Raw genomic sequence first — 72,089 nt, forward strand, 5'->3', positions numbered from 1 at the left:
CTCATGGTAAAATAAATAAGAATGTTCATCAAATAAAGATTATTTCCTTAGAGGATAAAATAAATTTATTGGCTTTATATTCTAGATGTTGAACTAAGAAACTATAAAAATGCATTACATGGGTTCATTTTCTTTATAAACAAACAAATATAAGGATAGTTGTAAAAAGCAAAAGCTAAGCTTTTAAACAAAGGAGAGATTATCTTCATACTTATTTTGTTTAAAATCTGTGATAAATTTTATTTCTTTGTTTCAATAAATAACTGTATTGGATGAAGCTTGGGAGAATATGTGATGCTCCCTGGTCTACCAAGAAGAGATTTGGGATATGTATTTACATAAATAGCTCTTGTTAAAAAAGAAAAGGATCAAGAATATTGATTGATTTCATCAAATCATGTCATTTACTTTGTTTTTCCTTAAAGATATTTAACGTGTTGATTAATAACCAGAGCTAATGTAGCCTCAACATACTATTTTTCAGGCACTTAGAAAATTTGAGCAAGTGAGAAAATTTGAGCAAGTGGATGAAAGTGATCTGCAATTGATTTTTTTATACTGGAAGTAGTTAATATGTTACAAAAATAAATGGTTAGCCATTTACTTTTACTGCCCATTAGGCAAAATAAAAACCAGTGATTCTGGAACAAGAACAGAGTTCAAGGACTCGAGAGTCCCATTCTTTCCTATTCCTCTCTACACCATGAGGGGATGTCAGCTGCCTAATCCAGTCTTGATTCTGCTTTCCTTGCTCCTTCCCAGAGATGCTTCAGCTACCTCCAAACCGTAAGCAACATTTCCAGAAAAGTCTATTGTCCTCCTCTTCCCATTGTGTTATCAGCTTCTTGATGTCCGTCTTTTTATTTATTTCCTGATTCCTTCTGAAATTATCTGTTGTTGAAAAAGCTCAGAAATGTTGATAAATTGTTATTGCACAGGTGGTAAAAGGCATACTCCAGTTCTAGAAAACTCAGAGATATAGGGCAGTAACATTTGTGAAACATTTACCAAATAAGATTATAGAATTCTACAACATTCATCAAATAAGAATATAGAATTCCTACCAAAAAAAGATAAATTCTTTTTTGACTGGTGCAAAAGGCTGCAGTGTCTTGGCCACTATAAAGTGACTCAGTGTCTGTGTCTTCCCCAAGCAGGTATTCCCAAGATGGATGCATGACTTACAGACAAGCCAGGGTTTGTGTGTCATTTCACTCAATCCTTCAGCAAAACTTTAAGGGTTGGCATTAGATTTGAGAGTATACAGATTATCAAAATGTGGCCCCTGCCCTTAGTACCTCATAGTATAAAAAAGAGAGAGATAGAGAGATGGTGCACAGCGAATGAAATAAAATGCAAAAACAGAACCAGGCATTGTAGGATTCTGTGAGAATACTCAGAGATAACCTAACTCTTCATGGGAACTGGTACAAGGGAAGGGGCATCACCAAAGTCCACATAAGAAAGTTGCTTTTGAGACGAGTCTTATGAAGCCAATAGAAGTTTTCCAGCTAGACCAGGACACTTCAGAAAGAGAGAGAGTCATGGGCCAGCAGAGCATCACAAAGTGCAGCACATTTAGGTGATTGTAAATGATGGGCAAACCGCAACAGGAGACTATTTTCTTCTGGATGTATATGGTAATATGTTTGATGATTAGCCTAGTTGTTCCTCCATCTCTAGAGAGTGGAAGAAAGAAAAGAGCTAAGGTTGCTTCTGAAACAGTAGTGAAAAACGATTCAGCTCCTCTCCATGTATTATTGTTATCTCTTAATGTTTCCTGGAACAAAGAGATTTGTGATATCATCCATATGAAACCCAAGACCACATGTGGATAGGTTTTCTTACTGGTTTCAGTGATAATTAACTGATTAATAATATTGTTTGTTACTAAAAAAAATTTAAAGTTTTTTTGGGGTTTATTTACATATAACTGAGAATTAAAATTGCAAGATATTTAAAGTGTACAACACATATATATTGTGAAAGGATTCTCCCCATTGAGTTTAATTAATCTATCACATAGATTAATCTAACAATTAATCTAACACATCTATCTCTCAAATATCTTGGGGGGGGTGAGAACACTTAAGTTCTGCTCTCACAGCAAATTTCAATTATATAATTTCAATTATACAATGTTATCAACTATAGTCACCATGTTATATAGTACATCCTCAGACAGACCTTATTCAACTTATAAATGAAAGTTTGTGTCCTTTTACCAACCTATCCCTATTTTCCTCCATCCCCCATTCCCTGGCAACCATTTTTCTACTCTATGTTTCTGAGTTTGGCTTTTTTTTAAAGACTCCGCATGTTGTAAGAGATACCATGCAGTATTTGTCTTTCTCTATCTGGTTCATTTCCCTTAGCATAATGCCCTCAAGGTCCATCCATGTTGTCATGAACACCAGAATTTCTGAATAATATTTGTGTGTGTGCATGTGTGCGTACGCATGCGTGTGTATGATCACATTTACTTGATTCATTGAAAATTTCTAAATTTAAAAATTATTTCTATACAAAATATATAACAACTCATGGAGTGCTTATCCATAACTTATGAATAGGTTTACTAATATTGAGAGTGAGTATTTCCACAGTATAGGAGAAGCATACTGATGTTTAACTTGGTAGGGGTTTTCTGAGTTTCTAAGGCCTTCTGGATTGGTCTTTGAAGAATATACTCCTCTCCACTCCTGTTGAAATCTGGCTCTGCTCTCTGATTGGTGATGATAGCAAAGATCATCTAGAAAACTACCACAGTAATGATGTCTTTTTAACCCCTCCATGGTTGACCCAGACCCCTCTCCTCCGCAGGCAGTACCTAGTCCTGGTCCCATCACAGCTGTATGCTGGGGTTACCGAGAAGGCCTGTGTCGTGCTTAATCACCTGAATGAGACAGTGGAACTGACAGTAACTCTGGAGTATGAGAGGCAGAGCAGGAATCTCCTCACAGACCTGGGGGCGAAGAACTCCTTCTACTGCAGCTCCTTCATGGTCAGTATCCCTCCTTGGGAAAAGGGAGAGCATTACAGAGGGAGCATGTTAGTTGATGCCTTGCATTCTGACCCCCAACAATAAAAAAGCAAAAGGAAGAAAAAAATGAGGAGTACAGAGCAAACTTCAAATTAGAGTCTAAAAATAAAGTTCTACTGAATATACTTATGTAATATTTACAAACAGAACTAGTGCAATATACAAAAGATAATAATGGTTATAGGAAGGACTTTTTTTTTTTTTTTTTTTTTTTTGTGGTACGCGGGCCTCTCACTGTTGTGGCCTCTCCCGTTGCGGAGCACAGGCTCCGGACGCGCAGGCTCAGCGGCCATGGCTCACGGGCCCAGACGCTCCGCGGCATGTGGGATCTTCTCAGACCAGGGCACGAACCCGCGTCCCCTGCATCGGCAGGCGGACTCTCAACCACTGTGCCACCAGGGAAGCCCGGAAGGACTTTTTAACCATGATTATCTTTGTTCTTAAAGTAAACTTCTAAGGAAAATAATGTTCATGCCATTACAGATATAAACACATAGATTCATAAAGTTAAGTGACTTCTCTAAGATCTCGCAGATGGTTGATGGTTAATGTATTGTCCTTGTAACCTTTAATTAACTTAAAGTATTAAATAGTTAATCATACCAGCTTACTGCCAACAATAATATGTAATGCTGTTTCTGACCACTGAAAAATAAAATTTAATAATTATTTTAATACTACCATATTGCTGTGAAAATGTGAGCTTGTTATTGCCTTAATTGTCATAACAGGTTGAAGAATTAGTTCACCTTATTGCAATGACATTTTTCCTTTAGTCAAATCAACAATTCATTGCTGTCATGTTACACGATCATAATAATCTATAAAAAGAGGGGACATCACCCTTGACCCTATCCCTTACTAATTTTCATGGGACTAACCAGAGAAATGAGAAAACCACAAAGGCTGAGACATTCAGATGTGGATCCGGGCAGATTCTTCAGCTCATTTCGGTTTTACAGATTCCGGAGTCATCATCTTCCTCAGCGTTCATTACTGTGCAGGTGAAAGGGTCAACCCAGCACTTCATAAAGAGGAAGCCGATGCACATAACAAAAGTAGAAAGCCTAGTCTTTGTCCAGACAGACAAACCCATCTACAAACCAGGACAAACAGGTATAAAGAACCAAATGACAAAAGCAATTTGAAGGGTTGGAGGTGTGGTTTTCTATTAATTTATGGAATCCTGGCACGTTGTTATCTGTCTTACTACCCTGAGTTCCCATTGGAGGGTTTCATGAGAAAAATCTCTATGTTTCAGTGAGATTCCGCATTGTCTCTGTGGATGTCAATTTTCACCCTTTGAATGAAATGGTGAGTGTCACAACAGTGGGTAAGATTGGCAGAAACAGGAAAAAATGTAAAACTTATTCTTTTGGAGAACTGAGACCAATATGAGATTCTTAAATCTATCACAGAAAGATCTCAAAAGTGTATCGCTGCTGGAGAATAAGGGAGATCAGTTCATCAACCACATTTTTAAAACAAATTAAATATTCAGTTAAAATTATGCCCTTAAAGACTCAATTATTTTCATTGAACTGAAGAAAATAAATGCATTTCATTTGTCTCCTAGAGAAATGGAGAATTTCTCAGAGATAAACTTCATCTGCAAAATAAACTATTATTAGGACCTTTTAACCTAAATGTAGGTTTCTCAATTGTACATTATTTCATTAAAGGGAAGTCATGACTTCTTAAGAGACATATGTCCCAAACTAAACATATAAAGTGTTGTGAATGAAATGGAGCCACATTTCCTCATTTGGACAAGAAATGAACAGGCTTACTTCCTCTGGTCCCGATACTGTATTAATGCTAATGTCATGGTGTTCTCTTTCTAAACTCTATCTCACACTCATACTATTTCTTTCTTTTCAGTTCCCAGTGGTTTATATTGAGGTAGGTAATATATTGTGTATCTCAGTTGGGATGAGGACTCACTGCCAGTTGTGTTAAATTGCCTCTCTCCACCTCCACCTTCCCCACCGGCACTTCACCAAAACTAAATAAATGTTTTCCCTGTCTCTCTTAAATCCTGGGGAGAGTAGATAAGATATCAGTGAAGGAACAAAATTCCCTGAGATGATGCAATTTAGTGGCTCGTCCAATATTTCTGAACAAGATGGGTATGCATAATCTCAAAAAGAGGTACTATCACCTGTCATATCTCATAGCTGGGAAAGATGTCCTTTGCTCAGTCTAGAATTCCTAGAAACCTTTGCTAATACCTCTGGTGCCAATTTACCAATCAGCTAATTATCCAACTCCCAATGTCACTCTCCCTGAAAAGCTGTTCCTCTACTCAAAATTATATATTTCAGTTGCTTCTATGAACTTGTGATGTTTTTACCTATAGAATCCCAAGAAGAACCGGATTTTCCAATGGCACAGTGTCAAATTGCACTGGGGACTCAACCAGCTCTCTTTCCCACTCTCAGTGGAGCCCACACTGGGTCACTACAAGGTCATACTGCAGAAGGAGTCAGGGGAAAAAATAGAGCACTATTTTGAGGTGAATGAATATGGTAAGAATTCTGCATGTGTCCAAGATATTTACGACATTAGAGAATGAAAGATTGGATCATTTTTACATGTAGGTGACAAGCAAAAATCTAGCATATCATAGTTGAAAATCAGCAAGCCTTTTTATTTATTTAAATATTTACTAAGCACGTTTCATGCACCATCACATTTAATCCTTACAGTAGCCCTCTGAAGCAGATCTTATACCTTCTACAGTTTACAAACGAACATATTAATACTAGAAAAGTTAGTAATTTACCAAAATCACAGAGCCAACAAGAAGCAAGAGAAATTTTAATAGTTCCATCTGACCCTATTCAAACATCAATTGTTAACCAATACATTATGTTATCTACACGCATCTCTTGATCTATATCTTATAACAGGAGGTATTTCCTGGGATTACATCCTGGCTGTGTGTGACCTACATGTAATCTACTCTAATAATAGTAATCAGACATTGAAACAATCTTATTAGTTATCAGTTATGTGGATTCTCTAATGTAAGTTAAATATATCATGCCATGATAAGGAGACCTATCACAAAAACAGGATTCCCCAAACTCACCAGAATTGCCATGAGAATTATAGAACAGGGATTCATTATAGAAATAACAAACTTTATACACAACTATGAGAGAGGCTGGAAAAGTCAGAGTCCAACAGGAGAAGATGGTAGATCAGAGGAAATTACTAACCAGTCCCCCTGAAGCATTGGTGGGGATGGACAGATCAGAACTCACAAGGGCACCTTCAGATGCCAGAGTGGAACACGAAGGGAAACTGACAGGAGAATCAATGGAAGACTGTTACCTCTCCCTACCTACCACTCCAGTACTTCTATAACCAGGTGCTGATGGTGGGCCTAGGGTCTCTGTGAGTCAGCAGGGTTTAGAAGTTGGGAAGGAGAGCTGGACACAGAGAGGGAAAAAATAAGGACAAACTGGAAAATGCTGGCCCCTCTGTACCTGTAACCACGTCTAACCATGGTGATCTTCAGAGACTAATGATGGTACTTTCCTCCCACCTTTGAAATCTTGGACAAATTCAGAGAAGGAGATTCTAGGAACCATAATACCAGCTTAACCAAGTTAACATGGTACCAACTGCCCATGGTTATGACGGCATCTCCTTTGCCAATAGTGGCCCTGATGCCCCTTATTGTAATTGAAATCACTTTATGTGACCCTTTGTTACAAGGTTCTGTAGTAGAATCATTACTACTGCTTACAGGACCTCCTGCCCACTCTCACCATTTTTTTTCTCTTTTATTAATAACAGTTTTGCCCAAATTTGAAGTCCAAGTGAAAATGCCCAAGACTATTGGTTTTCTAGATGATGAATTTGTGGTATCCGTCTGCAGTTTGTGAGTTACATTTTTTTCATCTCATTTCATTTTCCCTACTTTATTTGTATTGCCCATAATGATCACTGGACTTTGAAGTATTTTAGTTAGCAAAGGAATGACTCTCTCCCCAACTTGTCTGAAGTCAGACTAGGGAGCAGGGGTGGTGGCATACAACACTTTTACTGCTAATAATAAAAATTATTAACTGAGCACTTAAAATGTGCCAGGCAATGTTTTATGTGCCTTGCACTTATTTACATTTTTTTCTTACACTAACCCTATGAGATGGGGATAATTATCCTCATTTCACAAATGAGGAAACTGCAACACATAAAGGATAAAATAACTTGTTCAAGTTCCTATAGACAGTAAATTTCAGAAGACTGGAATTTAAATCCAACAGTCCACTCCAGACACTGAACTCTTCACTACTATTCTATATTGCCTCTGAAAGTAAAAAAAAAAAAAAAAAAAAAAAAAAAAAAAAAACTCAGCTGAAGTAAAACTTCAGCTGAGAGGGAAGAAAGATCTGAGAAAAAACTGCATTGTTACTTTTCCATTTGGAGGCGTTTCAAAAAGTATTTCAGTATTCAGTAAGTATTTTCTCTTAGAGTTGTAGATAATTAAGACACAGTTTCAGGATAAGTGCTTCTAAAGTACAAATGCTTTGGAAGGAAATACAATTGCTGTCAGTGAGTAAGATGGGTATATGAATGGATCAAATCCTGTGAAGAACATCTGAGTTATGTTAAGTATTTTTTGTATGACTCTTTACTGTTATAGATACACATATGGAAAGCCCGTCCGTGGTCTGGTGACAATTAATGTGTGCAGAAGATATTCACGATACAGTTCTACCTGCCATGGAAAACATTCACAAAGTATCTGTGAAGAATTTAGTCAACAGGTATATGGAAATCACTCTCCCCAGGACACTAACACCAGATCTTGTTTTCTTGTGGCTGATAATAGAATAGAGAATACAATACAATACAATACGAGAGTAGTGTTTGAAATAGTCACCTAGGGGAAGTGTGGAGTAAGGGAAATATTTTAAGATTGCCTGGCAATGATCGGAACCAACTTGAGGGTTGGGCTTATGGATTTATAATGGTATTTATTTGGCCAGTTTTGTAATTTCCTTCTGGCCACAATTGACATGCCAGGTATATGGGCATAAAAGGATGTGGAAGTCTCCAAAGTTGGCTTTTATCAAATATAATAGAAGAAGAATGTGACAGATATTAAGAATTGGGCTAGTGGGAGAATCAAATGACACCCTATGGAATCTACCCTGCATAGAGGAGACTGAAACTAGCATCAGGTTGAGGAGAGGGAGACTGAGAGGGATGATGAACTGGAGGCCTCGATTACATCAGAGGAAAAGTGGAGCAAGAATAACTAAGGGAAACAGCAGTAGGACATGTATTAAAAAATGAAATGTATGAATACTGATTTCAGGGGAAGAGTATATAAAAGTCCAGGGTGTGGCAATGTGAGCGGACGCTATAAGGGTGTGGAAAAGCAAATTATCAAAGTTGTAGAGACCAAATAAATGAAAGGCTAGGGTGGTGAATATGATGAGGAAGCTCAAGATAAACATTAATAAGCGAGATAAACATGAGAGAAATCTAGCTGCCAAAATCCTTACTATATCAGGGAGACTAGGATTAATTTCTATTTTCAAATGAGTCATGATATCTGCATATAAGTACATTAAATAAGATTAAATTTAATTATGCAATAAATATTTTCATGTAAATAAGTACAAAAATGAAAACAAATCTTTATTATAATATGAAACCTGATGTTTAGTTTAGAGATCTAATTGCTATAATGATTCATCTAGTCAATGAATATATGTGTTTTTTTTAATGTCCTAGATATCAAGAAAAGATAGTTAAGAAAATACGGTCCCTAGTCGATATTTAGGTGGAGGTCATTACAGAGGCTCCTTAGAACATGTTACGTCTGAGATGACTTTAGAAGAGCAGTAACTGTTGGCCAAGATAGGAATGGAAGAAAGAATGTTATTTGAGGAACAACATACACACACACACAAAGAGATAGAATTACAAAATACCATGGCACATTGGGGAAACTCTAGGAAGTTTAATATGCCAGAAATGGGATAGGCTTTTGGAAGAGAGGGGAGAAGGCAAAGGTTGGCAATGATTAACTCAATGATTAATGAAGAAATTTTGTATCATTTGGGGGCTTTGGAAAAGATAAGCACCCAAAAGATGGTCAGAACATTTGTAAAATTTCCTTCTGTGGCCAACACAAAATGTTCATAGGTTGGTAACTGACTTTTTTTTATCACAAATCAGAGGACCCAGGAATTCTCTTCCTTTCTCTTCAGGCAGATGAGGAAGGCTGTTTCACACAATTAGTAAAAACTAAAATATTTCATCTGAGACAAAAAGGATATGACATGAAATTACAAGTGGAAGCCAAGGTCAGAGAAGAGGGAACAGGTTTGTATTATTTTTAAATATTTATTAATTTATTAAACATTTATCAAACTTCCATTCCATGTAAAATGCTTTATAGTTTCTGGGGACTATGACAATGAATGGTCTCTGCCTTCAAGGAATTAGGAATCTAAAAAGAAATTATATATATGGCTATGTATATATGTATGCATGTATTATATATAACCGTAATAAAATTTCTACAGGAAATGTAAAAAATAAGGGCCAAATGAGCATGAAGAGAAAGAGTTAATTCTAATATAGAGCTGAAGAAGGCTTTGAAAGGTAACATTTGAGCAGATTTGAATAGAATGGATAATATTTTGAAAGATAGTGAGGACCAGGAAAGCGTAATAGGCATAAAACAAATGCGTTCAGTCCCAGAAGAATCTTAAAAAAGTAGGCTGGTGCTAAGGTGTTTAGAAAAGTAAATCATGTACTAAAGAGATTAGACTTTGGGCTTCCCTGGTGGCACAGTGGTTGAGAGTCCGCCTGCTGATGCAGGGGACACGGGTTCGTGCCCCGGTCCGGGAGGATCCCACATGTCACGGAGTGGCTGGGCCCGTGAGCCATGGCCGCTGAGCCTGCACGTCCGGAGCCTGTGCTCCGCAACGGGAGAGGCCACAACAGTGAGAGGCCCGCATACCGCAAAAAAAAAAAAAAAAAAAAAAAAAAAGAGAGATTAGACTTTATTATGAAAAGCATTGGATATCTTCAGATATATTTAAGGAGAATGACCCAAATAAATTGATTTTTTAAAAGTTAATTCCAGTAGGCATGAGAAGGACAGGCTAAATGAAAAATGTGTTACAATGTGATACATCAGAATACTATTCAAAGGTGACCCCAAAGATTACAACTTGGGGGCCGGAGAAATAGAAATGTCATTAACCAAGATAAGGAAAAGATGAGAAAGAGCTATGGTGATGAGAATGTGTCAAAGATAAGTCATCACAGTTTGGAAGATCAAAATGGAAGTTGATTCATTCCATTCATGTCAAAATGAAATTCATTTTGACAATTTCAAAAGAAAGCCAGAACAAAATCAGAACCAGAAATGTAAATCTAAAACCATTCTCATTGTTTCCAGATCCTCCTAAGACTAAATGCAAGTGTTCTGAAAGTGAGCTCACTTAGCATTGCTAAATTGAGGCTAGAGGCAGACAACGAGGGGCCCAAGAACAGAAACAACTGCAGTTAGGAAATAGTATCAGATAAGTCAGCAAAATAAAACTAGAAGTCACAGGGTTAGGGGAAATAAGGACAATTTTTTTAGATGCCACTGGTAGGGTTTCAGTGGTACTTATGTATGAAGTACTTCTGAGAGTTCATTTTGATGAGGTCTGAGATGAGAATACCATATTGCGGGAAAATAAAGGATCTTTTAGACTTGATAGAGCGGTGTTTTAGATGATGGAGTTAAAATACAGATCACACTTCACTGAATGGAAGAGCACCGGGTATTGGCTATACTTTTCACCATGTGGTGAAAAGAATGTTTTTGCTGGGGAAGTAGTTTGTGACAGAAATTTAAGAATATTTTTAGGCCAATGTGAAGAATCAAGATGTATGCAGAAAGTTGTTAGGGGAAGATGTGGATGTGAAACAGATGCAAAGATACAGCAAGATCCCAGAGGAGATGGGGTGAAAAACTTCTCAAGAGCATGTGTGGAACAAGCAGAATATTTGTGAAAACAGAGAATTGAGGAAGTATGGATACCAATGATTTTCTAAGCATGAGAAATTCTGGAAAGACTAAGAAAAGAGTATATGGATGGTATTTTGTTATAATGGAGTGAAAATGGGATGGAAGTATGAGGTGAGCTGAATATATGGAACAGTTCAACTTCACTGAATTATTTTTCAGGGTTGGAATTAACTGGACATGGATCATGTGAAATCACAAACACCTTAAGCAAACTGAAATTTACAAAAGTGGATTCACATTACAGACGTGGGCTCCCTTTCTTTGGGCAGGTAAAGTAATCTTTTCAATATAATCATAATTGGGGGGATGTGGCTTTTAAGAAAACAAATTTTTATATCACAAAATCAAAATTTATTATAAAAATGAATATTTATTTAGGGTAAGAAAAGAATATAACAAATTACAAATTTGAAAGGCAAATACTGTCACAGAATCCCCCCAAAAAAGCATATTCTTTCTAATTAACTTCCTAACACACCTTTATAATACACTTTTCCTGTATAGTTTGGCTGCATACTCTTTGATTGCCTCTTTGTAAACAATGATTTTATAATATAATTTTCTATAGAAAGAATAAGATATTTTCATTTAGTGTTTTTATTATTGTTAGTTTAAAAAATTTTTTTAGTTTCAAGGCTCAATATTCATAATATTGCTAAATTATGACTGATATTCAATTTAGTAAACTATCAAGGAAATGTAAGATTTCTAGTCATTTTACATTTTATTTTGTAGTAACTAATCTTTGAATTGACACTTTACAGGCAATTTCCTCATTTTATTGATGTATACGAATTTGATATTGTCTTAAGGTATTCCAGTATTTTGTATCAAATTGGCAAGAAATTAATAATGGGGCAAGACCATTTCAGGTCAAGAGAAAAGCATGAGAAAACTGAAGACTTGGAGCATGAATATAACTTGGCCAGAAATTTAAGAAAGATGAGAGAACAGCCAAGGCTGTAGGTGTACAACAGCTCTTTCAGGATCAAAGAACCAAGTGTGTTTTAGGTTATGTTCAGAATTTTCGATTGAGAAGTTACTGAAAGTTTTAGGGAGAATGACATGAGCAGTGTAGTTTAAACTGTATAGAAAATGGTTTGAAGCAAGGACAGAGCAGCAGAGGGTGGACTGCATAAACTTAAATAGAAAGATATAGGAAACCGGATGGGAAAAATTATTGTGGTTTTAACTGGAATAGAAGCAGTAGATTTGGAGAGAGGTAAATAGGAATAAAAGATGTTTAACAAGGGAAGGGTTAGCACTTGGCAATGGGTTAGATATAGGCACTGTTGTATACAGGCAGTGAAAGAGAGGACATGACCAAAAAAATAAGGCCCTACATATTCCTGCATAAATTACCAGATGGATAGAAGCCCTATATACTGAGATAGAGAACACCAGAGATGAAGAAAATTTGGGAAGGTAACATCATGAGTCCACTATTTGCTATTCTCAGTTGAATGCTCATAAGTTATCTAAATATAAATGTCAAAAAGAAAAATATTTTAGAGCCCAGAAAACAAATCTTATTTTCATATTCTAAGATCTTCGTTAAGTGACAGTGGCCAAGGCATCAAGAGGCGAATATGACAGAGTAGAAAATGTTTTTGCTATATAACACCCGAAACCAGTTATCACTTTCCTATTTCTAGGTTCTTCTAGTTGATGAGAAGGATCAGCCAATCCCCAATAAAACTGTAGTTGTCACCGTGGATGTACTTGCATACCGTGCCAGCTTTACTACGAATGAGCATGGTTTGGTGAACATTTCCATTGATACCAGTAACTTCACATCTTCTTTCATTTCAGTTTTGGTAAGTGGAAAGGGGCATCTGGGACTAAAAAGACACAGATCACTGGGGCCACAGAATTTAAGGGTACATGGGAAGCAGGTGAACTCCAGGGAGAAAAGAAAAGGTGATAAGACTAAAGCAGAAATTAAGCAATGTGGAGAACTAAATAATAAGAAATGAAAAATTCTCTGTCAGAATCTTTTACTTTAGATAGACTCTGTTTACAGCATGATCTAGTTTCAGGAGACATTTAAATATTAGAACATCTTGATAGTCTCTTGAAAATTCAACATTTTTACAATTTTAATATAAATTAGATTTTGCCTTGTTTCCTCGTTATACCACTATTTTTGTTTTGTGTTAAGGGTATGAAGAAAAAGTAATTGATCTTGATTATGAGTGAATAATACCTACTAAATCAGTATGGTGTAAACTTAAATAAATTTAAGGGAAAGTTGTTTAGAGATTATGCTTTATTTGGGAAGGCAGCCTATAATGAAACCAAGTAAGCATGATTCTTATAAAATCTTCAGTAAATGACAGAGTGACCAATATATACATAATATATGTTAATAACAAATAACCTACTTAAGATCTTTATTCTATCCATTAGGTCACTTACAAGCAGAGTAACCTCTGTTTTGATAACTGGTGGCTTGAAGAATTTCACACACCAGCACAGCACACTGTAAAACATATTTTTTCCCCAAGCAAGAGTTATGTTCACCTTGAACCTGTGGCTGGTATCATGGCCTGTGGGAAAACCCAGGAGATTCGGGCACACTACATCCTGAATGAACAGATTCTGAATGATGAAAAAGAATTAACCTTCTATTATTTGGTAAGAATAAAAGCCAGTGTAGCTCTTCTTAATTATGTAGACCCTAAAAAGATAGAGTTCCTATCTAAGTAATGCTCTTTATATCAATATAATGTTTTTATGAGTGAAGAGAAGTTGTTTCCTAACAAATTCATGCTTTAATTTTTCATTTATGTTCTGGTCTCCACTGAAACTTTTAAGTTTGTTTTTTTTTCTGAGTTCCAATGGAATTATTGAATGGAAGAGGAAAGAGCTTAAGACAAATGCCTTGTTAGACAAAAAAGATTGTTTTTCCTAGAACCCAGTAGATAAATAAGCAAAGGATAAAAATCAAGAACTTAGCCAATAGGAAATAAAAGTATAAACAACCTTCTGGAAAAATGTCAATTTAACATTAATTGGAGAAGTGAAAATTAAAAGAATAAGGCAGTAGTATTTTATTCCTACAAAGGTTCTAAATAATGTACAAAGTTCAAGAACTGGTGTAACTGCAGGGAAAACTACATTGACAGGCATATTATAAATTGATATGATCCTTTTCAGGTCAGTATACCTACTGATGTACAAAAATTTAAACTATTCAAAGCTGGTAGTTATCCAAGTAAGTCTTTTTAAGAAGAAAAACTTATGTTTAGGAAATTCTGTATAGGAACATTAACTATAAATAGTATTTTTTAATTCTATAAAAAAGTGAAAAAATTGACAGTAAGTTAGAATCTTAGCTTTATTGCTTCCTAGTTATGTGACCTCAGGTAATTTACTTAATCTCATTTGTAAAGAGAAATGTCAATCATCTCATCTGAATACTGAAGATAGTATTTATACCTACTTCATAGAGTTATAGTCAAAACTAAATAAAAATCTTAAAACTAAATTGTTCAGTTCAGCACCTGGCACATAGAGAGTGTAAATACTTTTAGTTGTTTGTTTTTTTAAATAGAGGCAACAATAGAGAATACTTACATATATTTTATACCTGCCTTCACTATATATTGCTTTGTGCATAATAGATGCTTAAAATGTTTGCTGAAAGAATATGTTATTTAAAACATTAATATTCAAGATAAGTAGTAATATTAAGTAAAATTCTAAAACATTGTAAAATTTTATGTTTGTTATTTAAAGTATGTTGTTTGAAGTAAAGTTTATTATTTAAACTATATGTATAGGAAAATATTGAAAGAGAAATTTAGTGAACAAAAACAACTTCTGGGTTGAAGTAGTGAGTTATTATTTATTTGTGTATTATACATATGTTTAAATAAGTTTAATAAGGGCTTCCCTGGTGGCGCAGTGGTTGAGAGTCCGCCTGCCAATGCAGGGGACACGGGTTCGTGCCCCAGTCTGGGAGGATCCCACATGCCACAGAACGGCTGGGCCTGTGGGCCATGGCCTCTGAGCCTGCGCGTCCGGAGCCTGTGCTCCGCAACGGGAGAGGCCACAACAGTGAGAGGCCTGCGTACAGCAAAAAAAAAAAAAAAGTTTAATAAGTACCCTCTAAAATGATAATACATGTATTTCCCTCTGCCTTCAGATCAAAGCAAGAGGAAGCATCGCTCAGTCAGGAACCCATGTGTTGTCCATTAAACAAGAAGAGAGTAAGTACTTTCAAGTTTTCCTATTTTTTCTCTCAAATTGTCAAATCCTAAACGTTTTAGCAAGATGAAGCTATTTCTTACATTGGAGGAAATGGTCACCAGCTTTCTTCCATCAACCAAAGATGAGGAAGCTGATAAAAGAAGGATACTAGGTTCATTTTAGTCCATTTAGAACTTTTTTATCCTTTTTATAGCATTTCTATATTCTAAATTTTATTTCTAAGGTAAAATATATTCATTTTATTATTAAATTTTTTAAATGCAGAAAATAATTGAAAAATGCAGAAAATCTCCAAAGAAAAATTTTACTCTGTATGTTTTTGCATTCATTTCCTATTGCTTCTGTAGGAAGCTCTCTGGCTAAAAACCACACAAATTTATCATCTTATAGTTCTGTAGATCAGAAGTCTTACGGGCTAACATCAAGTTGTGAGCAGAACTACATTCCTTCCGGAACTCTAGGAGATTACTTGTTTCCTCACCTTTTCCATCTTCCAAAGACCTCCTGCATTCCTTGGCTTATGGCCTCTTCTTCCATCTTCAATGCCAACAACACACCATCTTCAAATCTCTCTTAATATTCCTGCCTCTCTCTTTTAGATCATACTCTCCTTCTAGATTTTCTTGAATCATAAATATCCATTGATATCTGTTATCCCAGGAAGAATAACTAACTTTTCAAGAAATAATCTATTATGAAAAGATAAGTACATTTAGTCTCTTTATTTGTTACATGTCCCCAGGCTAAATCTCATAAGTAGCTTCCTTTTTTTCTGTTCATTTGAATAGTTATAGGCTATCATTTTACTAAAGCAATATTTATTAACAAAGCATATTTAGAAAGATCAAAAAGCCTATTCACCCAAGGTGAGTCAATACTACCAAGAAAAAATAAAGAATATATATTGTAAAATCTCTCTTGCTAAAAGTTCTTTTATTGCTTAAAAAAATTGAATTCAGGCACTCAAATATGGACAGTCCCTCTAATTCTCCATTTAATCATTGATTTTTTATGGGATTGATCATTATATTGGTTTTTCTAGAGCAGGTAAGGTTGTTCCTAATAGCATATCAAAAATCAAACTGCCTCCTAAGCCAATTTCTTCAAAATCAGTTTCTGTAATAGAGTTTAAATTCTATATAGTATACTGAGTATCTTGAGAGGTGAAATGGGGAGAAGGAAGTGTCTCTCTAAGAAACAATACTTCATTTTATTTGATGATAACTATGTAAATAGTTGCTTTTCCATTTGTCTTTGATTTCCGGGGAACTCAGTGTTAAATTTAAGCACTCTAGTGTTTAACCATCTGTTATAGCTTCTTTTTTATTTATTTATTTATTTATTTATTTATTTATTTATTTATTTATTTATTTATGGCTGCATTGGTTCTTCATTGCTGCGCATGGTCTTTCTCTAGTTGTGGTGAGCAGGGGCTACTCTTCATTGCGGTGCTCGGGCTTCTCATTGTGGTGGCTTCTCTTACTGTGGAGCAGGGGCTCTAGGCATGCGGGCTTCAGCAGTTGTGGCTCATGGGCTCTAGAGCACAGGCTCAGTAGTTGTGGCACACAGGCTTAGTTGCTCTGCGGCATGTGGGATCTTCCCGGATCAGGGCTCGAACCCATGTTTCCTGAATTGGCAGGCGGATTCTTAACCACTGCGCCACCAGGGAAGCCCTGTTATAGCTTCTTAATAAAATTTATTCCTGCCTCTGTTTAACCCTGCTTCAGAAATCCAATTTCATATGGTTTCAGTATCATTGTTTCAAATTTATTTTGACCCTGCTGTTTTTGTGTATTTTCACCACAAGCTGCCCTCAGATCTTCTATAGATATATGAAGGCTACAGTTTTTAAAGAAATTTATGCTACAAAGATAAAACAGAACATTTATGAGAAGATTAAGCAGATACATGAATTAAACACTATGTAATTCACACAGAAAGTAACCACTAAGATAAATGCATTGAATTCTTTTATAAAAATCAGAGGCATACTGTTTTGTATGTGATTATTTGTACCTGTATCTCGGCTCTGTTTTATTTTATTTTATTTTATTTTTTTGCCGTACGCGGGCCTCTCACTGTTGTGGCCTCTCCCGTTGTGGAGCACAGGCTCCGGACGCGCAGGCTCAGCGGCCATGGCTCACGGGCCCAGCCGCTCCCCGGCATGTGGGATCTTCCCGGACCGGGGCACGAACCCACGTCCCCTGCATCAGCAGGCGGACTCTCAACCACTGCGCCACCAGGGAAGCCCTCGGCTCTGTCTTAAATGGCCTGAAGGTAGAGACTATGCTGCATTCTTTGACTTGGCCTCATGCATATGACAAGAACTGTGCTGATTGGATCATAGATAGAGATCATTAAAGGTGTCTAAAAGTTCTTCTCTCTTGAATTCTTAATAAGTTTTTTTTTTAATTTAAAAATAGAGACATTCACTAAATGTCCTTTTCTACTTCCGCAGAGGAAATGAACAATTTAACCTACATCTTTAAGGGAAAATATAATTAGTTCGGCATATATTTATTGAATACTACTGCACGCAAAATGGTATAAATGCAAGTCTTACTTCAATATGCTCCAAATGTAAATAAGTTAAATAATTTGAGAACCTCTTCTTTATCAAATTGAAGCTCTTCCCTCTTCCTAATCTATTATCTTGAACTTTCTTTACTCTCCAGTGAAAGGGGTATTTTCCTTCTCCTTTCAAGTGGAATCAGACATTGCTCCTACAGCCCAGTTGCTTATTTATACTATTTTACCTAGTGGAGAAGTTATTGCAGATACTGAGAAATTCGAGATTGAAAACTGTTTTGCCAATAAGGTGGGTGTTTTGTTTAAGCCCAGTCCTTTTCTTCATCTCCCCTTTTGAAGTATGGAAAATAAGGAACTTATGTACGTTAAAAAACTGCCATGTAGTGCTCCTAAAACTTTCTGCCAAAGGACCTCTAAAGGAAAGATTGACGCTAAGCCCTGGGAGGTCTAGAGGAGTAGTTCAAAGCAAGTGGCCATTAGCACAATTTTTTCTATTGCTTTATCTGAAAATTCATGTGGAATTCAAAATATATTCTACAATTAACCTTTAATAGTTTTAATTTTGAAATGTTTGTTCCCCAAATTTTCAACTAAAAATGATGCTTCACAGTGATGTCAGTTTTATTCTATCATATCCCCCTGACACACCTCCATGTACTACTGCAGAAATCAGTAATTTATTGTGAGTTAAATTCACTTTGAATTTGAAACAGAACAGGGGTATATGTGTATATCCCATTTTGAGAAACATAGCCTGGGCACTCTAATAATGACTGTAGCATAAAAATCTAAGTTGCATAGGGGATCTTCTTATATTTCCAAAGAATGCATAGCTGTAATGAGAAGCCTACTGAGATATTAATAAGCTTTATCCCAACAGAATTTTCTGTGTAATCTTAACATTAACAATCAACTAGGATCCACGGACTTCAGATATATTTTTTAAAATATACCTACAAGGACTCTGACATGAGTTTTATGAAGATTAAAACAATATGCATTTACAGGAAGTGAACATTTCTACAATGAGAATTATATTTAGATTGTCTTTTTTAACATACAATCATCTAAGAAAATACACAGTGGATTCTAAATAAATTTTCAACTCCATCTTACTAAAGAATGCTATTAAACCTGGACAGGTGTCCAAGAGCATTATTTGTGTTCTGCTTGGATGTTCTGTGTGTTGCATATAAACCTAGAAGAGACTTTTGCTTCGAGCTTCAATGTCTTTATTGTTAATCATGGATAGTTAGTTTTTTGTTAAACCTTGGAATGGCCATCTTATGCTACAGCTTTCAGCACACTTTACTCACCCCAGCAGTGGTTTCACTCTGGTGCAAAAACGTATGACAGCTTATGTGTCACATCATAAAACTTCCACATAGAAGCAAAAGTCCATGGACATTATATTCAATCACTTCACATCAAATATCTTTCCACTTATCATTGATCAGAGATGGAGATAAGCTATGATAAATATAGATGAAGATTTTTGCAGTATTCAGAAGAAAGTTGACTATGTGTTTAAAAGTTAGAGAGTTATTAAAGTTAACAGTTAAGGACCCTAGAAGTGAGACATCCTGACAGGATGATGAGCAGAGTAAAAAGTGGGTTGAGAATGTGAGGAAAGATCCAGGTCTGTCTGAGACTTGTGTTTCTTTAAACCAATATACTTTAAATAATTTTTTTATCTTTGTTGGAAAGAGGAAACCTGTTTTCTATTCACCATCCATATACCACTTTCTTACTTTAATAATGACAGATTTATCATACACATTAAATATTATGTAACAGTTTAAATTGTCTGTTATTCCTAACTGGAAATAATTATTCATTAAGGATAACATTGATTAATATGGATAGGTACAGGCTCTCAAAATATGCCTTAAAGTTCTTTTCTGGTTCTCATATCAGTAGAACATTTTACATTTTCAAGCATATCCATTTCTTGGTTAGGAGTATTTTCAGTGGTTATAATCTCAAATAACTCACTTGTTCATTTGGCACGGACATTCACAAACATATTTTAATGAACTTAAATTTTCTAAAAATAAAAACAAACATATTTAAAATAGAATTCTCCAAAAGCGGTGTTTTCATAATATATTGAACTATAGAGATGAATACTACTGCACCTTGAGGATAAATCAATTATTTTTTTTTCATATATGTCTTATGATATACATGAATCCAAAGTGTTACATTAATTCAGTAAACCACATAGCAGATTATCATAGGTTAAATTCAGCAATCCAAGTCAAATATTATTTAACAGAATGTACTATTTCATTCCAGTCCAAATCAGCTTTCAGTTCAAGAACCTGGAAGCTTAACGGATGCTACTGCAGTAACTAAATTCCAAATTATTTTATAATTTACTCAAGATTCTACTCAAAAAATTCTAACATAAACATAAGGAACCAATAGATTCACTTACCGATGAATTTCTACTGGCCAAGCAGTCAAACCTCTGAAAAAAATTATGCACAATTTTTCATTATTTTGTAGTTCTTATTCTTTATTCACAGTCCTTTGAATATTGTCAATGAATTAACTCTTAGGATGCATATTAGATGTTTAGTTTTTTAAATTAACGAGTAAATTCCTGATCCTGATAAACAGTACTACACCGCTTTAGAATGCCAGGTGATTAAGAGGGCCAACTGAAGGAAACTTCATTGGCTGGTCTTAGAGGTGGAATAGGATTTTTCACAGCCCCGTGCAAACTGCACACATTCATCACAAAAACACTGCATGGAGATAGGTATGTATCTTTGTTAGCGTGTGCATTCCAATTCCCACTCAAGGTTCTCTTTTACTGTGATCAACATCAATTTATATTTCACTGGTTATAAAAAGAGTGGGAAACCTGAGTTAACCGAACCACATTTCCAGTTTATTCCAGAGTTGGTCAACTGGTAGTTGCCAGGCAGATTCACCCCTTAACGCTTCTCTAACATGGATGAAGAGAAAGGAAGTGTGGAAAGGACTAGTCCTACCCTGGGGTAGAAGAGAGTTTTAAGATTGTAACAATTCGACAATTTGTGGCTATAACCATATCCTCTTTACAGGTAAATTTGAGCTTCTCTTCAGCCCGGGGCCTGCCAGCCTCAGATACCAACCTGAAGGTCACAGGCGCTGCTTACTCCCTCTGTGCTCTCCGTGCAGTAGACCAGAGTGTCCTGCTAATGAATCCTGAAGCTGAGGTCTCACCTCAGTCAGTGAGTCCCATTTCAGTCTTGCATATCAGAAAATGCACACATGATATGACCATTTTGGGAAGCTGGAAGTTATAACTGCAAAGGACAAGTTCTTCACCGTGTCAGGCATAGTGTAGTAAGTCACATATGAGTTTGGATTCAATTCAGTTCCAAAAAAGACATTGCACAAGGTGCTTCACACAGGTCATCTTACTTCATTCTCTGCTATAACGTATAAAAGAGTGAGCGGTCTCGTTCACTACTACATTCCCTGTGCCTAGCACAGTCCTTACGTGTAAAAGATGCTCAAGACATTTCTTTTTTTTGTTTTTTGGCAGTGGGGGAGGGCCACACTGCATGGCTTGCGGGATCCTAGTTCCCTGACCAGGGATTGAACCCACGCACTCGGTAGTGAGAGCGTGGAGTCCTAACCACTGGACCACCAGGGAAGTCCCTCAACACATTTTTAATGAACGAATAAATGAATAATAATTCCTTAACGTGGATATTATTACCTTAATTTTATGAATGAAGAAAACACAACCAGGATAAATTAAGCAACTATAGAAAGAACATGCCAAAACTATATTTTAAAGGTGGGATTTGAACCAAATTTTATTCAGTGTCATGTCTAACACACTACAATTCAAGATAGTATGTGAAATGCCAGGTTTTTAAGTCTTCTCTAAAAAACAGGCACTTACTCATTGGTTTTAAGTATGGACAAAAGAGAGTTTCCATTCAAACTTGTCTTTTAAAGATGTTTCTTATAGGGCTTCCCCGGTGGCGCAGTGGTTGGGAGTCTGCCTGCCGATGCAGGGGACATGGGTTTGTGCCCCGGTCCGGGAGGATCCCACATGCCGCGGAGCGGCTGGGCCCATGAGCCATGGCCGCTGAGCCTGCGCGTCCGGAGCCTGTGCTCCGCAACGGAAGAGGCCACGACAGTGAGAGGCCCACGTACTGCAAAAAAAAAAAAAAAAAAAAAAAAAAAAAAGTTTCTTCTAATGAAGAATTTCCAAAAGGGCCCAATAGTTTACAGTCTTCGTTGTCCGTTTATTTATTTAACGAATATCCCCTGCGTCTGGATTACGGGATAGATACTGCTCCAGGAATAGGAGTTTTTATGGTGAACAATCAGATGTGGTCTTTGACCATTTTAGACGTATAGTCTTGTGAGTTATTAAACAGGCAAGCAACAAAAACATATAAACATATGATAGTTCTAAATTTTGATAAGTATCATTTAAGGAATAAACAGGATGTTGAGCTAAAGAAAAGAGTTGAACAATTTTTGATATAGTGGTTAGTGATCAGGGGTGTCTTCTTAGATTGTCAGATAATGGGGGGCAGGGGCAGGCATTACAAAGAATGAAAGCAGTGTGCCTGTAGGTCTTGCAGTCAGAATAAGTCTGCAGTGTTCATCATTACCTTATACGTAATGGTGAGAGAAGAGGATGGTAGAGGTGGTAGGTGGAATGGAAAGTGAAGAAGATCATGACAAGCTCTGAGAGATGGCAGTGGAGTTAGGAGTTGACAGCACATGTAGTGGCAAATCACTGAGGAGTTTTAAGCAGGAGAGTGATTTAGCTTTATTTGGTAAGAAGGTCTTGTTTGCCACTCAGAGTATGGGAGCAAGAATGAAAGCAGTTAGGAGGCTATTGTAGTGGCTTAGATAAGAGATGACAGCAGGTCTGCGTGGAGTCACTGCGTGCTTAATGAACACTAGATGACTGATCAGGTAGCCGTATGCTAGCTTCTGGGCAAAAACTGAACTGGAATGGATTTATTTGTAGGTTACCCCTGTACCTAGTTTTTTTCCAAGTTAAAATTGGTCTTAAAATAGTAGACTTAAAAAAAAAAACTTGGCAAGAACTTAATCATATAAAATGGGAAAAGGGAATGAATTAAGTATTTACAGAGGTTGTTTCTGGGTGATGGGTAGGAATGACTTTTATTCTTTCATTATGTTTCTCTGTACTGTCTACATTTTTGCTCTCTTTTAAAAGTAGGCGTTTGGGCTGAGAGACAAAGAGACTTGAGTTTTATACTTACTCAGCCAAAATGGGCTCTGAGTCTTTGATCAATTAATTTGATATCTTTATGTATTAATTTCTTTTGTACAAGAAGAGGATTAGGATCCATAACCCTTAATATCTCCCCATGATTTCTGTGTCACTTTGTATAATGTTGGTATGGGAGTGTTAAATAAGCACCATGACCTCTTAAACTCCAGGTTGAACATTTTCACAATCAAAATAAAATAAATAAAATAAATAAGAGTTTTTCCTTTGTTCTCTCTATTTTGCAGGTCTATGATTTGCTACCAGTAAAGAGCATCCTTAGTGTTAGATATGGAGGTCCCGTGAATGAAGATGGGGAAAAATGCATCAATGCAGAAGATATAACTCACAATGGAATCATTTACACACCAAAGCAGGTCCTGAGTGATGATGACGTTTACAGTATCTTTGAGGTAATTCGTCTTCCTAAAAACATAACTAAATTTGATTTCTGAGTCTTTGTTAAGATGGAGAACAAATGGATTTCTAAGCTCTAAAATCTGATCTTCCTCCCACTCACCAAAAAGAAAACCTGTGATTAACAGAAAAATATTGAAATCTCAGAGGCATAGAGAACTTGTATACACACAGAGAGTCAATCATGAATTTCTCTGGCACTTTAAACAGCAAGGGGTATACTTTTAGGGCCACCACTTTAACCAAGTTGATCCCAAAACTAGCTATCACTGTCATATTCCCCTCTCAGTGATTCTCAGAGATTCCAATATGTGAGAAAAACAAAATACTTCCCATAGCACCTCTGACACCCTTGGAAAGGTGAGTTCCCTATTGACAGCCATTATAATAGTCATTTTCACAATAAATAAATGATTGAGTAAATGACTAAATACACAAAGTACATTACTTCAGCCAACACCTTCAGTGCAGTAAAATTTCAGGAAAACTGAAAGTAGCTGTTCATAAAGAAAAGATTTACAAAACTTGGAGTAGAAACATTAGCATGCCTTAGTTACGTTAGCTCAAATGTGTATCTTTAATTAGGCAGAGTTATGAAAAGGAAGTTTATCCAGGTTGTGAGATTAAATCTTATCTCTACCAAAAAGGACTGAAAACTCTCATTATACCTTGAGGAAAGCATACATCAGCTTAGCTGATGAGGTCTGCAGCTTAGCTGAGAACAATTTAAACCTCCCTCTTCTGGAGTCTCCAGGATCATAAATCAGACAGTGGTGGAGGGAGAAAAACAAGACTCAGTTTATTAGCTAACTGCAGCATCTTTATAAACATTTCTTTCTGACTTCTTTCTCCCCATTCCATATCACTGCCACCACTGACAACTGTGCTTCTGAGTCCCACAGTTTCCCAAGTACTCTGAGATAGGACAGCAAGTAGTATTTATGGCTAATATCAAAGAAAGAGGAAGCTTGGAACAGGGGGGCTCTAGGAATCAGGCTACTGTGGACATGTGCGACTGTGTTTTGCATGCAGAGATTCAGGACACTTAAAAGACAGTGAGAAAGAAGAAAGGAAAGGATAAATCACAAAAGGGATGAGTTGAACATAGATATTCAGGCAAAGGAATATTTTCCAATAAAACATAAACAAAACAAAGTGTACTGACTGTGAAGAAAAATCCCCAGGACTTCCCTGGTGGCACAGTGGTTAAGAATCCACCTGTCAACACAGCAGACACGGGTTCGAGCCCTGGTAGGGGAAGATACCACATCCCACGGAGCAACTAAGCCCGTGTGCCACAACTACTGAGCCTGCGCTCTAGAGCCTGAGAGTCACAACTACTGAAGCCTGCATGCCTAGAGCTTGTGCTCCAAAACAAGAGAAGCCACTGCAATGAGAAGCCCGCGCACCGCAACGAAGAGTAGCCCACGCTCTCTGCAACTAGAGAAAGCCTGTGCACAGCAACGAAGACCCAAGGCAGCCAAAAATAAATAAATAAATCTATTTAAAAAAAGAAAAGAAAAATCTCCAATATGCAACCCTACACACTCAATTGAAAAGAAACAAAAAATTACTCTCTGCCACAAAGTTAATGTTTGGTTTTGGGGGGGAAAAGAAGGAAAGAAAAACATCCAAAATTAAAATACTCAAGTTTCTTGGAGGCAAAAGATAATTAAAGAGGCATCAGCACATAGGAGACAAAATTCAGAAATAGGAATCAGAAGTGGATCCTAATCCCAACTCCCATTCACTAACTGGATGATCTGGACTTTCTGTGACCCCATTTTCATACTTATAAAATACCTCTCTTCTCCATTGTGTGGAATTTTCATGATGATCCTATGAGCTATATGTATAATAATAGTAAAAGTATAATACAAACATAAGGAAATATTCTAGTCTCCAGACTGGATTGCCAGTATGCTTTAATAATTATTTTTCCTCCAGTCTGTAGGATTAAATATTTTTACCAACTCAAAAATCCACAAGCCACATTTTTGTCAGCTGTTTTGGCCACATCCAGGAGCACCTATAACCTATGCAGGAGGTAAGGGTGAGAATTATTTATCTGCTAAAATAATAGAAGAAAAGTGATGCTTTGCTGTGTTGGGTTGGGATAAAAAGCCATTTTTTAAAGTACTGAATGTTGTAACTCTGTAGCAACATCTTGGTAAATTTTCTTCATATAATATTTTTCCCCAGAAAAAATAATTTTTAAGCCATTATTATTTCTTTTCCTCTCTCTCTCTCTCTCTGTCTCTCATCCAAATCAAATACTTTTTTGTCATAGTCTTCAATAGTCTTGGTACTTTAAATCCTCTTTACCCACTGTGGCTTCGATACCTAAATTAGTTAGGATAAGATAAATTATATTGCAGTAACAAACAAACCCCCATGTCTCAGAGGCTAAGCATATAACAGTTTATTTTTTCCTTTCACAAACACTGCTTGTGAGTCCAGTAGCTGTTCAGAACACCTCTTGACCAGTCATTGTCAGGGAGGTTCATTGGGCTTTCATCTTGTGACTCCATCTCCAATGTGCCTTTCAAGGTTACTACCATGGGGAAGAAGGAATAGATTTGCACGTGACTTTTATGGCCAGCAGTGGAAGTGGCATATATCTCATTGCCCTACCTACAAGGGATGCTGAGAAATATGAAGGATTATATAGATATTGTTTGCCTCTGTCATATTCTTTTATGGAAATCAAAGTGATTTTGACATATTGAACAAAATAGAATAATTCAGCTTTTGGTGAATATACTTAGTCTCTTTGTGTGTCTCAAGTATACCTAGAAAAGAGGAAAAGTTGAAAAGATTCTAGCTCTGACTATTTTCTTTTCTGCTGCTAACAGGCCTAGAGAAGTGTCTAGAGGCATGCTGGGATGGCTACTAATCCATTTTGTAATAAGAAGTTTGGTGGTATAAAGTGTTTTTTAAAAATAAATTAAACACATTTAATACAGAAGAAATTATTTGCCTAGGAAGACAAAGAGTAAAGTTATGAAAGCAGAGGAATGAATAAGAATATTCCCTCCACAGAAACAAATTCGTGTAGTAAAAAAAAAACAAGTTTTCATCATACCTTTATCTGGTATGACACATATAACTTTGAAAATTTGCAGACTCAGGGACTTTCCTGGCTGTCCAGTGATTAAGACTCTGTGCTTCCACTGAAGGGGGCACAGGTTCGATCCCTGGTTGGGGAACTAAGGATCCCACATGCCACGTGGTGTGGCAAAAAAAAAAAATTTTCAGACTCATTGAACATTTTTGAGGCTCAGTTGAAAGTCAGAATGACAACACCAAAGTCACTGAGGTATCATGAGCATAAATTTTAAAAAACATAATCATGATTCCATATAACAGTGTTTTTTGGTTAAAAAAACTAAAAAACATTATTATTACTTTATTTTCACATTCCTCTTAATACCAAGTATATTATTTTATTTTCAGTCTTAAGTGAAAACATGTAGGTGGAATGATCCAGAAAAACCTGAAAACAAAGTACCATCATTACATTCTTATCACAGATATTCTGTAACACTCTAGACAAATTTTACATTTGGTATTCATCACCTATCCATTCTTTCCTTTTCCTGTTCAGTTACATCACCTTAGCCCTGTCCTTCATTGTTTCATAACCAAAGTACTAAAAAGCCACCATAATTTACCTTCCTTGCCTTCTGTCTTTCTCCACTTCAATCCAGCCTCTATACCGTGAAAGGCGCATCACCCTTCAACATTGCTTCTGTCATGTCACTTATTTCTCAGACATAATCGCTACTTCCAGAATTCATAGGTCACCATATTTAAGGTTTCAAAAGAGCATGTTCAATGCTATTATTTTATGTATATCTCTATTTATATATTTATACATACTATCTTTATATGTCTTCTGATCTCTGGCAGGTCACTTTTTTAAAAAATTAATTTTTATTAGAGTATAGTTGCTTTTATCACTTTTTAAAATCAACCTAACTCCTGCCTCCTTAACAGATCTAATTTATTTGTCCTAACCTTCATGGTGTTTTATTATATAATTACACCTACTACTTACTCAGCTACGTTAAATGCCCCCACCCCGCCCTGAGATAGACATTCTACTCCTGAGGGGTTTTTTTGTTATCCCTTTGGAGCATTGCTTCTGACCTCTGTGTACATACATGTGTAGCTGTTTCCTTGGAATGCCTTCTTCATTCCCCTCTGATTCTCATCCTTTCATGGTCTTCTTAAGTTCTGCTTTGTAAAGTCTTTTCCGGCCAATCTAAAGTTTATTTTCTGTCCTTTATTGAGTCTCTGTTGTCTATAACCCATACTTTACTATATTATTGTTTATGTCTTCACATCTTATTAACTGTTAAAAACAATTCCTGAATTCCTCTTGCTGTAGCTACTATCAATTCCTCTTATTTGATTCTCACTGCAAATGGAGAACATGTGATCATCCCATCAGGGTATAAGCAGTATTTGTTGTTTTAAATTACTCTTCATTTTTGCCTTCACCAGTTGAAAGCTCAGCTTAGGGAGAGCTACATTTGTTTTCACTTCTAGAGAAAAATACAGTTACCTTTAAACCATCTGATGAAGCAATAGGATTTAGCCTTCCAATAGGACACATAGATGAGTGAACAATGTAAGAAGCCGGTAGGTTAAATTGTTCTAATAATAAATATTCCCTGAGCATATGACCTTATTCTACTTGATAAATAAGGCAGCTGTAAGAAATTAAGGATAAAACTGAGGCTTATGTTGGGCCCTGCGTGTTTTCTCTCGACAGGTCAAGCGGGTCCAATAGGTCCAGTAGGCTCTGTTCTAGCACGTGGAAATTCAGGGATAGTTTATCCAATAGTAGGGAGAGGAGACTCTCCAGCTGTGGAAGTGAAAGAGACAGTCCGGAAGTATTTCCCTGAGACCTGGATCTGGGACTTGGTGGCACTCGAGTAAGTTGTGTGTTGCCCAGAATTGAGTTCATAAAAGGATTTGAATCCTCCTCTATAATTCTGGTGTGATCATTGGTTCCTGATCCTTTCTGTTCTGCTCCGCTCTTTTCTGGTAGTTATTTAGATTCACAGTTCATTTATCTCATAGCTAAACAATGCAATTTTCTTTTTCTAATTTGGTCCTGAGATACTTAAAATAACAGAAAGTAGGAAGCTACCGTCGACCCTAAAAAGAAAAAAAAAAAAACTTTCAGAGACCTCATTACAAACACCAAACCTTATATCAAGTTTAACATTTAGCACACTAAGTTTTCATGCTCTAGGATCAGCTGTGGTGCTTGCTAAAGAGGGAACTCATTGACTCGCCTCCTCTTTTTCCCCTCCCTAGCGTATCGGGTAAACATGAGTTGGCAGTGAAGATCCCTGACACCATCACGGAGTGGAAGGCTGGCGCACTCTGCTTGTCTGGAACAGCAGGGCTTGGCCTCTCTCCCACCATCTCTCTTACAGCCTTCCAGCCCTTCTTCCTGGAACTCACTCTTCCCTACTCTGTGGTTCGAGGAGAAGCCTTCACACTCAAAGCCACTGCATTCAGCTATGTGTCCCATTGCATTCGGGTAAGGGCACTTCTCGACGTAAGCAAAAGTAGAAGGAGGGAACAAAATCACCATTCATTACCTAGATTTCCCAGGTAATCTCCTAGTAAGTCATAATTGAACATGATGTAGCCTAATTTTAGAATGGAGTAAGTACTAAGAACAAAGCTCCCCAACAGGTCTGAGGTGGTAAGGTTATATTTATTCAGGACTCTGCATTATTTGTGTATTCCTAAATTCAGATATTACTTTCCCCTGATTATTTTTTTCACTCTAACTAAAGAAAATATCTCTTCCTTGTGTTGGCACAAGCCTAAATCCTGAGTATTTATCCTGATTCCTGTCAGTTTTTCAAAGTCCTTACGGCAAACATCTAAACTACAAAATATTTGACAGGATTTACCTTGTTTGAACAGTTTCTCAAAGCCTCTCAGTTAGTATGCATTGTCCCTTTAAGCTTCTTCCCCCTGTTACTGACCTTTTGCCTGTGTTCTTTCTCAAATTTGTGGGTGGGAATGGGGGACAGGTCAGCGTGCAGCTGGAGGTCTCTCCTGCCTTCTTGGCCATCCCAGTAGAGAAGAATGAAGAATCTCACTGTGTCTGTGGAAATAAGCAGAAAACTGTGTCCTGGACTGTTACCCCAAAGTCACTGGGTGAGTGGTAAAGCTGTTCACGAATCCTACTTCTTATGGTGTAATGATTTGCTTTCCATTCTCACTCAGACGCACGTTTCTTTCTCCTCCTTTGACAATGATCGATTGAAAGAAAACCATTATAAATATTGGAGAGGCTTAAAAAGAAGAAACCGGGCCTCCCTGGTGGCGCAGTGGTTGAGAGTCCGCCTGCCGATGCAGGGGATACGGGTTCGTGCCCCGGTCTGGGAGGATCCCATATGCCGCGGAGCGGCTGGGCCCGTGAGCCATGGCCGCTGAGCCTGCGCATCCGGAGCCTGTGGTCCGCAGCGGGAGAGGCCACAACAGTGAGAGGCCCGCAGACGGAAAAAAAAAAAAAAAAAAAAAAAAAAGAAGAAACCATTCAATATAGAATCACTGTTTAACTCCTTAAGAATTTTATCCTCCAGGAAAGGTGAATTTCACAGCTACTGCAGAAGCCCTGCAGTCTCAGGAACTGTGTGACAATGAGGTGCCCCACGTCCCAGCCCTTGGACAGAAGGACACCGTAGTCAAGCCCTTATTTGTTGAGGTAGGCGGGTCTACTTTCTCTGAGTCTCAGAGGCCTTATTATGTAAATCACATTATCTAATAGGTATGCAACAGTGACATTTCATTCCCAAGAATATGAATATGTCCACAACTCAAGTTTTCACTAACAGTTCCTCTCCTAAAGTGATTGCTTTTTCTCTATCACTATCTACATTCACTATCACTTTTCTTTTTGATTTTTTTCTTTCAATACAAAGCCTGAAGGAATAGAAAAGGAGGAAACTTTCAACACGCTTCTTTGTGCTTCAGGTAAGTGTCAAAAAATAGATAAAATTCCTTTGTTAAGCCACTTGCCAAAGTATATAGTTGTGAAATGCCCTTTGGGGCATGTTTCCTCTAGGGGGAAAAAAGGAAACAAGTATACTATCCCATGTGCAAATCAAAGGACATTTGATCGAGAACAATCTTTTCCTGATAAAGACATAGAGAAGTTAAGAGACTCACCTAAAAGCTCTTGGCTAATAATGAAGACTAAAGCTGATGACTATAGGACAGGATTCTTTCCAATACACCTGTGCTTCCCAAACTTCTTCCAACACAATTTTCAAACTACTGAAATATATTTGTGGCACTAGTACTATTGTTTATTCTGTTAATAGTTGAAGTGTACTCATGTTTTTATTTAAACAAGTTATTTTAAGGAGAACTTTAGGTCATTAACATATATAGAAAATCAATCTTTTTCTATTACACTTAAAACTACCATTTAAATATTCACACAGTCATTAAAAAATTACTATTAAAATATTCAACTCTGAGGGCTTCCCTGGTGGTGCAGTGGTTGAGAGTCCGCCTGCCGCTGCAGGGGACATGAGTTCGTGCCCCGATTCGGGAGGATCCCACATGCCGCGGAGCAGCTAGGCCCGTGAGCCATGGCCGCTGAGCCTGCGCGTCCGGAGCCTGTGCTCCACAACGGGAGAGGCCACAGCAGTGAGAGGCCCACGTACCGCAAAAAATAAAAAAATAAAATAAAAAAATAAAATATTCAACTCTGCAGTATCTAAAATCATCTACAGAACAGCTCTTAGTCTACAGATCTCTTCTCTTCTCTATATAAGTATCCTCTGATAATCTCATCTAGTCACAGAACTTCAATAACAACTTTGTACCAGAGACCACAAAATGTACATCTTTGGTCCACACCTCTTTCCTGAACTCAGACTCATGTATTCAACTGCTCACTTATCATCTGCATTTCTAAGCCTGGAGGTCTAAGAGGTATCTCAAAACTAGCATGTTCAAAACTGAACCTCTGCTTAGTCCCCATAAGCCTGCTCCTCCTCCAATTTTCTCCATCTCAGATGATGGAAATTCCATTCTTCTACTTGCTGGAGATAAAAAATTTTGGAGTCGCCCATTATTCTGTCCTTTCTCTTCTACTCCACACCTAATTCATCCCCAAATCTAGCTGGTTGAACCTTTAAATATATCTGAAATCTGTCCACTTCTCATCATGTCCACTCTTACTCTAGACCTTCCTCTCTTGGACCAACTCAGTCACCTCCTAACTGGACTCCTGGTCATCTCCCCCTGTTCCTATACAACAAGGGGGATCATTTAAAGCATATTTCAGATCATGCCCCTCCTCTGTTCAAAATCTTCCACGAGTCTCCTATATCCCTCAAAGTTAAAGACTACGTCTCCAGCATCACCTACAAAGCCTTTCTATCCTCATGACCTCATATCCTGTTACCCTTTCCCCTACTCACCCTGCTCCTACTCATCTAATGCTAATCACACTGTTCTCCTAATCTGATTTTAGAACATACCCAGCATGCTCTAATCTCTGGAGTCTTTTCCCATTTTGTTCCTTCTTCCTGTGAGTCTCTTCCCCTAGATATCTATAAATTTTACTCCCTGACTTACTTAGTGTCAGTCACCTATGATTTTTTAATCAATGAGCTTTATCATTGGGAACCTTCTCCCCACACCCTGAACTTCCTGATTTGCCTTGCCTCACTAGTTCACCCATATAAGCACTTACTCTGCTTTATTTTTTTCTATAGAATTTACAGGTATCTATCACACATAATATTTATTTGTTATTTTATTACTCCCATCAAAATGAAAACTCTAGGATGTCGGGAAATTTCTTTTGAAAATTGCTATATCATTGCACTTAAAACAGAATCTGGTACATAGCATGCACTTAATACATATTTATGGAGTGAATATGATTTTTTTACAACCACCAGCTATAGTAGAAATTAACATAAACAATGAAGAGAAAGAAAGAAATATAACATAAGGTATACACTTATAAGGAAATCTATAGAAGTTTAACACAAATATATATGATTAATATGAACTTCACGGTGAGATGAATTGTGGCTTTAGGAGAAACTTGGGTTGCATCAGAGAGATTATATAATGACCAAGAGAAATGAGATGTTGGATCTTGATCATATAGATGAAAAAATTCAAATAAATCTAGAACGTTTCTCTCATTTTTCCCTCCCTTATATATATATATTTGTCTTGTTTCATTAGAAACTGGAGAACCTGAAAAGCTGTCACTAAAACTTCCTTCAAATGTGGTTGAAGGCTCTGCCAGGGCAACACATTCAGTTTTGGGTGAGTCTCCCAGCCCGAAAGAAGCAGTTGTCCATCCCCGTAATTCTAGTGCATGGGGCCTCACCATCCCTTATTAATGAAGTCCCTGAGTCTAGGCGTTGGCTTGAGAGAAAGAGCACCAAGCTAAGGACTGCACTGTTTAATAGCTGTTGTGCAACATCTTATACCTTGATACACTCTAAAAAGTAAAAAGGGCTATCTCTTTGTGCCCTCATCTTCAAGAGACTGGCTAGGTAGTGATACTTCCTAATAGATTTAAAAATAATTGTTTTTAACCAGATTTGTGGCTCATCAGAAAGATGTATCCTACCATTCATATTTTTTCCTATTTTTTCTATCCTTGATCTATCTACTTTATTGTTCCTGCATTTCTCTTTCCTTTCTATTTCTTGTTTTCCTTCACCTCTTATGCTTTCTTTTCCTCCCCTTTATATATGATTTGACTTCTCACTTAGTTAGTAATCTATCTTCTTACCCCAATGTAAATCAGCTCTGAGTTCCTCTGATTTTTTTTTATATCTTTCATTCCCCAGGTGATATACTAGGCTCTGCAATGCAAAATCTTCAGAATCTTCTCCAGATGCCCTATGGTTGTGGAGAGCAGAATATGGTCCTTTTTGCCCCTAACATCTATGTTCTGAACTATCTGAATGAGACAGGACTGCTGACAGAGAAGATCAAGTCCAAAGCCATCAGCTACCTCATCAGTGGTGAGAGATTACCCCAAAAGGAAAAACATTAACTGATTCCCTAAATATCTCCTCCAGTGAACTCAAGTCAACATCCCTTTGATTAAGATTTAATAATTATTGTTGCTGTGATATCCAACAAGTTGTCCCACTATACAACCAGGAAATTCGATGGTATCATCAAGTCTTGGAGACTTCATAGTAACATAGTAGTTTGCCTGTGACGCCTCAACAAGTTTTGAGGAAAACCCTGATTCATTCTCCAATGTCTCTGCTATTTCATAAATCTATGCAAACTTCCTCTTCAGGTTACCAAAGACAGTTGAATTATAAGCACAGCGATGGTTCTTACAGCACCTTTGGGGATCGTCATAGTAGAAGTCAGGGAAACACTTGGTAAGATAATTATTTCCATATGCTCTCTGTAGATCCACAGTATTTCAGAATTCTGGAAATAGCTATTCTCTGATACCTGGAGTTCATGCATAGAAATTTGTTTGTTTTTTTAATTGGAGTATAATTGCTTTACAATGGTGTGTTAGTTTCTGCTTTATAACAAAGTGAATCAACTATACATGTACATATATATCCATATCTCCTCCCTCTTGAGTCTCCCTCCCACCCTCCCTATCCCACCCCTCTAGGTGGTCACAGAGCACCGAGCTGATCTCCCTGTGCTATGTGGTTGCTTCCCACTAGCTATCTAATTTACATTTGGTAGTGTATGTATGTCCATGCCACTCTCTCACTTCATCCCAGCTTACCCTTCCCAATCCCTGTGTCCTCAGGTCCATTCTCTACGTCTGCATCTTTATTCCTGTCCTGCCCCTAGGTTCTTCAGAGCCTTTTATTTTTTTAAAGATTCCATATATATATATGTTAGCATACGGTATCTGTTTTTCTCTTTCTGACTTACTTCATTCTGTATGACAGACTCTAGGTCCATCCACCTCACTACAAATAGTTCAATTTCGTTTCTTTTTATGGCTGAGTAATATTCCATTGTATATATGTGCCACATCTTCTTTATGCATTTATCTGTCAGTGGAAACTTAGGTTGCTTCCATGTCCTAGCTGTTGTAAATAGAGCTGCAATGAAAAATGTGGTACATGATTCTCTTTGAATTATGGTTTTCTCAGGGTATATGCCCAGTAGTGGGATAGCTGCATTGTTCAGTAGTGCTATTTTTAGCTTTTTAAGGAACCTCCGTACTGTTCTCCATAGTGGCTGTATCAATTTACATTCCCACCAATAGTGCAAGAGGGTCTCCTTTTCTCTACACCCTCTCCAGCATTTATTGTTTATAGATTTTTTAATGATGGCCATTCTGACCGGTATGAGGTGATAACTCATTGTAGTTTTGATTTGCATTTCTCTAATGATTAATGATGTTGAGCATTCTTTCATGTGTTTGTTGTCAATCAGTATATCTTCTTTGGAGAAATGTCCATTTAGGTCTTCTGTCCATTTTATTATCCTTTAAAAACTCCTATGTGTGTCATCACTAGTGGCGGATCTCACCATTTCATCTATGAAAGCTCACTGTTCTGACAGTATAGTAAATAGCAGTAAAGTAAGGATCCCCCCCCAAAACGGAAATAGAAGGCAGAAAATGTCATAATGTGAAATGATAGAGGAAGAAGCTTCTACATTAAGGGAGGAGAGGAGGGGAAGGACAGAAAGAGACTGTGATGTAGTAAAATCAGTCAGAAAATGGCAATTTTGGTGGTGGGAAGGCACTACATTTTACACATTTCACAGACATTTTATGAGAAAAAAAGTGAAAAGTATTGACTCTGGAGAAACCCAACAAGTTGAGAGATTTTAAAACAGATTCAGAAGTTTGCTGGACAAATAAGAGTATATTCAGTATTCAAGTATCATTTTGCCACCAATTTTCTCCACGGAATTGTGAAGCTACCTGGAGCCAATTGCACACAGTGAGAATTAAAAGTGAGATGGTCCTCAGGTCTCCATCTCTTCCTTGCTGGACAGGCTCACTGCATTTGTATTCAAGTCCTTCGCTCAAGCCCAGTCATACATCTTTGTGGAGGACTCGCACATCATGAACTCCCTTACCTGGCTCTCACAGAAGCAAAAGGAAAATGGTTGTTTCCAGCGCTCTGGATCATTGTTAAACAATGCTATTAAGGTGATGCCTTTAAATTTGTTCTGGGCCCTGAGGACAGTGACATGTAGGAGCTACGATGCTCCTATTGATTCCTCAAGTCCTGGTGACATAGCTCTGAGACTCTAAAGCTCTAAAGTAGAGTCTCTAAAGTAGACTCTAAAGCTTCTGAAACCTAGCAATAAATTAGTTATTTGTATTGAAAGAAAATAGCATGCCAAAAAAGCTCCAATACATTAATAAAAGTGAGGGAAAGTGATTTGGGACAGATTTAAGAATTTTAGGGTGAAGGAGGAAGGGGAAAAATCAATCATACTGTCCAAGGAAAGATGCTTTCTAGTAAAGATGGCCAAGGGGAAAATTAGAGTTAGCTGATTCTGGCTGATGAATACTGGAGTGTTTGAGTGTCTCTGCCTCTGATCCTTACAGGGTGGGGTAGACGATGAGGTGACGCTCTCTGCCTACATCACCATTGCTCTGCTGGAGATGCCACTGCCTGTCACTGTATGTACTACCACACTCCCTGGACCTCCCTCACAAATGTAAGGAATAAAACTCATGGAACTATGAATCTCTGAGGAAAATGAGTTGTGATTTTCACGTTATTTAATATTAGTATATTTCACTAGAGCATAAAGGATGACAGATCCTTTGGGAAAAGCTGCAAAGAAAATTACCCTCTGGTCAGACTGTGATGCTGCACAGGCACATCGGGGCATTTAGTCTGGGGTTACCCTGGAGACAGTTCATTAGCCTGGTTCTATCTTAAGGTCCATCTTCTTTATAGCACCAAGTTGTCCGCAGTGCTCTGTTCTGCCTGGAAAGGGCCTGGGAATCTACTTCAGAGGCCCAAGGAAGTCTTGTCTATACCAAGGCATTATTGGCCTATGCGTTTGCTCTAGCAGGAAACCAGGCCAAACGAAGTGAGCTGCTTGAATCACTAGACAAAGAGGCTGTAAAAGAAGGTAAGAGCTGCTACTGCAAAAGTGACTTCCAAAAATCACCAGTGATCAAAGGGAGAGGACCTATTAAATTCACACATATCATGCTTATATTATATTCTATCCATTATATTATTACAAGAAGAAGATGATGATTTATTATTGACCTAACACTTAAGTTCTCTGGGGGACATGGATCATTTTATCAATTCACACATTATAGACTTTAAACAGCCCAGCTTCTAATATCACACAAGTATGTAACAGACACAAAGACACAGTGTGATTTGCTAGAACCTCAATTTACTTTCATGGCAAAGATTAGCTTGATTGGTGATTACTTAATACTTTCACTTCATGTATGTCCATTCACTAGGTGAGCTCTAATTATAATGATCATTCATGAATTAGGTTTTCAAAATGTTCTCTAAGCTTAAGATTGTATCCCTTTTTATCTCAAAGAGGACTCAATCCACTGGCAACGTCCTGGGAAACCTCAAGAAGTTAATGCACTCTATTATCAACCCCGGGCTCCTTCTGTTGAAGTGGAGATGACAGCTTACACTCTCCTTGCCTATCTTACTGCCCAGCCTGCCCCATCTTCAGAAGACCTGTCTGTGGCTACAAAGATTGTGAAATGGATCACCAAGCAACAAAACCCCAGTGGGGGCTTCTCCTCCACTCAGGTCTGTGAAGAGACTCTAGGAAGAAAAATAAATATACTAATACCCAAGTAGACACAACCACATTCTAGGAGTTGAATAATTGAATAATGTTTCTAATGTATACTTTGTCTATTCCTCCATCACCAAAAAGGTTCCAGCCTCATTATTTTATATATGGATTATTTCTCTGTCCTCTGCACAATCTCTCATATTTTCTCTCCTTAGTGGATCCTCATCCATAAAGTCGATCAACCTTCCTAAAGCAATGTTTTCATAAGATTATTTCCCTCGGGGACATCCCTGGTGATCCAGTGGTTAAGACTCCACGCTTCCACTGCAGGGGGTGCAGCTTCAATCCCTGGTCAAGGAACTAAAATCCCTCACACTGCATGGCATGGCCAAAAGGCTGATCCCTTCTCTTTTTCTGGAATTGGCTCACTCTTTTCCATGTCTTTACTACAACAACATTTCCCTCCCTGGTACTGCCTGATGCCTCTCTTCTGTCTTTATAAACCTTTCTCATTATTCAGAGATAATCTTATTTCTCACCTTCTTCACAGCATTTTCTTATTATGCTAGCTCCAATTTCTTCTCCATTCTCTGAATTTTTCCAACAAATGTTGTTATATAAATTTATAATTATTGAAATATCCTCTACTTTACGTCAAATATTTGAGTCTCATTCCCACATGTACCTTGTAACTACTTGAACAAGGAACCTTCATTTCCCCCAAAGTTCCTAGAATAGTTCATGATTAATAGCAAGTCTGAACTGACTTGAAATCCAGTTAATGAACTGTGTTTATGACTAAATAACTCTGAGAACAGTGTTGATACGGTTTACATCTGGTATGATTTTGTTACCTTCCTCTCCTGTGCTTTCTGAACCCATCTTTTTTCAGGATACAGTGGTAGCTCTCCAAGCACTCTCCAAGTATGGAGCAGCAACTTTCACTAAAAGGGAGAAGGCAGCTACAGTCACCATCAAGTCTTCAGAGACCTTCTCTGAAGAATTCCAAGTAGATGAAGGCAATCGCCTATTGCTGCAGGAGGTCGCTTTGCCAGAGGTTCCAGGGGAGTACAGCATGGCAGTGTCAGGGTCGGGATGTGTGTACCTCCAGGTGAGACTGCCAGGGTTCAGGGGATGCCACAAATGGGAGAACAAGTCTCAAGAATTCGATTTGAACTTCAAAATAGAAAAAGAAACATGTCCTAAGGGGAGTATAAATCACGTAGAAGAGATAGACTATTTGAGTGCAAAAATAAAGGATTTTTTCCCAATTTGTTTTAGACATCCCTGAGATATAATATCCTGACCAAGAAAGAAGGAAAATCTCCCTTTACTCTGAAAGTTGATACTCTCCCCAAGAATTGTGATGGAGTCAATGCTCACAGGGAAGTCCAGATTCTCATCAACATTAGGTAAATCCTAAACCACTATGAGACATTTTGTAGAATATGGTGAAATAGATTTTCTTGTGCAGGGGATCTTCACTGTCCAAGGTCATACATAATAAACAAGAAATTCTTGCAATAGTTATTTAAAAGAAAATTTTCTTCACTCTTACTGAAAAGCCTTAACATTGAGAATATGATGTTACGATACCTGCAGAGTATGCATTCATAATGAGTTTTCCAAACAACTATAGCAGAAGAAAATAGAGTAGATTGCAAAGCTGAGTGGTAGCCAGGGATAAGGAACAGTAGATATAAAAGAGGAGAGACTTCTGTCTTGAATGAATTCCAAAGAATTTTGTTTGACTGCCTTGTCCCTATGCCTTGACTTCATAGTTATACTGGGGAACGACCCAGCTCCAACATGGTCATTGTTGATGTGAAGATGGTATCAGGCTTCATACCTGTGAAAGCATCAGTGAAAAAGGTAAACCCTAAGTTTCTTACAGATAGCAAAGTCATGGCAAATTCTGTCAATTTTATTTTGTTGATTCAGTTCTCCAAGAGGTTTATTCCCTCAAACTTATTTCTCTGGTGTGTGTTTCCATCATTTTAAAAGTGGGCATCCTAGCTATGTGGTCTCAACTATAAGATATAAATCATAAACATGGTTAATAATGTTCCAGCAGGCCCTGAGACTTCTAGGATAGTGCATTGAATTATCTTCCAACTATGTACAAAAAGAAAAAGGGAGACTATATCATATGTAAGCATATACATATATTCTCCTTTTTTTTATATAGTTGGAAGATAATTCCCTCTCTAAATAGATGATAGATAGATAGATAGATAAGGAGGGTTTAATAAATATTACTTTTATTATTTTTATTATTATTACTATTATTCTTGAAGAAACCAAAATTAGTGTTTGGATGTCTCTGAGAAGCCATTTGGAACATAAATACCTGAAAACTGCCTCAGCCTGAAATTTCCTCATCCCATATCTTTGGCCTTTCCTCTTGGTCAACAGCTCCAACAAAGGCCTCAGATTCAAAGGACTGAAGTGAGCACCAACCATGTCCTGATTTACTTTGAAGAGGTAAGATTCTCTGTGATTCTGCTAGATCTGGGAGAACCACTACAGATTCTAACAAACCAACCCAGGTTCCAAAGAGTGTATTTCACCTACACAACTTATCATATTATAAAACTCCCTGGGGTATAGCATTTATGAATTGTGGAGAAAGAAAATAGCTACAGAGGGAAACGAAGCTGGGCCAGGTCAACAAAGCTCAGTTTACTACATTTGACTGTCCACAGAATCATCTTTTTGCCCTTCTTTTATCTGTCATTGAGTGTATTATGCAAGTCTTAAAACCTCTCGTTCTTTCCATAGGTTTTGGTACGGAGGACAGCATAAGTACAGGGTTTGATACTATCTTAAGAAAAGAGTAACTGAGTTAATCTTTGATTCCAATTCAGTTTTCCTGTCTCTCCAGCTAACCCATCAATGCGTGAGCTTCTCCTTCTCAGTGGAACAAGACATCCCAATAAACAATTTAAAACCAGCTACCGTAAAGGCCTATGATTATTATGAGACAGGTGAGTGGGATTCAGACATGCTGAGCCTTGAAAGGGAAAAGATGACTAACTAGGACAAGGTCACCTTAACTGAAAGAAAACTTCACAGTCTTTCACTGGAAGAAAGAGTTGAGTTTATGATCACAGGATAATCATATTCCTGTATATTAATCTGTCTTATGCCCCAAACAAGTATTAGAATCATTCTTATAAATTGCTCATAAAGCAATAAGGAGATCAATTTTTTCTAAATTCCCCTATGACGTTGTTTTTTCTGGACTGAATTATTCCAGAAAGAAAAGAAGGGTGGCAATAACTAAAAATGTGTGATATGAGACCCAAAATTTGATCTGTTTTTGATTTGGGCCTCAGATAGTTTCACAAATTTTGGGAAACTTTGTATAATATGTCAGGAAATTCTTCCATTTGCTCATGACTTTGAACTAGAAACTTACCAGCATCTTAGCATGCTGGTAGTGTTCAAACTTTACTCTTTCTTAGAAAAGAAAAGGTTCAGAGAGGAACGTACAACTCCAATAAGAAAAACATAGTTGTGAAAAAGGGCTATAGAGTGTCCTATAGAAAGACAGTTATCCATTTGTGAAATCTGCCCCTCAACTTTAGGTCCAAGCCCAATTTTCTCTTACTCCTCACTAACCAATCCCAAAAGGCTTAGTACAGAAGTAAGTCCTTTTATTGGCTCTGTAACTGTGCTTTATACTTTCTTTCGTAGCTTACACACTTTATTTACAATTAACCATTCATGTGCCTATTACTGAATGTCTTCACTCTGACTCATCATTTTTGCATTTCAGAGGAATTCACCATTGAAGAGTACAGTGTTCCCTGCAGTGCTGGTAAAGTATAAACAGTAAAATCTAATGCCAATAAAAAGAAAATAAATAAAATATGTGTTTTCTGTGTAAAGCTGCTTCTTGAGCATATCCTTACCATATTATAAAACTCCTTGGTAAATCATTTATGAATTGAACTATCTCAAATGTATTATAGAATTTCACAGTAGAAAAAAGTGCAAGTAAAATATAATTACTGGTGTCTGGGTCGACTTGTTTGAAGATGAATCCAGGAATTTGCCACATATAAAAGGGAAATCATCTAATATTTAGTTTATGTTTCTATACTCAGTGGTGATATATTTATTACCCACGGCCTTTCTGGGATGTTTCTAAACTTATACTAGTTAAAGTCAGGAAACTGTTCACTATAAATTATCCATATAACACAGCACAAGAGATGTGATCTACAAGACCTTCCTTTAGGCTGATTGACAGTGTTCATCTTTGACAATACAACACTTGCTGTGAGACCTTCCACTTTCCACTTTAAAACATGAAAAAACTGAGAACAACTTTATCATTAAAAATAATTAAACTTATTAAGTTCAAATATTTATAATTAAAATATGAAAAATTATTCCTTTATTAGATCACAAAATTTCCCTAATATTTCTAACTTTTCTTCTACTGTTTAGAATCTGAACATGGAAATGCTTGAAGATGGAAACTTACAAACTTCATCAGATGAACTTCTCCAGAAACGAAGAACAAAGATTTATCAGGAGAGAAGATAGTAGGAGAAAGAAGGGATGGGAATTGGAAGTACATGAAATTTGCGTGTCGAATAAATTTATGACATTTACAACTCTATCTTTTCTTTTGTTCTTTATCAATGTTATATTTCCCCTCTGAAATACATATCCATTCTCCACAGTGTTTTTTCTTGGTTGTACGTTCTTCCCTTTCATCACTTTAAGTATATCATGCCACTCCCTTCTGGCTTGTAGAGTTTCTGCTGAGAAATCAGCTATTAACCTTATGGGAGTTCCCTTGTATGTTATTTGTCGTCTTTCCCTTGCTCCTTTCAATAATTTTTCTTCGTCTTTAATTTTTGTCAGTTTGATTACTGTGTGTCTCAGCGTATTTCTCCTTGGGTCTATCCTGTATGGGACTCTCTGTGCTTTCTGGACTTGGGTGGCTATTTCCTTTCCCATGTTAGGGAAGTTTTCGACTATAATCTCTTCAAATATTTTCTTGCATCCTTTATCTGTCTCTTCTCCTTCTGGGACCCCTATAATGCAAATGTTGTTGCATTTAATGTTGTCCCAGAGGTCTCTTAGGCTGTCTTCAGTTCTTTTCATTCTTTTTTCTTTATTCTGTTCCATGGCAATGAATTCCACTATTCTGTCTTCCAGGTCACTTATCCATTCTTCTGCCTCAGTTATTCTGCTATTGATTCCTTCTAGTGTAGTTTTCACTTCAGTTATTATATTGTTCATCTCTGTTTGTTTGTTCTTTAATTCTCCTAGGTCTTTACTAAACATTTCTTGCATCTTCTCGATCTTTGCCTCCATTCTTTTTCCGAGGTCCTGGATCATCTTCACTATCATTATTCTGAATTCTTTTTCTGGAAGGTTGCCTATCTCCACTTCATTTAGTTGTTTTTCTGGAGTTTTATCTTGTTCCTTCATCTGGTACATAGCCCTCTGCCTTTTCATCTTGTCTATCTTTCTGTGAATGTGGTTTTTGTTCCACAGTCTGCAGGACTGTAGTCCTTCTTGCTTCTGCTGTCTGCCCTCTGGTGTATGTGGCTATCTAAGAGGCTTGTGCAAGTTTCCTGATGGGAGGGACTGGTGGTGGGTAGAGTTGACTGTTGTTCTGATGGGCAGAGCTCAGTAAAACTTTAATCTGCTTGACTGCTGATGGGTGGGGCTGGGTTCCCTCCCTGTTGGTTCTTGGCCTGAGGCAACCCAACACTGGAGTCTACCTGGGCTCTTTGGTGGGGCTAATGGCGGACTCTGGGAGGGCTCATGCCAAGGAGTACTTCCCAGAACTTCTGCTTCCAGTGTCCTTATCCCCATGGTGAGCCACAGCCACCACCTGCCTCTGCAGGAGACCCTCCAACACTAGCAGGTAGGTCTGGTTCAGTCTCCCCTGGGGTCACTGCTCCTTCCCCTGGGTCCCAGTGCACACACTACTTTGTGTGTGCCCTCCAAGAGTGGAGTCTCTGTTTCCCCCAGTCCTGTCAAAGTCCTGCAATCAAATCCTGCTAGCCTTCAAAGTCTGATTCTCTGGGAATTCCTCCTCCCATTGTCAGACCCCCAGCTTGGGAACCTGACGTGGGGCTCAGAACCTTCACTCCAGTGGGTGGAATTCTGTGGTATAAGTGTTCTCCAGTCTGTGAGTCACCCACCCAGCAGTTATAGGATTTGATTTTACTGTGATTGCGTCCCTCCTACCATCTCATTGTGGCTTCTCCTTTGTCTTTGGATGTGGGGTATATTTTTGGTGAGTTCCAGTGTCTTCCTGTCAATGAGTGTCCAGCAGCTAGTTGTGATTCTGGTGTTCTCACAAGAGGGAGTGAAAGCACGTCCTTCTACTCCGCCATCTTGGTTCCTAAGTGCCCACAGTGTTTTTTAAAACACTGAAAAATCAGCAAAGAGGTATAAGCAAAAAAACTATATATAAATCAAAATAAATTTCAAAAAATGTTCAAGTAACCCACAGGAAGGTGGGGAAAAGAAAACAATATTTCCAAATATTGGAAACAACCAAAACGTCCATCAGTAGGTGAAAGGTTAAACTATCTGTGGTACATTCATACTATGGAATACTACTCAGTAATACTACTCTGACACTGAAGAAAAACAAAGGATCATGAGAGATTACTACAAGCAACTGTATGCCAGTAAAATGGACAACCTGGAAGAAATGGACAAATTCTTAGAAATACACAACCTTCCGAGATTGAACCAGGAAGAAATAGAAAATATGAACAGACCAATCACAAGCACTGAAATTGAAACTGTGATTTACAATCTTCCAACAAACAAAAGCCCAGGACCAGATGGCTTCACAAGCGAATTCTATCAAATATTTAGAGAAGACCTAACACCTATCCTTCTCAAACTCTTCCAAAATAGTGCAGAGGGGGGAACACTCCCAAACTCATTCTACGAGGCCACCATCATCCTGATACCAAAACCAGACAAAAATGTCACAAAGAAAGAAAACTACAGGCCACTATCACTGATGAACATAGATGTAAAAATCCTAGTAAACAGAATCCAACAGCACATTAAAAGGATCCTACACCATGATCAAGTGGGGTTTATCCCAGAAATGCAAGGTTTCTTCAATATACACAAATCAATCAATGTGATACACCATATTAAAAAATTGAAGGAGAAAAACCATATGATTACCTCAATAGATGCAGAGAAAGCTTTTGACAAAATTCAACACCCATTTATGATAAAAACCCTCCAGAAAGCAGTCATAGAGGGAACTTACCTCAACATAATAAAGGCCATATATGACAAACCCACAGCCAGCATCGTCCTCAATGGTGAAAAACTGAAACCATTTCCACTAAGATCAGGAACAAGACAAGATTTCCTACTCTCACCACTATTATTCAACATAGTTTTGGAAGTTTTAGCCACAGCAATCAGAGAAGAAAAAGAAATAAAAGGAATCCAAATCGGAAAAGAAGAAGTAAAGCTATCACTGTTTGCAGATGACATGATACTATACGGAGAGAATCTGAAAGATGCGACCAGAAAACTACTAGAGCTAATCAATGAATTTGGTAAAGTAGCAAGATACAAAATTAACGCACAGAAATCTTTTGCATTCCTATATACTAATGTTGAAAAATCTGAAACAGAAATTAAGGAAACACTCCCATTTACCATTGCAACAAAAAGAATAAAATACCTAGGAATAAACCTACCTAAGGCAACAAAAGACCTGTATGCAGAAAATTATAAGACACTGATGAAAGAAATTAAAGATGATACAAATAGATGGAGAGATATACCATGTTCTTTGACTGGAAGAATCAACATTGTGAAAATGACTCTACTACCCAAAGCAATCTACAGATTCAATGCAATCCCTATCAAACTACCACTGGCATTTTCCACAGAACTAGAACAAAAAATTTCACAATCTGTATGGAAACACAAAAGACCCCGAATAGCCAAAGCAGTCTTGAGAAAGAAAAGTGGAGCTGGAGAAACCAGGCTCCTGGACTTCAGACTACACTACAAAGCGATATTAATCAAGAGAGTATGGTACTGGCACAGAAACAGACATATAGATCAATGGAATAGGATAGAAAGCCCAGAGATAAACCCATGCACATATGATCACCTTATCTTTGACAAAGGAGGCAAAAATGTATAATGGAGAAAAGACAGCATCTTCAATAAGTGGTGCTGGGAAAACTGGACAGGTACATGTAAAGGAATGAAATTAGAACAGTCCCTAACACCATACACAAAAATAAACTCAAAATGGATTAAAGACCTAAATGTAAGGCCAGACACTATCAAACTCTTAGAGGAAAACATAGGCAGAACACTCTATGACATAAATCACAGCAAGATCCTTTTTGACCCACCTCCTAGAGAAATGGAAACAAATGGGACCTAATGAAACTTAAAAGCTTTTGCACAGCAAAGGAAACCATAAACAAGACCAAAAGACAACACTTAGAATGGGATAAAATATTTGCAAATGAGGCAACTGACAGAGGATTAATCTCCAAAATTTACAAGCAGCTCATGCAGCTCAATATCAAAAAAACAAACAGCCCAATCCAAAAATGGGCAGAAGTTCTAAAGAGACATTTCTCCAAGAAGATATATAGATGGCCAAGAAACACATGAAAGGATGCTCAACATCACTAATCATCAGAGAAATGCAAATCAAAACTACAATGAGGTATCATCTTACACCTGTGAGAATGGCCACCATCAAAAAATCTACAAACAATAAATGCTGGAGAGGGTGTGGAGAAAAGGGAACCCTCTTGCACTGTTGGTGGGAATGTAATTGACACGGGCAGTATGGAGAACATTATGGAGGTTCCTTAAAAAACGAAAAATAGAACTACCATACGACCCAGCAATCCCACTACTACTGGGCATATACCCTGAGAAAACCATAATTCAAAAACAGTCATGTACCAAAATGTTCATTGCAGCCCTACTTACAATAGCCAGGACATGGAAGCAACCTAAGTGTCCCATCGACAGATGAATGGATAAAGAAGATGTGGCACACATATACAATGGAATATTACTCAGCCATAAAAAAGAAATGAAATTGAGTTATTCGTAATGAGGTGGATGGACCTAGAGTCTGTCCTACAGAGTGAAGTAAGTCAGAAAGAGAAAAACAAATACCGTATGCTAACACATAGATATGGAATTTAAGAAAAAGAAAAAGATCATGAAGAACCTAGAGGCAAGATGGGAATAAAGACACAGACCTACTAGAGAATGGCTTTGAGGGTATGGGGAGGGGGAAGGGTAAGCTGTGACAAGATGAGAGAGTGGCATGGACATATATACACTACGTTTGTTTTTAAAGTAAAAAGAGTCATGGAAATCCTGTCTTGATCCACTAGTACAGTCTGAAAGTTGTCTAAGGAATAACAGCTCAGAAAGCTGAATCCAAGAGTCTATTCTCTAAGGTATCAAAGTTCAGAGGATGTAGTAGAATCCTTTCCAGAAGCCTTCAGCAAGCATCAAGAAGCAGATACCTGCTTGATAATAAAATTACTTAATTTATCACAGTAACCAATAACATCACATGAAGGATGGCAAAATTTTCTGTAGTCATACTGCACATAGCTATTTTATAGTTTTCATCAATGTTTTCTTAAGAAAACATTTTCTTAAGTATATACTATTATCAGGGAAGACATTGACAAATCTCCAGAGCCTTCACATAAAAGGTACAATTTCTGAAATATTTAGATTAATAATATTCTACTATACAAACTTAACCTAGGGAAGGCTGAATGTATCTTCCAATGTGATCAATTTTCCCATGTATCTCTTATAATACTAATAAGCTAATTAATAAATATAATGAAAAGTATGCTGAATTTAATTATTTTTAATATCGGATTCAATCTTGGAAGGAAAAAGAGAGTTGCCAAATTGTAACTGCTATCTAGATTAAACAGGGGAAACAATCCTTTATTACCTATTATTTAATGAAAGTGATAAAATATTTTTTTATTAGTTTCTGCTTTATAACAAAGTGAATCAGTCATACATATACATAAAATATTTTAAATTAATATAAAAGAAGATAACATGATTGTAAAGCCAACACAAAGCAGAGAGAAATATTCTGGTGCAATATTGAATAAATGTTATCTGGACACATTGCAACAGAAAAAAATAATAAACTCAACCATTGTTAAGAGCAAAATCTACTAAATTGAGATTTAGATACAGCATAAATAAAAGAAAAAGGACTTTTCTCAGATTCATTAAAAACACAATATATTTAAATAATACCTACTATATTCCAGATAAATGACCACAATTTAATTTCTAAAACCAATATACAATTTAACAAAGAGAAACCCAAATTTTAGCTTTGCATTAATATAATATTTTATAGTAAGTTTCACAAGCTTTTAAAAATTCTGTTGTTTTCTTGCTGCTTTTATAGTTCTTCTCTGTTCCTTTCTTCTTCTCCTACTCCGTTCCTTTGTGGTTCGGCAACTTTCTTTAGTGTTATGTTTAGATTCCTTTCTCATTATCTTTTGTACATCTGCTATAGGCTTTTGCTTGTGGTTAACTTGAGGTTCACATATAACAGCCTATATATGTAACAGTCTCTTTCAAGGTGTTAGCAAGTTAAACTTGAACACATTCTTAAAAACTCTACCTTTTTACTTCCCCTTCCCACACTTTATGTCTTTATGCCATATTTTATACCTTTTTATTTTGAGTTTCCTTTAACTTATTGTTAACTACTACTATTGTGGTTGTTAATTTTACTCTTTTCTCTTTTAACCTTCATACCAGCTTCACAAGAGCTTAACCCACTATCTTTACTATACACTTGCCTTTACCAGTGAGATTTTTACTTACATACGTTTTCTTGTTATTAGTTAATACCTTTTCATTCCAGCTTAAGGAAGTCCCTTTAACATTTCTTGTAAAGTTGGTTTAGTGGTGATGAACTCCTTTAGCTTTTTCTTCTGTGGAAAACTCTTTATCTCTCTCCTTCAGTTCTAAATGATGGCCTTGCTGGGTAGAGATTCTTGGCTGGAAGTTTTTTCCTTCACAACTTTGAATCTATCGTGCCACTCCCTTCTGGCCTGCAGAGTTTCTGCTGAAAACTCAGCTGATAATCTTAGAGGTTTCCCTTGTATGTAACAAGTTTTTTTTTTTCTCTTGCTGTTTTTAAGATTCTTTAACTTTTGATATTTTAATTATAATGTGCCTTGGTATAGATCTCTTTGATTCCTCTTATAAGGAACTCTCTGTGCTTCCTGAACCTGGATGTCTGTTTCTTCCAGGTTAGGGATGTTTTCAGCCGTTATTTCTCAAATAAATTTTCTGTCTCTTTCTCTCTCTGTTCTCCTTCTGGGACTCCTATAATATGAATGTTATCCTGCTTGATGTTGTCCCATAGGCCTCTTAAACTATTTCCACTCTTTCTAAATTCTTTTTTCTCTTTGCTGCTCTATTTGGGTGAGTTCCGCTGCTCTGCCTTTCAGGTCACTGATCTGATCTTCTGCTTCACTTAGTCTTCCATTAAACACCTCAAGCCTATTTTCAGTTCATTTATTATATTCTTCAGCTCTGTGACTTCTGTTTGGCACTTTCTTATATCATCCATCTCTTTATTGAAACTCTGTGTTTATCCATTCTTTCCTAAGTTCAGTGAGCATTTTTTGACTATATGAACTCTTCTTTTCAGATAGATTGCTTACCTCCATTTTATTAAGGTCTTTTTCTGAGGTTTTGTTCTGGTCTATCATTTGAAGCATCTTCCTCTGTTTCCTCATTTTGCTTAACTCTCTGTGTCTGAGGCTACATATTAAGTGAAACAGCTAACTCTCCCAGTCCGGAAGGAGTGGCCTTGTGTAGGAGATGAAACTTAGCATTTATCTTTGCCCTAGTATTTGGTTGTCTCTCAAACCTGTGTGATTGTCTAAGTTTTGTTCTTGATAGGTCCCAGTTGTTGAGGGTGTTTCAAGACCTGTCTGTATTCCAAAAAGAGTGATCTCAGTCAGCACCTAGTTTCAGGCTGATCAAAAGCCAGATCCTCGGGCAGCAGCTTTAAACTGTGTAAATATATATAGTTCTGTGGGTCTGCAATTGTTGACCCTGCTGACCTCCAGACCAGGAGATCTGGGGATATTTCCCTAGGCAACAGTTGCAAAATTGAGGTTTCATATGAGTGTATATGCTCGCTTATGGACGGTACCAGCAAGCCATGGCAAGGCCAGGGGAGGGTGCCACGATGGTGTCTTCCTGCCTATGTTCCCCACGAGTGCATCTGCAGCCTCTAGATGAGTGGCAATCCTGAAGCCTGTCCCTCAGGTTGAAGTTCCAGGACAAGTAAATGCCTTTTTCACAGCAGACTGTGGGTATGCTTCTTTCTGCTGTCTGTGCAGTGCCCTGGGTGTGGTAGCCTACCCAGAACTGTCTTTTTAATTGTCACAGACTTGTGGGGCCCGGGGAGGTTAGACCCTCTGGCCAGCAGCACCAGGTGATCAAGAGGTGTCCTGTGCAAACTGTGCTTACCCGCCCCCCCGACCCCAGCCTTAGCAAGACTGCAGGAGAGCATTGAGGGGGGGGCACATCTGCAGCTTTAGTGATGCAGGGGAAGAGTGCTGGGAGCAGGGCTTGCCTGCGGCTTGAGCGAGGCCAGGAGAGAGTGCTGAGGGGAGGGGTGCGGGGGCTTGTGGGGGACACCTGCAGTTTTAGTCATGCACAAGCACTTCTTTTGAATTACTTTCTCCCAGGGCCTCCTACTCAATCCTCTGTCAAGAAATCCCCCTAGGACTTCCCTGGTGACGCAGTGGTTAAGAATCCGTCTGCCAATGCAGGGGACATGGGTTCGATCACTGGGCCGGGAAGATCCCACATGCCACAGAGCAACTAAGCCCATGAGCCACAACTACCGACCCCACGTGCCACAACTACTGAAGCCTGCATGCTTAGAGCCCGTGCTGCACAAGAGAAGCCACCGCAATGAGAAGCCCGTGCACCACAACGAAGAGTAGCCCCCACTCACCTCAACTAGAGAAAGCCCGTGTGCAGAAACAAAGACCCAACACAGCCAAAGATAATAAATTAATTAATTAATTAATTAAAAACCAAACAAAGATTCTTTCCTTAAAAAAAAAAAGAAATCCCCCTAAAGTTAAAGTTATACCTCACTCAATCCCAGAGATGAATCTGTATTATGAGTTACTGGCATAGTGACATGTCCCATGACCTTCAAAGGTAGTTTTGTTTTTTGTTTTTTGTTTTTTTGTGTGTGTGTGTGCTGTACGCGGGTCTCTTACTGTTGTGGCTTTTCCCATTGCAAAGCACAGGCTCCGGACGCGCAGGCTCAGCGGCCATGGCTCACGGGCCCAGGAGCTCCGCGGCATGTGGGATCTTCCTGGACCGGGGCACGAACCCGTGTCCCCTGCATCGGCAGGCGGACTCTCAACCACTGCGCCACCAGGGAAGCCCAAAGGTAGCTTTTTTTGACACCTGCTTATAAGAATTTTGAAGGCGTTGAAGAAAGGTGAATTGAAAGTTCCTCATCAGGAGCTTTGCTGTCAAAGTTAAAGAAAGTTCATTCTCAGTAGAACATAAATTTTATCCTCTGGAAATGACTCAGAGCCTGTCAAACAGAGTTTAGCCTTGAGAGTAATGAGGCAATCGCTGAGAGCGTCAACCCTTTCAGGGGACCTGTGCCCAACTAGAACTCTGTTTGGAGGCACTGGGGTGGAGCTTGTTTGCAAATAGCAGCCACATAAAGCCTGGTAAATTCGAAAGGTCTCAGGGACTAGGCTGAGAGCTGGGAGCTGGGCACAATACGATACCTGTGATTTGTCCCTCACTATGGGGAAAGGAAGACTTCTTCACTCGTGTCTCATGCTATTTCTCCTCGTCCTGTTTTCTACCAACACCTCAGATTCTGCAGAACCGTAAGTCTCACCCAAAGTCCCTTCCTCAAGAGTCTGTTTTTTATTTCAGTCTCTCCCTTATATCTTTGCTTTGCCTTTCCTATTAAATGCTACCCTTCCATTCCTTAAGATATCTTAAAATTATAATAGAGTAATACATTTTGTCTTTCATCTATCTTATATTCTTGAAATAATGTTTTTCTTTGGGTCAGTAACAGTCATAAACAAAATAAGTAGTCATTAGGAAGCATGATTTGATTAGACACCAAAATCTCAGACTCCACCCTCACAGAATCATTCTTTCAGATGGAAGGTATTGACTATAAAAATACTTAAAATGTACAGTCAGGAGTAATTTAACTCATATTGTAGATTATATGTGTACAGAAAGTAATGAATGTGTTAAATTAGATCATGAGCATATAATTTGCAAAATCCATACTGTGGAAAACTGACAAACAATTCGATTTATCCAACAAATAAAATGTTCCAGAAGGAGAAGCAGAGAGAGCCTATGGAATTAAAAAGATATAAAAGGCACATCAATCAATCAATCACAATGTATAGACCTAATTTTGATCTTGATTCCAAAGAGATTTTTTAAAACATCATGACATTTTAATAAGCAGTTTTAAATTTTTACTGGCTGAATATTTAAATATTTATGATATTAAAATATTTTGCTAAATGTTTATGTATAATAATGAAATGCATTTTTGCTTAAAAAATAATCCTTTTCTTCTGGAAATACATATTGAAATATTTACAGGTTTTGCTTCAAAATTATAATGGGAAAGGTGAAGTGGTTAGGTGAATGTAGATGGGAATGTGGCTGGGATATAGGTAAGGCAAGAGTGTACATAGATTGTTGGATATTAGAACTGAGTATTGTGAGTCTAGTAGTTTACTATATTAATATAATATTGTGGATATTTTTGGATTCATTTTATTATTTTGTCTAATTTTATGTATGTTTGAAATTCTCCACATAAAAACTTTAAAATTAAAAGGAAATAACAATAAAAGTTACAAACATTTAGAATTGAACAAAAATTAAAACATTACATATCAAAATACCTAATTTATTTGTTTAAATACCTGGTACACATAGAAGTATATTTTATAAACCTAAATTAACTATATGTATGGAAAAATCAAGAAAGATTGTTAAATGGATGAAATGAGTTAGAAAAAAAGCTAGAAAAATGAGAAAAATGTAAATATAAAGAATGTTGACAGAGAAATTGTGAAGAACAGAAATTAATAAGTAGAAGTCAACAAAATGATATAATCAAGAAAAAGAGTCAGTATTCTAAAGTTTAATAAAACAGATATCTGGTAAATTTGAAAGCCTTGATGAAAATTATAATGCTCTAGAAGAATAAAAAATTATACAAATTATCAAAATTGAGGTTAGATTATTTTGAAAAAATTGAATAAACCATTGACCATAAATGAAAGTGAATTAGGAGTAAAAAATATTCCTTCACTTACAAAAGAGAGTAGTGTAACAATACTTTACAGAAAATTTTCACCAAGCTTTCAAGGAAATGATAATCCTTATCCTAAAAACACTATTTAGAGAGCAGAAAAAGAATACCTATACAAATCATTTTAAAAGTTTAATATCACAAGAATCACACACAAAAAAGAAAAGAAAATTAAATATCAATCTCACTTATGAACACAAATGTAAAATGCAAAATAAAATATTGCCAATTTGTTTCAGCTGTGTATTTAGTTAATTTTACATTAGCTGCTTTAACAGTAAACCCTAAAACTCAGTGACAAAGCACAGTAACCCAAGCAGATGGAGGCTTTGTCACTTTTAATGTGTCACTTCCAAATACTCATCCAGCAAGCAAACAGTGAGAGTGAAGGCGCCCACAGGAAGTTTTAATATGGCAAACCTGGATATGATGTACATCACATTTACTTATACTCCATTAGCCAGAACTCAGTTGTATGATGAGACAGTCAATATGTGTATTCAAAAGGAAAAGGAAAGAAACTTGGTGCAAAACTAGGCAGTCTCTGCTACAAGTCAAGTGTGTGTATGTGTATGTGTGTCTATGTAGCTATGTGTTCCAGTAATCTACCTAGAATGTAATGAATTAAAACAATAATTTATTATTTTTCTCTCATGGTTCTATGGTTTGACTGGGTTCACCCTACAGGGCAGTATTTGCTTTGATTCTCTCTTGCACTTGAAGTCAGATGTTGTCTAGGGCTGTGGTGCTCTGAAGATTCGACTGGACTGGGTATCCAGTATGGCTCCTCAGATGGCATGCAGTTCATGCTGGCCATCACCTGGTGGCTCACCTAGAAATGTTGACCAGAGTGTCAACACATGTCCTCTCCAGATGGCTCAAGATTCTCACAACATGGCAGCAGGATTCCAAGAGACTGTGCCCCAAGTACGAGCATTCTAGGGAACCAAGGCAGAAACTGAAAAGCCTCTTAGGACCTAGCTTTGGAAGTCACATAGTACCACTTCCATCATTGACCCTTTTTCAAAAACAAGCCATAGGGCAAGCTCAGATTCAAAGAAGGGAACCACATAAGGCTGTGAATACTGGAAGGTGTGGTTTATTGAGGAACAATCTTTAGCCACTAGCTTTCATGATCTTCCATAAGGCCCCTACTCATCTGCATCTCTCTTACATGTAAAAAACACCCATCCGTGTTCCCTTCCAACATTAGATGTCTTGTCATATTATGACATCAGCTTCAGGCTTGAAATGCAGGATCCTGTCATCTAAATTAGGTCCAAGTACAGATGAGATTTCTTGGGGTCATCTGCCTTAATTTCAGTTCCTCAAGCGTAGTTCATCTCAATCTGAAGATCTGTGACCTAAAGAGAAAAGTTATCTGCTGCCACTCTGCTGGGGACAATCACAAGACAACTGTAACAGATATTTCTGTTCAAAAAAGTAGAGAACAGGAGGCACAGATCAGTTAATGGTCCATAGCCACTCTGAAATCTAGCTAGGCACATGTCGCCAGTTCTCTGATTAGGGTTCAGTCTTGCTTCCTCAGAGTGGTTCTCTGTGGCTCCAGAATCCACTCCACACTCTAATTCATCCTTTATTTTCCACGAGAAAGGACGTATGTTTTCAGCTGAGATATATTCTCAGTCTTCTTCCTGTCTATAGAAGTTTGAGGGCTCTGAAATCTCTTTTCATTTTGAACTGTGTCTGTTCTTTAATGTCCCATCTGGCAGTGCTTCTGTTACTACAACTATCTTTTTTTTTTTTTTTTTTTTTTTCTGTGGTACGCGGGCCTCTCACTGTTGTGGCCTCTCCCGTTGCGGAGCACAGGCTCCAGACACGCAGGCTCAACGGCCATGGCTCACGGGCCCAGCTGCTCCGTGGCATGTGGGATCCTCCCAGACCGGGGCACAAACCCGTGTCCCCTGCCTCGGCAGGCGGACTCTCAACCACTGCGCCACCAGGGAAGCCCTATAACTGTCTTTTAAAATGTCATGGGTTTCATATCAGTCTTAATGAGATTTATTCCATGAGACAAAAGCAACACCCACAAATCGCTCCAGCACAGGCACCTCTACCTTAGGTCACCTATGAGGCTTCTGTGACCAAGACTATTAGAATTCCTATTCTCTAGCAAATACAGTCTGAGAGGAATATTCCTAAATTTCTTAAAGTCATTTTTTTTCTACTTAAAAGTACCTGTTAGGCATAACCTTATTTAGTTCTGAATGTTAATGTTGCATGCTACAGTCAAAACTCTGACTTCATTTTTATTCCAAGGGTACATTTATTGTCCTGGATTTGATTTTTTTCATGATGCCCAGGAATAAATGTTAAAGAAATGTTTAAAACATATATAAGAAAAACTTTAGTAATGAAGAACACAAAAAAGGACTTGAGGGCTTCCCTGGGGGCACAGTGGTTGAGAGTCCGCCTGCCAATGCAGGGGACACGGGTTCATGCCCCGGTCCGGGAAGATCCCACATGCCACAGAGCGGTTGGGCCCGTGAGCCATGGCCACTGAGCCTGCGCGTCCGGAGCCTGTGCTCCGCAACGGGAGAGGCCACAACAGGGAGAGGCCCGCGTACCGCAACAAAAAAAAAAGGACTTGGACAAATGTTAAAACACACTATATTTTTGGATAGGTTAAGTCAGCATTATAAAAATGTCAAGTGTCAATTCTCCCTAAATTTATTTATAAATTGTATGTAACCAATTCAAATAACATTAGGATCAGAGATGCTGATTCTAAAATTCATATTTAAAAAACCACACAAGATATGTGGACCTATATATATATCCCTGGTTCCTGGCACAGTGCTCCTAAAACCCTTGTATAAGAGTACTTGGAGAATCTTTTGTTCGAATATTTGGTTTTTGACCCGTTTCTGACACAGACCTCCTAAATCCACTGGAATTTTTTAGGCGATAGGAGATCTTTTCTTCTAATGAGGCAACTTTAAGTGGGCTCCGGGATAGCATCAGGATGGGGTCTGGTCACCAGAAAGAGCAAGCCATGATTAGAATCTATTCCTGCTCAAAATAATGGCTTCAATCTCTACACCTCAATGCTCTGGGCTGCTGCGCCCCCTGCTGTTTCATCCTTAGGTATATATAATTCCTCATTCATTTCAGTTAATTTGCAAGAAACTTATCCATCAACCTGATGAGGTTGTCTCTCATTTTCAGCCCTACTGTGGGTTTCTATCTCTGTCTTCAGCATCCTTTAAATGGGCCATTAGGAAAAGAAAAGGAGAGAAATGGGTGCTCATTTGATTCAGAAGTCCAGTTTTGTTTCAGTTGCTATGCTTTTGGTCAGAGAATTCTCAACCTACACAACATACTTGTGAAGGAATTTTATCCATTCTTTTTTTTTTTTGCGGCACGCGGGCCTCTCACTGTTGTGGCCTCTCCCGTTGCGGAGCACAGGCTCCGGACGCGCAGGCTCAGCGGCCATGACTCACGGGCCCAGCCGCTCCACAGCATGTGGGATCTTCCCGGACCGGGGCACGAACCCGTGTCCCCTGCATCGGCAGGTGGACTCTCAACCACTGAGTCACTAGGGAAGCCCTATCTATTCATATCTAATTTTTATATGGGTTTTCTTTTCTTCTTTCTTTTTTTCTGGGGAGGAAAATCAAATATTGATGTGATTTTATATTTGCATGGTATTTTAAACATCTCAGAGACTTTTCTATACATCTCATTTTATCTAAACTGTTCCAGAGAAAGATCCAGAAGCAATGTAAGAAACTATTTTCCTTGGCCTTACTGTAGACCATAATCACAAGGCACAGGTTTCACAATGGAAAACTTGGAAGAAATCTTTGAAGATGATCCAAAAGATCTAATTTAGAATGTGAGAAAGAATTTTGTATAAAACAACTGATTCTCAATCACAGGGATTACATAGGCCAACAGGAGGGAGGGTAGGAGGGCAGGTCAGCCAGAAGTCTAAGAATTCTCTCCCCAGTTCAGACCACTTTTTAAATTTCACCTTCATATTTTCCAAAGAGAGAAGAAGAAACTCTGTACTAGTCCCTTCCCTCAAATGACGTATAGAGTACCACACATTACTATGTATTTTGATCCCTTTTTCATAAGGTCAAATATTGCTGATGCATTTTTTCATAAAGAATGGTAGAAATAGGAAACAAAGATAAACATCTTTTCCCAACATCTTGCTGCTCCCAGAAAAAACAGTTAAGTTTCAATGCTAGTGCTCTTTACTGAATCCTGGGATTAAAATTCCAGATTTCCAGAACCATATTTTTGCTTGCAGAAGCAGAAAGAATATATATGTGTGGGGCAGTGATGGCTTTATCAAACAAGGACCAAAGAAGAAACTGGGAGAAGGGTCATTTTATTCACTATTGTATAAAAAATTTATACAGAACAACATAAGTCTCTACATGTTTTTATTCAATAATATGAGGTTATGGAGATATATACATATGATAACAGGAATTTCCCAAATAATAACAAGACCCGCCTGCTCTTCCCTGTCCCTTTATCTTTTTTTCTCTTTTTTTTCCAAAAAAATGTTACACAAACAAACCTTAACTGAAAGTATACAAGCCCACTTTTCTTTTCCCAAAATAAACAAAATATCTCTCAGTTTTCCCAGCATTTTCCCCTTCCTAATGTGGAAGAATAATTTACTAAAGTATTAACCAGTGTTTTGGTTTCACTGCTGAAAAGGATTTGGAAAGAATGTGATCTGTGCTGATTCTTATCCTCTGGTATTTTTCCCTTCCCTGTTTCAAAAGTGTAGCCTAATCCTTGTGTCTTTTGCCTAAAGAACTTTCAAGGTTAGAAGCAGAGGTTGCTTAAAGATAACTTTGTGAAAACCCTGGCTGCTTGGGCAAATTACTCTAGGTGCTCCTGAGGAAGAGGAAAAAGAAGTCTTTTGCAGGGAGGTTAGAGGAGAAGCCCCAATGGCAGGAAGAATTCAAAACCAGGATGTGGGTGTAGGTTTATGGGACCCAGGACAGTGGGCACCTGGGGCCCCTCCATCATTGTACCCAGGGTAAAAGCCAGGACCTCTGAGTTAAATGGCTGTGTGAGGCCAACTCTCGACCACAGAGCTCCCAGTCTCAGAAAATATTCCTGTGTCCAAATATAGCATAGAAGCAGCCAAGAAGCCAGGCTTCAAAGTGGCTGAGGGGTTGGACAATGGCATGGTCATATGAGGAGTAACCAGTTTCAAGCAAAGACTAAAGCAATTTCTGCAGTAGTATATTTCTCTTTTTTAAATTGAAGTTTAGTTGACCTACAATGCTATGTTAGTTTTAGATGCACAACACAGTGATTTGATACTTCTATACATTACAAAATGATCACCATGATAAGTCTATTTACCATCTGTCACCGTAAAATGTTCTTACAATATTATTGACTATATTCCCCATGTTGTACATTTCATCCTCATGATTCATTTATTTTCTAACTAGAAGTTTGTGCCTCTTAATCTCCCACACTTATTTCACTAATCCCCCTACACCCCTTCCCTATGGCAACCACCTGTTTGTTCTCTGTATCTATGAGTCTGTTTCAGTTTTGTTTGTTCGTTTTTTTCAAATTCCACAGGTAAGTGAAATCATATGGTATTTGTCTTTCTCTGCCTGACTTATTTCACTTAGCATAATATCCTCCAGGTTCATCCCTGTTGTCACAAATGGTAGTATTTCATTCTTTTTATGGCTGAGTAATATTCCATTGTATTTATATGCCATATCTTCTTTATGCATTCATCTGTTGATGGACACTTGGGTTGCTTCCATATCTTGGCTACTGTAAATAATGCTGCAATGAACATAGGGGTGCATACATCTTTTCAAATTAGTATTTTTGTTTTCTTTGGATAAATAGGAATGGAATTGCTGGATCATATGGTAGTTCTATTTTTAATTTTTTGAGGAATATCCATACTATTTTCCATAGTAGCTGCACCAATTTACATTCCCATCAACAGTGTACAAGAGTTCCCTCTTCTCCACATCCTCACTAAGATTTGTTATTTTCTTTTTGATAACTGCCATTTTGACAGATGTGAGGTAACATCTCACTGTGATTTTGATTTGCATTTCCCTGATGATTAGTGATGTTGAGCACTTTTTCATATACCTGTTGGACACTTGCACATCTTTTTTGGAGAAATGTCTATTTGAAGAAATAGTCTTTTGCCCATTTTTTAATCAGGTGATTTGTTTTTTTGCTATTGAGTTCTATGACTTCCTAATATATTTTGGATATAAACCCTTTATCAGATACCTGATTTGCAAATATGTTCTCCCACTCCATAGATTGCCTTTTATTTTGCTGATGGTTTCCTCTGCTGTGCAGAAGCTTTTTAGTTTGATATAGTCCCATTTAGCTACTTTTGCTTTTGTTGCCTGTGTCTTTAATGTCATATCTAAAATATCATTGTCAAAGCCAATGTCAAGAAGCTTTTTCTCTATATTTTCTTCTATGAGTTTTACAGTTTCAGGTCTAATGTTAAAGTCTGTAATACATTTTGTGTTGATTTTTTTGTATGGTGTAAGATTTGTATATGGATATCCAGTTTTCCCAAAACTGTTTACTGAAGAGACTATCCTTTCCCCATTGTGTATTCTTGCCTCCCTTGTCAAAGATCAATATACTGTAAATGTGGGGGGTTATTTCTGGGCTCTCTATTCTGTTCCATTGGTCAATGTGTCTGTTTTTATGCCAGTATCATCTTCTTTTGATAACTATAGCTTTGTAATATAGTTTGAAATCAAGAAATATGATGACTCCTACTCTGTTCTTCATGCTTAAGATTGCTTTGGCTATTCAGTATCTCTTATGACTCCATATGAATCTTAGGATTTTAAGTGGCCAATTCTAATATCTTGTCGCTCAGCTAGTCCTAGAATTCCTACTTTAGAAATATATTGTAAGAAAGTTGATAAATGAAAAGACTTTTATAAATTTTCTATATGGCATTAGTAGTCTTTGCATCTTTTAGAGAACATAAAAGAGTTTCTGAAAGAGAAAAAAATTAATATAATGTTTCTTTCCTAAAATACCAGCAATGAACAAGTAAAATATACTTATCAAAATTTGTAGGACACAGCAAACACAGTGTTGAGAGGAAAATTTATAGCATTGGATGCATATATTCTTTAGAAAAAAATAAACATCTAAAATCAGTAATCTAAGCTTTCATCTTAGGAAACTAGAAAAAGAAGAGCAGATTAAGTCCAAAGCAAGCATAAGAAAAGAAATATTTAAAAATCAGAGCAGAAATCAATGAAACTGAAAAGAGGAAATCAATAGAGAGAATCAATGAAACAAAAAACTGATTCTTTGAAAAAATCAATAAAATGATAAGCCTCTAGCAGGCCACCTAAGAAAAAAAGAGAGGTGACATGAATTGCTAATATAAGAAATGAAAGAGGGGACAACACTAGAGATCTCACAGACATTAAAAGGATAATAAAGGAGTACTAGGAACAATGCTATGCCCACAAATTTAATAACCTAGATGAAATGGAATAATTCCTTGAAAGACACTTCTGCCAAAACTCCCACAAGAATAAATAGACAATTCAATTGACCTATATCTACTGAAGAGATTGAATCAGTAATTAATAACTTTGCAAAACAAAAACCACCAGGGGTTCACTGGTAAATTTTATCAAACATTTATGGAAAGAGTTACACCAATTCTCTACAATTTCTTCCAGAAGATAGAAGAAGAGGAAATACTCTCTAACTCATTTTATAAGGCCAACATTAACATAATACTAAAACTGTATCAAAATAATACAAGAAAATAAAACTATAGACTAATATCTCTCATGAGCATAGGTGCAAAAAGCTTCAGAAAAAAATAGTAAATCAAATCCAACAATGTATAAAAGAATTATACACAATGACCAAGTGGTATTTACCCCAGGTATGCAAGTCTGGTTCAATATTTGAAAATCAATTAATGTAACCTATCACATCAACAGGCTAAAGAAGAAACTGATATTACATGATATCAATAGATGCAGAAAAAACAGCTGACAAAATCCAACACCCATGCACCCAACCCACTCTCAGCAAAACAGAAATAGAGGGGAACTTCTTCAACATAAAAAACATTTACCAAAATCTTACAACTAATATCACACTTAATGGCGAGAAACTAGAACTTTCCCACTAAGAACATGAACAAGAGGAATATATCCCCTCTCATCACTTCTTTCCAACATCGTACTAGAAGTCCTAACTAATGCAATAAGACAATAAAAGGAACTAAAATTTCACAGATTGAGAAAGAATAAATAAAATTCTGTTCAAAGATGACATGATTGCCTATGTAGCTATCTGAAAGAATCAACAAAAAAACTCCTGTGACTAATATCAGATAGCTACATAGAGTGGTAATAATAAGGTTGCAGGATACAAGGTTAATATAAAAAGTCAGTTGCTCTCCTAAATACCAACCATGAACAGGTAAACTTTGAAATTAAAAACACAGTATCATTTACATTATCTACCCACCAAAATGAAATACTTAGGTATAAATATAACAAAATGTATACAAAACCTATAAGAGGAAAACTTATCAAACTCTGATGAAAGAAATCAAAGAAGAATTAAATTAACGGAGAGATAGTCCATGATCATGGTTAGGAAGACTCAATATTATCAAGATGATAGTGCTTTCCAATTTGATCTATACACTCGATGTAGTCCCAATCAAAATCCCAGAAAGTTATTTTTTGGATATAAATAAACATATTCTAAAGTTTATATGGAAAGGCAAAAGACCCAACACAACATCTAAAGAAAAGAACAAAGTTAAAGGGCTGACACTACCCAACTTTGAGACTTACTGTAAAGCTACAGTAATCAAGAGAGGGTGGTAATGGTGAAAGAAGAAACAAACAGATCAGTGGAACAAAATAGAGAACCCCCAAATTGACCCATATAAGTATTGTCAACTGATCTTTGAGAAAGAAGTAAAGGCAATACAATGGAACAAAGATAGCCTTTTCAACAAATGATGCTTGAACAACTGGACATCCATATGCAAAAAAAAAGAAAGAAAAGAAAAGAAAAATAAGGAATCTAGACACAGACCTTACACTCTTCATAAAAATTAACTCAAAATGTATCATAGACCTAAATGTAAAATACAAAGCTATAAAACCCTGGAAGGCAACATAAGAGAAAATCTAGGTGACTTTTGTTATGGGGATGACTTTTTTAGATACAACACCAAAGGCACTATCCATGAAAGAAATAATTGATAAGCTGAACTTCATTACAATTAAAAATCTGTTCTGTGAAAGACTCTATCAAGAAAATGAGAAGACAAGCCACAAAGTGGCTTTTCAATATTTTAACTAGATTCTAATTAAGCAACCCCTGAAGGAATTAAACTTAATTTCCTCACAGAATAAATAGCATTTACCAAGATAATCCTGTTTATCTGTCTAGGCTTGTCTGTTTGTTTATTTTTCCTTCATTTTGTTTATTTTATAAACAGCACATGGTACTAAAGTAAATTTGAAAAATGTAGCAAGCCACAAAAGAAGTAAAAGTCAGCTCCCTACCTCTTCCCTTCATTTTCTGAATAATCCAGCCCCACACCACTAGGTGGGGCTAGGTAAGATAGATGCCACACGGAGTTGAAGAGAATTAAGACAGTAATTGGTGGGGTGTACAGCTTGGACAAGGGTGAGAAGAAGATTCACAAGGGAGGGTAGCCTGGCTCAAGCTGTCAGAGCCAGAGCAAGAGGAGGAGGGTGTCCTTATGGAAGGGTAGTCTATGTGTGGGACATCAGAAGCCAAACGGAGTATGTATGAATGTATGTACATGGTTATGTGTTTAAACATACATAAACTCTGCAGCTCTATTTGCTGAGAAAGCCTAGTAGGGACACCATAAAAATAATGGGCATACCTGCAGCCCAGTTCTTGATTTCTAATGTCATTTGCTAAAAAAAAAAAGTTAAAAAAAATTAAAAAAAAAAGAGGAGGAGAATTATAAGATTAGCCTGAAATATCTTGGGACAGAACATAATTGCTCAAGAAGGATGAGGACATGTCAAAAGGACCCAGAAGCCAGCTTAAATGGACTTTTACTGGCCAAATCTGAGACTATCTGAGCATCAAAATAAATAATGAAATAACAGATGATAACCCATTAAATAAAGTAGGAAAACATGACTATACTGGCATAAACAAATAAATAAATACATTGAAATTTTGATGAGAAGTAGGACATTTACATAGTCTGATAGTACCTCCCCATAAAATATTTATTAATTACAAAGGAAAAAAATAACTTTATAGACAAGAAGTCTGGCACATATCAACTTAATCAAGTGATTGAATTTAATATCACCCGAAATGGAAGAAATGGAAACATGTGCCACCTGATAGTTACAATAAGAAGAACACAGCATCACCCTGGGATATCCCTGCTGAAGAGGTAGACACCTTCTGGACATCTTCTACCTGGATGTCTTATAACCACATCAAACTCTTGCCCTCTTCTCACTTTTCCTTTCCTCCTGTATGAACTATCTTGGCAATGGCATTATCATCACTAAATCAGCTAAATTTGCTCTCCCTACCTCCATTCTAAATCTTAATCTGAAGCACCATTATCTCCCACCAGTGCCAGAACAATCTTTTTGGTGTGACATCAGCATCGTGGTGGTGTGAGATGCTCTCTTTATCTCTCCCCTTCAATCTACAGCCAGTAAAACATCCACAGCTTAACAAAGGTGCTTCTGTCCAACACACCAGGACATCAGAGAATTTCAAACATCTGTACATCTAAAGGTGGGCGGACTGGGACACATAAAGGAGGCAGAGCCAGGGGAACACTGGAAGCAGTGCCTGTAATCTTGGACCGTCAGCCTTAATGGCTGAGCCCGCAGCCCCAGACAACCTGGTAGCATCAGGGGAAGAAGCACACTGGCCTCCTGGCTGCAGAGGCACCCGCAGCCACAGGCTATCGGACAACAGTGGCAGCAGGGACGGTGACCCTGTTCCTCCAGCCACAGAGGTGCCTGCAACTCGACCCCCCCACACACAGTGGCAGCACCCATGACCCAAGAATCCCAGCCATGGCAGAGATACCCATGACCCTGGATCCCCACCTCTCCTCCCCTCACAGCACCAGAGCTTACAACCCAGGAGGCCCTGGATGTGTCAGAAGCACCTGCCATCCTGGTGCTCCAAGTGGTGATGCCAGTGACACTGGAGCAGCAAGGCACCCATGATCCTGGAGGCGAGAGCAGCGACAATGAGGGCACCAGGCAACACATCTGACAAAGGCAGTGGAGGGTGGAAAGTGCCCATTCTCAGATACAACTGGACAAAGGCAGTGGAGGGTGGAAAGTGCCCATTCTCAGATATAACTGGAGGCAGTAGTTCAGGTAAGAAAACCCAAAAAACTTGTGCTATAGCGCCACCCACTGGAAAACAAAAGAAAGTCCTCGAATTATTAACCTATTGAATCTTTCTAATTAAGTTAAAAAGAAAAAAGTTTTACTTAAAGAAGAAAGGTGTTTGCTACTTCACGTGTCCTGGCAGAGGAACAACTCATCAAGTACCATGAGAAGCCATGGTAACATGATATCAGAAAAGGGAAATGACGATGCTTCAGAACCAAACTTAAAGTCATGGAATATTGCAGTCTAACTGATAAAGAATTCAAAATAGCTGTTATGAAGAAACTCAAGGAGCTACAAGAAAACTCAGAAAGGCAGTTCAATGAGCCCCGGAATAACATTAATGAACAGAAGAAATACTTTATCAAAGAGACTGAAACTCTGAAAAGGAACCAAACAGAAACTAGAGCTGAAGAACTCAATAAATAAGATGAAGAATGCATTAGAAAGCACTGAAAATAGAGCAGACCATATGGAAGAGAGAATTAGTGAGCTCAAAGATGGAAATCTAGAAATGATACAGGTGGAAGAGGAGAGAGAAGTAAGATCTTTAAAAAATGAAGAAATTCTAGGAGAACAATCCAACTCCAGTGCTTTTATATTTTGCAAGTATAAAATTATCTTGTATTTAAATAATGTTAACTTTACCTTTTCCTTTATACTTACTACCTATTTATTTTGTTTTGTTTTGTTTTGTTTTATTTGTAGTGAATGAAACCTGTAGAACAAACTTAAAGAGTAGTGGAGATACACTTTTTGTCTTACTTCTGACTTACTGTAAACACTTTAATGTTTTCTTATTAAGCATGGTACTGACTTTCAGTGGATATTTAACTCTGTCAAATGCCTTTCTACATCTATGGAAATGAAATGAACTTGGTCATGGCATAAAATCAGTAATTCTTTAATGTGCTGCTGGATTATGTTTACTAAATTTTCATTTAAGACATTTAATTGGTATACATAAGTGAAATTAGTCTCTTTGTGTTATCTTTACCAGGTTTGGAAATCAATGCTATCCTCAGTTCATAAAAAGAATTTTGAGTTCCTTGTTTTTCTGTCCTCAAACAATTTTGATATTATTGGATGTGTCATTGGTACTTTGCTCCAAGAAATTGCTCCAGCAGTGTCACATTGACTGTCATGTTTGTTCAAGTAATAGCCAGGCCCCAGTTGTCAGTGCTTTCTTTATGTCAACATTTTACACCCACATGAGTTCACAAAGAAAGAACCTCATTGCATTTTCAAGAAGAGTTATTCACCTTGAACTCAGTGTGTGTGCAATTAATGTTATGGATGGATAGACGGAAATAAAGGAAAGGAATAAATTACTGATAGCATAGGATGATGAAGTTGCCATTGTCTAACGTAATATTGGCAAGGAATCTAAAGAAACCATGATGTCTTTATAAAAAACAAAGAAATGTGAATTACGTAGCTGTTAGTAAATTCATAGCTTAATTCACAATCAAATTACTGTCCCTAGAATGTTAATAAATACATTTTAACTTGGAAAATGTTCTCTAATAGAAGACATCAAGTCCTCAATACTTAGCTTTTTCAGCTCTACATGTTCTATCAGTGACTAAATGCACAAAAGGAATGCTTATCAGTTTTGCAAATAACTGTGCTGGGAAAGACAACTCTGTGGACATTGGAATCACATTTGAAAAACTGAATATAAAGACCAACATTTGCCAAAACAGTATTCTTTTATATATTAATTTTAGTCCTTTTTTCCTTTAACAATTATTTATTGAGCACCTAATATAATAACTGGGCGCTGTTCTGGGCATTAATATGTATATATACTATATAATAGTATAGTATAATAGTAAATATATATATATGCACATATATACACACATAGTATCATATAGTTACATGTAATATATTTTATGTCATATAGTCATTTATATTTATATACAGTGTTATATGGTCACATATATATGTGTAATGAAATATGCTATGAAGAATAAAAAAGAGGGTAAGGAAATAGAGGACAATGTGCAGAGGACTGCTATTCTGGTAGAGTGGTCAGGAAAGGCCTTTGTGTGGAGGCACGGGTACAGAGAAATGAATGAAGTATAGGAGAAAACGTTATGCATATTCCAAGTGCCCCAGGAAGAGAAAACAGGGAGTGCAAAGGTCCTGAGAACAAGCAGGATTTATGTATTCTAGAAACAGGAAAGGGACCAGCGTGAGTGCGGCAGAGTGAATAAGATAGGGTCAAGAAGTGAGAGAGTGGCACGGACATATATACACTACCAAATGTAAAATAGATAGCTAGTGGGAAGCAGCCACATGGCACAGGGAGATCAGCTCGGTGCTTTGTGACCACCTAGAGGGGTGGGATAGGGAGGGTGGGAGGGAGGGGATATGGGGATATATGTATATGTATAGCCGATTCACTTTGTTATACAGCAGAAACTAACACACCATTGTAAAGCAATTATACTCCAATAAAGATGTTAAATAAATAAATTAATTAATAAATAATAAACTTAAAAAAAAAAAAAAGACAGGGTCAAGCCATAAAAATTAGATCTGACCATGGGAGGGAAATAGCCAAATCCTGTAGGGTCTTGTAGGCTTTGATAAAAATTTTGGACTTTATTTTCAGGATCATGGAGCGCTGTTAGAGGAGTTTCCCAGGGCATGATATAATTAGATTTTTATTTTAAACGATTTATTTTGGCTTTTGTGAGAGAGTGGATTGTAAGAGAGCAGTGGTAGGATCATACATACAAGTTAGGAGACCCTTGCACTAGTAGAAGCAAAGGATGATGGTTGTTTAGACTAGAATGGCATAGATGGAATAAAGAAAAGTGAGCATACTAAAGATATATTCTGACTTGCTGCTAAACTTTAGGTTGGAAGTAGTAGAAAGGAAGAAACCAAGGATGAATCCACATATTTTTGGCCTGAGCAATTGGTTTAATGGAGATACCATTTACTGAGAGGAAAACGACTGGGAAGAGAAGAAGAATCAGATGTTTAATTCTGAGCTTGTTGAATCAGGTGCCTATAAGACTTCAGTGGAGAGTCAGAGTAAGCAGTTCTAAATACAATTCTGAATCAGAAGGGAGCAATCAGGGATAGATACTTTGCAATGAGAAATTGTTTGAGAAGGAGAGTTTAAATACTCTCTAAATACAGCATTTAAAGCCCTAGGACAAGGAGATATCCCTTTGGAGAGAATGTGACTTGAGAAGGGATGAAATTAGAAGACTGAACTTTGAGACGCGACAACGTTTAAGTGTCAGGAAAACAAATAGTAAAAGACTCTGAAAATGATTGACAGAATCAAAGTGCAGGATGTTGAAATTCAAGTGAAGAAATTGCCTCAGGAAGGATTTCAAGAACAGAGTGAGCAACTATGTCAGTTGCTTCTGAAAGACAGAATAAAATGAGAACTGAGAATTGACCACTGAAATTGGCAACATGGAGATCACAGGTGACTGACGGGTGGAGATAAAGCCTGATGGGAGTCAGTTCATGAAATAATGGGAAAAGAAGTGGAAGTAGTAAGTTTGGGCAAATATTGAGAGGAGATTTGTGGAAAAGGGAACAAAAAATGGGGAGGTAGATAGAGGGATATGTATAGTCAAGAATTTGTTTTCTCACAGATGAAATATATATTTATATGCTAATGAAAATAATAAAGTTATGGTGTAGTAGAGAGAGGTAAATCAATCTAGTAATGAAGTTTTTGAGTATGCAAAAAGGAATAAGTTCCAGTAAAAAAAAGTAAAATGATGGTTTGGATTTAGATGCATACACAGTTCATCCGGTGCAACATAAGAGAAGACAGAGTACATAGGTACACATGCAGATGAGCTGGTAGTTTCAGTATTGGTGGAAGCTGATCAGAAGTTTTACTTCTGATCGCTTCTATTCTCTCAGTAAATTAAGAAGCGATGTCATCAGCTGAGAGAAAAGAAGGCATTGTTTACAAAAACAATGACATGGGAGAGTGAGAGGATCAAATTACTTGAGCAATATAGTAGCACTGCATGGAGGCTGTGTTTGTACCAAAGTCTATAGTCGTGAATTTAAAGTGAGATCTGTCAGCATGCTGACATGCTTTTCACAAGCCACATTCTTAATTTTGATGCAAGTGAATGTAAGCTCCCCAATGGCAGAAACATATGGTCTCTGTTAACCACAGAACAGTGTCTGGTACAAAGTATGCATTAAAACATATGTGGACTGACTAAATAATATCCATCTTCTCCACTTGACTGCTTTGCTTCACCATATCCCAGTACTTAATACAGAGTCTGTTTCATAACAGGCTTAAATATTGACTGAATGGATGAATGACCCAATTAATCAATCTCTTTTTTTCCTTCACTTCTGAACTTTATACCCAACTCCCTACTGAATAGCTTCGCTGAATTTCACAAGAGAGCCTCAAATCCAATATATCTAAGACTCTATCTGATAGTTTCTCTACATCTGTTACTAGCAAGGTCATCCACTAGAGCCCTCGTGAGAAACCTATAGTCATTCTCTATTTATCATCTCTGAAATGGATAAGTCCATAACTATTTTATAAATTTCTGAGCAAAATAAGTGAAATACAGTGTTTAGCATAATGCCAAGCATATAGTACCTACAAATATTAGCTATTACCAGCTTTTAATGATTCTAAGATACACATCTTTTCACATCTCTTTAATCATGACATTTTACAATCAGTAGTGTATCATAATTTAATCAGATGAGGTTTGTTTAAGTAGCATATTAGATAATGGTGTCCTTTATATCAATAGTGTATCAGGCAAGATAAAATGCAGTACTGTAACTTTTCTCTGCAATATGCTCATCAATATTAAACTAGTAATTGAGTCATGTCCAGTACACTTCAAATCCATATTTTTCTCCCTCTCCCTAATGTTGCAAACTTACTTTAAGTCCTTGCTTTCTCTATCCATTTAGAATGAATTTTTCATCTGTCTGTGTATCAGCTAGGAATCCCTCTGGCAATAAATAACAGAAAAGCAACTAGCAATTGTTAAACAAATAAGGAAGAAGTCCATAGGTTGACATTCCAAGGTTGACAAAATTACCCAATAATACTGGCAGAGACCAAGGCCCTTTCTATCTTTTGGACTTGCTTTAGCATGCAGACCTTGATCCTCCTGCCTGTTACTTTGTCAGCTCAAGATGGCCATTGAAACTTCAAGCATTACATCCATTTTCCATGCAGAAAGAATAAATAAAAACGTTCATCGGTGTGCCTACTGAAACTTGCTCTTTTTATTAAGAGAGCAAAAGTTTTCCATAAACCCCACCCAGAAGTTTTCCATTTATATGTCACTGGCCAGACTAAATCAGATAGCTACCCATGGTTTGAAGATGGCTAGGGAGAAAGGTGCTGTGTGAGTAGTTAAGCCAATGAGCATCGTCTGCCATATTTTGGCAAATATCTTCTCAATTTTTGAGACTTAGCTCAAGAGTTATATCTTATCTATTTACTTATTTGTTTACTTATTTGTTTGGTTCTTGGGTTTATTATTCATTTACTATTTATTTAGCACCTAGCACCTAGTACATACCAGGTACTGTTATAGGCACTGGGGATACAGTGATGAGCAAAATCCCTTCCCTTGTGGAACTTCCATCCTAGCCTTGACCTTTTTAAAAAAAATTTTTATTGGAGTATAGTTGCTTCACAATGTTGTGTTAGTTTCTGCTGTACAACGAAGTGAATCAGCTATATGTATACCTGTCCCCTCCCTCTTGGACCTCCCTCCCACCCCACCCCCATCCCACCCATCTAGGTCATCACAGAACACCAAGATTTCCTTCTCATTTAGGTCACCACAGAGCATTGAGTAGAGTTCCCTGTGCTATACAGTATGTTCTCATAAGTTATCTATTTTATACATAGTATCAATAGTACATATATGTCAATTCCAATCTCCCAATTCATCCCACCCTCCCTTGTCCCCTTGGTATCCATACGTTTGTTCTCTAAGTCTGTGTCTCTATTTCTGCTTTGTAAATAAGATTGTCTATACCAATTTTTTCAGATTCCACATATATGCATTAATATATGATATTTGTTTTTCTTTCTGACTTACTTCATTCTGTATGACAGTCTCTAGGTCCATCCATGTCTCTACAAAGGACCCAAGTTCGTTCCTTTTTATGGCTGAGTAATATTCCATTATATATATGTACCACATCTGCTTTATCCATTCCTCTGTTGATGGACATTTAGGTGGCTTCCATGTCCTGGCTATTGTAAATAGTCCAGCCTTGACCTTTTGATCCAATATTTCTACTTTTAGTAATTTACCATACAGACTACTCTGCAATGACAAGCATGCTCATTGATGCAATAACTAGAAAACAGAAAACTGACTGATTATCTATATGGTATTGATTTATTATAATATATATATATAAAGTAATTATTCAAAAGAATATACCTCTCTTAATATAGATATTTATGCTGACATGGGAAGTATCTCCAATATATGTTTTAAGGGAAAAATTGCAGAGCAAAATGTATGGTGTAGTAAAATCATACTTTTGAAAGAAAATCCATCCTAAAATTCATGTGGAATCTTGAGGGACCCTGAATAGCCAAACAATTTTGAAAAAGAATAAAGCTGGAGGGTTTTCCCTTCTTGTTTTCAAAACATTACAAAGCTACAGTAACCAAAACAGTGTGGTACTGGCATAAAGACAGACAAATAGATCGATGGAAGAGAACAGAGAGCCCAGAAACAAACTCTCATGTATATGATGAAATGATCTTCAACAACAGTGCCAAGACCACTCAGTGGTGAAAGGACAGTCTCTTCAATAAATGGTGATGGGAAAAGTGGATATCCATATGCAAAAGAATGAAGATGGACCCTTATCTTATACCACATACAAAAAGTAACTCAAAACGGATTAAAGAAATACATGTAAGACCTAAACCTATAAAACTCCTAGAAGAAAACACAAGGGAAAATCTTCATGACATTGGATGTGGCAATGATTTCTTGACTATGACACCAGAAGCACAGGCAGCAAAAGCAAAAAGAGATAACTGGAAGCTACATCAAACTTAAAAACTTCCATAGATCAAAAAACACAATTGACAGAGTGAAAAGGCAACCTATGGAATGAGAGAAAATATTTGCAAATCATATATCTGATAAGGGGTTAATATCCATAGTATATAAAGAACTGCTACAACTCAACAACAAAAAATCAAATACCTGGATTTTAAAAAAATGAGCAAAAGACATGAATAGGCATTTTCCCAAAGATGATATACAGATAGCCAATAAGCATATGAAAAGATATTCAGCATCACTAATCATCAAATAAATCTAAATTAAAACCACAATAAGATATTATTATTATTGTGGTTACATCCATTAGGATGGTTACAATAATTAAAAAAAAAAACCAGAATATGGAGAAATCAGAACTCTGTGCACTGTAAGTGGGATTGTAAAACAGTGCAACCACTATGAAAAATACTACGAGAACTCAAAAAATTAAAACTAGAACTACCATATGATCTGGCAACCTCACTTCTGGGAATATATCCAGAAAAACTAAAAGTGAGGTCTCAAAGGGATGTTTGTACACCTATGTTCATGGTAGCATTATTCACAATAACCAAAAGGTGGAGGCAATGTAAATGTCCACTGATGGATGAATGGATAAACAAAATGTGGTATAAACACACAATGGAATATTATTCAGTCTTAAAAAGGAAATCCTGTCACATTTACAACCTGGATGAATCTTGAGGACATTATGCTAAATGAAATAAGCCGGCCACAAAAAGATAAACACTATATGAGTTCACTTGGTATCTAAAGTAATCAAAGCCAAAGAAACAGAAAGTAGAATGGTGGTTATCAGGAGCTAGGACAAAGGGGAAAAGGGGAGTGGTTGTTTAATGAGTATAGGTTCTAAATTTCAAGATA

General features: G+C 37.3%; 1 protein-coding gene across 1 annotated transcript; it reads left to right on the plus strand.

Annotated features, from left to right (window-relative positions):
• Window positions 1-639: 639 nt before the first annotated feature.
• Window positions 640-42,007, plus strand: LOC309811673 (pregnancy zone protein-like). Its single transcript, XM_082634672.1, has 36 exons — window positions 640-786; window positions 2,824-3,004; window positions 4,006-4,159; window positions 4,305-4,357; window positions 4,925-4,945; window positions 5,403-5,571; window positions 6,851-6,935; window positions 7,701-7,824; window positions 9,280-9,394; window positions 11,259-11,368; window positions 12,755-12,916; window positions 13,509-13,736; window positions 15,250-15,313; window positions 17,990-18,132; window positions 20,918-21,067; window positions 23,355-23,519; window positions 25,471-25,570; window positions 28,304-28,466; window positions 28,855-29,083; window positions 29,589-29,715; window positions 30,144-30,265; window positions 30,483-30,534; window positions 32,776-32,859; window positions 33,393-33,569; window positions 33,857-33,944; window positions 35,545-35,701; window positions 36,107-36,181; window positions 36,465-36,642; window positions 37,081-37,304; window positions 38,186-38,404; window positions 38,575-38,705; window positions 39,075-39,165; window positions 39,709-39,777; window positions 40,178-40,280; window positions 41,075-41,116; window positions 41,752-42,007. The coding sequence occupies exons 1-36, from the start codon at window positions 704-706 to the stop codon at window positions 41,772-41,774; spliced, it is 4,461 nt and encodes a 1,486-aa protein (XP_082490798.1). The 5' UTR covers window positions 640-703; the 3' UTR covers window positions 41,775-42,007.
• The last annotated feature ends 30,082 nt before the right edge of the window (window positions 42,008-72,089 follow it).

Source organism: Mesoplodon mirus, assembly GCF_964341445.2.
Source record: "Mesoplodon mirus genome assembly, chromosome: 11".
Classification (NCBI taxonomy): domain Eukaryota; kingdom Metazoa; phylum Chordata; class Mammalia; order Artiodactyla; family Ziphiidae; genus Mesoplodon; species Mesoplodon mirus.

Bases quoted from the DNA above. Each gene is read 5' to 3' on its own strand.
- LOC309811673 (XM_082634672.1), top strand. From the start codon at position 704: ATGAGGGGATGTCAGCTGCCTAATCCAGTCTTGATTCTGCTTTCCTTG. The intron at 35,702-36,106 runs GTGATGCCTTTA...TGATCCTTACAG, and splicing joins TGTTAAACAATGCTATTAAG to GGTGGGGTAGACGATGAGGT. The intron at 39,778-40,177 runs GTAAGATTCTCT...CTGTCTCTCCAG, and splicing joins TCCTGATTTACTTTGAAGAG to CTAACCCATCAATGCGTGAG.